Genomic DNA, 72,089 nt, shown 5'->3' on the forward strand with positions numbered 1-72,089 from the left:
CTAGATCATTTGCTACTCTGAGAAACTAAAACAGGTGGGTGCCAACCATTTAAACATTTATAGCCAGAGGAAAACCTAAAAACTGTGGAGCAACGTGCTCTTGAGAAGCCACTAAAATAGGTGGTCTGTGCCTCCTCTCCATCTCTTCATCTCCATTACTCCATTTAATTTCTCTTCTTTGCACCTATCACTACTCGCATAGTACATTTCTATGCCTTCATTTGTGCTTGTCTCTCCTGCTAGAATGTAAGGTTATGCTAGCTGCTTGGTCTCTCATTCACCACTCTGTTTCCAGTGCCTAGAAAGTACCTGGCCTGTGGTAGATGTTTATAAATGTTTGTTAGGCCGGGCTCAGTGGCTCATGCCTGTGATCCCAGCACTTTGGGAGGCCGAGGCGGGAGGATCAGGTGAGGTCAAGAGTTTGAGACCAGCCTAGCCAACATGGTGAAACCCCATCTCTACTAAATACAAAAATCAGCCGAGTATGGTGGCGGATGCCTGTAATTCCAGTTACTTGGGAGATTGAGGCAGGAGAATTGCTTGAACCCGGGAGGCAGAGGTTGCAGTGAGCCAATATCATGTCATGCACTCCAGCCTGGGTGACCAAGCAAGACTCTGTCTCAACAACAACAACAGCAACGACAATAACAACAAAAAAATATATATTTATAATTGTATACATGTATTGAGGGTAAGAATATCAACATGGATTGAATCACAGCATTAATTATTTCTCTACCTTTTTAGACTCAAGAATCCTTTTCACAACAATGTATAACATCTCTGGTTCAGTTAATTCTTTATCTCTATTATTTTAGCAACATAGTATGGCATCAAAAATAAACACATATTTCTTTACTCACTTGATGTTAGAAATTTTCGTTATGTGCGCTCAAAAAGTCAACGTTTTTAAAAATGTATTTTCTGATTTGTTTCTAATTGGTGAACTAAGTGAGAGACTTTGTAGCTCTATTTGTAAATATTTCTTGTAAAAATATCTTTTTCCCCCCACCCCCTCCAACAATAGATTGAAAGCTAAATGAGACATAACTGTCATTATACTTTTATTTTTCTAACTTTGGCTTTTGAAATATTGAAGACATTTCAATGTACTATGTAGGAATTTAAATTAAATAAACGAACCTTGTGGATCTGTTGAGGATCATCTTGAGGTGAATTTGCAGAATTATTATCATTTATTGCTTTCATCAACTATATAATTGAGAAGGTTTTCCCAATGATTTATACCACCATAAAACACTTGGTCTTATTTCTATTAATTATGATTTGGAAGATGTAGTAAGTATAATGTTAATGACTGTGTTGAATGATGTTAGATTAATTAGAATGACAAAAACGCCTTAAGCAAAGAGTGATAGTTTGACAGTATTGATCAATCCAAAGATAAACTATTATTTACTTTGTGTCCTGCTCTGTCCTTAGAAATCTGGTCCTGAGCAAGAAGTTAGAGTCAATCGCTGATCATCATTTCTTTTTTTTTTTTTTAAGAAAACTTTTTATTATGGAAATTTCAAACATACACAAAAATAACTCCAATATTATTCATCTAACTTCAACCATAATCAACTCATGATCAGTCTTGTTTTCATATATATTCCCATCCAACCCCTTTCTCTCTCCATTTGAACTCCACTGGATTATTTTAGATACAATCCAAGACATCATGTCACTTTATTCCTGGTTTTAATGAGCCTTTTGTTGGGAGAGAAAGTGGGAAGAGAACTAGTAGCATTCTATGTAGCAGTGTGATAGGAGGATCAGCACAAAGTTCGTCTGTTTCCCAAAATGCCTGATATTGGTGAACCATGGGTGTTAGAAATTACCAGGGAATTACGTATCTTTGGCTATTGCTCTAAACATAGAACTAGGTAAATGACCTTGCAAAACGCACATATTTCTGAGAGTGGAAAATACACTAATTTTCAGAAATTATAGGTATGCATTTTAAAATCAGATTCACATACAATCATCTGATCCAAGGTATAACCATAATGAAGTGGAATTTTGGACAGATACGTTCAGAGATAATTAGAAATGTTACAAAATTTCAGAAACTAGTTGCTCTTCACCAGCAATGACAACGGTACACCAGAATTTTTGTTGGGGGGCAGTAAGGGAAAGAGGAGAGAACTTTGTGCAGAAATAAGCAGGAGGAAGATTCTCTTCTCACTTTTCACAGCCTTCTTGGCAAATATTAAATAATATCTTTGTCTATGGCATCAATTATTCTCTGTGTCGGTGATTTCTAGGTCTCCGTTTCTGTAACTTTCCTTATTGCTTCAAATATATAACTCCTTTGGTCCAAATATATAAATAGCTCTTTTTACACAGTTGTGTACAAAGTTCCTCATATTCAACATGTCTGGAAGAGACCATTCTGACCCCATTGCCTATTTTCCTTCCAATTTTTTTCCCTAATGCTGTATGACCAGCAGCATCATCCAGATAGGTATCCAAGTGAGAAACAAGAATCTTAGTCTTCTCCTTCCTCTCCCTTACTCTTTAGATGAATCAGTCATTAGTTCTTGTCCTGTCTGCCTCTCAAAAAACTCGTATTGGATCTGCCTTAATTCCACTTTTTTCATTTTTTTTTTTGGTTAGAACTAATAAACTTGTCTTAGATTGAATCCATTCTTCACCCTGCTGTTACGCTTAATCCTAGCCAAAAGCCTGAGAAATGTTCAGCCTGCCATTAGAGACATGTTGAATATAAAAATCCGTTCTCTCTCCACTCTGCAATTCTTAAACTTACCCCTATATATATGTATATGTATATATTTTTTTCTTTTTTTTTTTTTGAGGCAGAGTCTCTCTCTGTCACCCAAGCTGGAGTGCAGTGGTGCGATCTCATCTCACTGCAGCCTCTGCCTCCTGGGTTCAAGAGATTCTCCTGCCTCAGCCTCCCAAGTAGCTGGGATTATAGGTGTATGCCACCACGCCTGGCTAATTTTTGTATTTTTAGTAGAGACAGGGTTTCACCACATTGGCCAGGCTGGTCTTGGTTTCAGACTCCTGACCTCAAGTGATCTGCCTGCCTAGGCCTACCAAAGTGCTGGGATTACAGATGTGAGCCACCACGCCCGGCCAAACTTACCCCTTTGTATGGCAAATATGACTCTTTACAATCTAGCCCTCCCTTACTTTTTAGGTTTATCTCTGGCTACTTTTTAATGACTTTACCATGTAATAATATGGAAAGACATGTAGTTCTCTAAACATGCCACGATATCGATTCTGATTCAGATGGGGCTGTAAATTCTATTCAGACACTCCTCAACTGACAATGGGGTTACATCCAGATAAACTCATCAATTTATAATTTTTTCAATTTACAATAGATTTCTCCAGACCTAACTTCATCATCAATAAAGGAGCGAACAGAATGCATGTTGCTTTTGTACTATCGTAAAGTTGAAAAATCCTAAGGAGAACCATCATCAATTGGGGACCATCTGTATTTCTTTTTCCTTTTTTTTTGGAGATGGACTCTCACTCTGTCACCCAGACTGGAGTGGAATGGTGTGATCTTGGCTCACTGCAACCTCCCCAGCTAAAGCAGTTCTCCTGCCTCAGCCTCCTGAGTAGCTGGGATTACAGGTGCCCGCCACCACGCCTGGCTAATTTTTGTATTTTCAATAGAGATGGGGGTTTCACCATGTTGGCCAGACTGGTCTTGAACTCCTGACCTTAGGTGATCCGCCCACCTCGGCCTTCCAAAGTGCTGGGATTACAGGCATGTGCCACCACGCCCTGGCGACCATCTGGGTGATGGTGCATGCCTGTAGTCCCAGCTACTCAGGAGGCTGAAGCAGGAGAATAGCTTGAACCCAGGAGGCAGAGGTTGCAGTGAGCCAAGATTGAGCCACTGCACTCCAGCCTGGCGATAGAGTGAGACTCTGTCTCAAGGAAAAAAAAAAAAAAAAAAAAAAAAAAAGACCATCTGTATTTCTAATAAGATCTCAGCTGATGCTGCTGGTCCACAGACCACATTTCAGTAGCAAGGGCTACAGGATCTATGTTCATCTTATCTCTTAATTACTAGAGGAGTCATGGTTGTTTCTTCTCTTTGCCATTCATTCTGTTTTAACTGCTTTATGGTTTCAGCCATTTTATTTTGCAGATCAGTCAGTTTCTCTAGATCACCAGCTTGGCCAAATCCTTCTTCCCCTTTAGGTATCAACTCAAACACAATTTAGAAAACTGCCCTGTTCTTCTGTTATTGCACTAGCGCATTGCATTATGAATTCTTGCTTGTCTATTTCCCCATTCAAAGTGTTCTCGCAATTACTCACAGTGCCAGGCACATGGGAGAAACACAGAAAATATTTGTTGAAGAATAGTTAGGCAAAAATTTCCCCTTGATGACTTTATGATTGTGCTTTGACATTCCCATGGTATTCCCAGCATTTTATGGGGTAGTAAGTAAATATTTCTAAAGAGTCCTGAGAGTGGCTAGGTGCGGTGGCTCATGCCTGTAATCCCAGCACTTTGGGAGGCCGAGGCAGGCAGATCACCTGAGGTCGGGAGTTCGAGACCAGCCTGACCAACATGATGAAACCCTGTCTCTACTAAAAATACAAAATTAGCTAGGCGTGGTTGCAGGAGCCCGTAATCCCAGCTACTGGGGAGGCTGAGACAGGAGAATCACTTGAACCTGGGAGGTGGAGGTTGCAGTGAGCCAAGATTGTACCATTGCACTCCAGCCTGGGTGACATGAGCAAAACTCTGTCTCAACAACAACAACAACAACAACAACAACAACAACCAAAAAACCACACACACAAAAAAAAACAAAACAAAACAGAGTCCTGAAAGTTTCATGAACCACAGACCTTAGAGATTTATTTGTAATCCCATTTTCATAATAGTATGGTAACCACAAACTAAGGGGCCCAGGATTATCTCTGGAGAAGCTTCACAGAGCAGCCATTTGGGCTTTGATTAACTTATCATAGTTTGTCTTTAGTCCCAAGGCTTGTAGGCCCAGAATGCTGATGTGTCAGCATTTTGAGCAAGTGTTCCTTTCTCAGTGGGGTGACTCACATTAACCCAGCTTTTAAGATTGATGTATAATTTAGAAAATCAACCCATTTATTGACTGTGAGAAGTTATGGCATTAAGAACCAGAATACTGGAGCCTCCATGATTAGCCCTTTCCTTGAGTACTCAAACTTTAAGGCAAGTCAACCCATACTTCAAATTTGTTTCAAAGGGCAGAATCTGAAAAGTAGGATTTAGATACATCAGATGTATGGTGGCATCAGGTTAAGTTGGCTTGAAACATCTAAACAGCATTTGGAATAATCTTGCCAACAGTACCAGAAATTGTTAAGGTCTAGCAGCATGTTTTGCATTCATCTCTACTAAAAGAATGAATTTTCAGTTGACCCAAAAATGCTCAATCAATCTCGAAGTCTGATAATGGAGCGGACATTCCCAGAGCGCCTGGATGGGTCCTACCATTGTTTGCCTCTGAGAGTCTTCCTTTACCATCTTTCCATGGCAATGAGCCCCCTTTAGGGTAGAGTCATTTTTTTAACAGAGCAATTCTTCCTTTTTAAAGGTGACTTCGCATAATTCTGCTCTGATCCTTCATGTCTTGTTTTCCATTATTTCTAAGACCTAGAAAGCACTTTCCAACAAACTTCCAAGTGATGCTTAAAAAATCACCGTCTGCCTCTGCAGTGAAGGCAGCGTTGGCCTTATGAACAAGGCTTGTAAGACCTGATAAAGGGAACATCCTCCAGCTCAACTTCTTGGTATAAAAAGGAAAAAATAAAATTTCTTTTCTTCTGCCAAATACTATAGATTCAGTCATTTCTTTTACTCAAATAAAAATGCCTGTGGGAGAGTAATACTATTCTCACCCTTCTCTCTCTCTGTGAGGTTTCACTGGGTGTGATGGAGGATGAAGCACTTATCACAGTATTAAATATCTGAGTGGGTAGAGAGTATTGGGGCCTTAGGTCTTTGTTCGAAATCCCACCATTTTAGACTGTAGTTATCTTTTTTTTTTTTTTTTTGAGAAAGGGTCTCACTCTGTCGCCCAGGCTGGAGTGCAGTGGAGCAATCTCGACTCACTGTGACCTCCACCTCCCTGGTTCAAGCTATTCCCCTGCCTCAGCCTCCTGAGTAAGTGGGATTACAGGTATGTGGCACGATGGCCAGCTATTTTTTCTCTTTTTTTGATTTTTTAGTAGACACTGGGTTTCACCATGTTGGCCAGATTGGTCTTGAACTCCTGACCTCAAATGATCTGCCCGCCTCAGCCTCCCAAAGTGCTGAGATTACAGGTGTGAGCCATCTCATCCAACCAGACTGTAGTTACCTTACATTGCCATGAAGTTGTTGGGAGAATAGGAATCTGCACATACAGCAAAAAAAAAAAAAAAAAAAAAAAAAAAAAAAAATCCAATAAATTATGAGAAAGCTGATGGGTGAAGGGTGAGGAGTGTAGTTGCATCTTGATTACTTAGGCTAATAGTTCTTGGAATATGTACCAAGGGAAGTTATGAGTTTTCTCCCCATTGGATATACATATTTAAATCATTGACAAGTGTCTTCAGTGGAGACTGACACAGTGAAATGTTTGTCTATCTTTAATGTGCATTCAGTAGGTCTGATGCAGAGTAGGCATTTTTCTTTTCTGGAGATGGGGGGTCTCACTATGTTGCCCAGGCTGGTGTTGAACTCCTGGGCTCAAGTGACCCTCTCACCTCAGCCTCCCGAGGAGTTGGGACTACAGGTGTGTGCCACCATGTCTGGCTAATTTTTAAATTCTTTGTAGAGATGGGGTTTCTCTATGTTGCCCAGGCAGGTCTCAAACTCCTGGGCTCAAGAGATCCTCCTGGGGTGCAGTGTACACTATTCGGGTGATGGGTGTACCAAAATCGCAAAAATCACCACCAAAGAACTTATCCATGTAACCAAACACCACCTATTTCCCCAAAACTATTGAAATAATAATAATAATAAAGAAATCCGCTGGACGCGGTGGGTCATGGCTGTAATCTTTGGGAGGCTGAGGTGGGCAGATCACCTGAGGTCAGGAGTTCGAGACCAACATGGGGAAACCCCGTCTATAATAAAAGTACAAAAATTAGCTGGGCATGGTGGCGGGCACTTGTAATCCCAGCTACTCAGGAGGCTGAGGCATGAGAATCACTTGAACCCAGGAGGTGGAAGTTGCAGGGAGCTGATATCCCGTCACCGCACCCTCTCAATTCCCACCCTCTCAATTACCAGCCAAGTCAAAGCCTCTTCCTTTTTTTTTGCCATTTGTTCTGTTTTACCTGCTCTCTGTCTACAGCTGTTTTATTTTGCAGAATCAACCATGTCATATGGTAGAAAACCTTTCTCAGGCATGTGGATTTGCATGGCCTTGGAAACATTCAGTAATGGGGAAGTGTTGAACAACAAATAAAAAATACTAGAGGGGGATGGTACTGTGTAGGTAGAGAAGGAGAGAGAGTGGTGTGTGTGTGCACACTGCAACACACAATAGTGTACACTGCACCCCAGGAGGATCTCTTGAGCCCAGGAGTTTGAGACCTGCCTGGGCAACATAGAGAAACCCCATCTCTACAAAGAATTTAAAAATTAGCCAGACATGGTGGCACACGCCTGGGCGTCAAGAGCGAGACTCCATCTCAAAAAAAAAAAAAAAAAAAAAAGAAAAGAAAAGAAATCCTCCTGCCTTAACCTTCCAAAGTGCTGAGATTATAGTTGTAGCCACTGTGCCTAGCTGAGACTCTGCATTGTTAACAAGCTCCCAGATGATGCTATGGGTCCATAGATTGCATATTGAGTAGCAAGGGCTACAAGATCCCCTGAGGTCTATTCCCACCCTCTCAATTATCAGCCAAGTCAAAGCCTCTTCCTTTTTTTTGCCATTTGTTCTGTTTTACCTGCTCTCTGTCTACAGCTGTTTTATTTTGCAGAATCAACCATGTCATATAGTAGAAAACCTTTCTCAGGCATGTGGATTTGCATGGCCTTGGAAACATTCAGTAATGGGGAAGTGTTGAACAACAAATAAAAAATACTAGAGGGGGATGGTACTGTGTGGGTGGAGAAGGAGAGAGAGCGGTGTGTGTGTGCGCACTGCAAGGGTGGGGTAGGGAGGAAAAGGATATAATAGGTCTCACTGGAATGTGGAAATGTGTGTATGTAAAGAGACCTGTTAACTCATGTCTAAAATAGCATAACACCCCAGCATGGTTGGGCAAGTACAGTAGCAAAATGGAAAAAAAAAATTCTAGGGAATGTCAAAGAATATTTTGGAGTAATATAAGCCCACTTCATGGTTTCTTTTCTCTTCTTTGCTGTTGGTGGTTGGATGTAGTTTTCTGCTGTTCAGAGTTTGCTCCGTTCCCTATCCTGTTTTGCAAGGATGAGGTGGAAGGCATTACAAAGGGAGAAATTTCTACTGTTTGTGGCCAAACAATATTCAGGATGTCATTATTCCAGTTTCACTTAAGTCATCTATCCAAAGTGTTATTATATAATTTCTCTGCACAAATCCGATGTAACACCCTGACCTTCCTGACTTTGCTCTTTCTTTTTTTTTTAACCTTGTCTTTGTGCAGATTACACATTAATGGTGAAGAAGTTTTTTTCCCGTTAAAAATAAAACTGCTTGAAATTTCACTTGTCAACTTTTCTCTTCATTTTAATCACCCTCTCCCCATTTCAATTCTTTGGAGTCAGGAATTCCATATGTATTTTACATTGTTACTGGTAGTTTTCTCTTATTTATTAAATTGTTTTCCACAATTATGCATCCTTTTACCAGGCTTTAGAGTACAAAGACATTTCAAAATAATGCAAATAACAAAATTTTAACCGATCAAATGGCAGTAAAAACACTTCAAAGAGTTTCCCTTGGAGAAGTTTTTTGAAAACATAATCTTTCACCAGAAAACTCAGCAAGTGTATGTTAGGCCTGCTTTAACATCATTTTCTGTGATATCTTTTCTTCATTATGGTAAGAAAAATAACATATAGTAACTAAAACAAGGAAGACTGGTAGATGTATTGCAATTGTGATAAAACTCCAATGTTCAAATGCAGATTTCGTTTCATTTCTCTGTTTCTCTGTAGGGTTTACATTTCCCACCTGCCTGTGCAGTTCTGTGGCTTAGACATCTCTGGAAAGTTTGTATTTGTTCAGAAGAAAGTGGCTTTTATGGAGATGTCACTGGGAAATGTTACTTTTGATTGCTTGGACTACTTAGGATTTTATGTGTGTAAAGTGCCATACAATCCCATCAGTGGTTATTCCTCATAAACAATTTCATGACTTAGTTTATTATCACTACATCCATTTTATAGATGGTAATACCGAGGAATGGGTTACCAGAGAGTTGAAATTAGCACCTACAATCACAAGAGTGTCCCAGACAGTTGTTTAGTTTAAACTATAGACTGCAAAAGTGTTTCTTTGTGCCAAATATCTGATAAAAAGTGAAATCTTTGGGGTCTCAGCATCTCTGGGGTTGTCTGGGTATGTAAAGGAAAAATGAGATCTGAGTCAGTTACATAATGTCACTGAGAGAAAAAAAATCTCTTGAAGTGGGAAAAATGTGGGTCTCATTGGTTCAATGGTCCTCCCTGGCAAACAAAATCTGCCGGATCATTGCTCAACTTGAATTTGTTTTCGTAAACATGGCTATCTATTACAGTGCCATAAACAGCTGCCTTCCACATTCTTTTAATTTTACTTTAAATCCTGAAAATGTGTCAATCAAATTTTAATGGTCACCTTAAGATTATACTGCTGTGACCTCAGAGAACCAGACAGTTCTGTAGAGACCAGTTCTGTAGAAAGAACTGGGTAGAGGTATCTTGACAGTCCTGCCCCACTTGTCTACAGCCATTAGTATTGGCTTTAGAGAGTGTATTCTAAAGTGAATGAGCTGGTAGGATCAGTGTGCATTGCTGTTCTCAGGGGAGTTTTTCATAGCCCTTCATCAAATGGTGCAGTACCAGAGGTTCTCAGTGACAGCCGGACTCTTAACTTCAATAAGGACATAAGCAGCATGGGGCAGAGGACATAGAGAGGCAAAGGAGGGTTATGTCTTACTGCAGTGCTCTCGCTGCTCCCTAACAGGATGTAGGATCCTCAGTTCTTCCTCCCTGTCGACTTCTGGATTTTGGTCGTGTAAGACCCATTTCGGACTTCTGACCGCCAGAACTGTAAGATAATGAAGTCACCAAGTGTGTAGGAACTTGTAACAGCAGTAATAGGAAACTAACCCAGCCATGTTTTGCCTTCATGGGCTCTTTCCCCCAGTGAAAAAGTAAAAAATTGTATTTTATGATCATGATGGTATAAAGATGAATATGGTATATATTAAAAAAGCTTTCTAGGCCGGGCGTGGTGGCTCACGCCCGTAATCTCAGCACTAGGAGGCTGAGACAGGTGGATCACGAGGTCAGGAGTTCAAGATCAGCCTGGCCAAGGCGGTGAAACCCCATCACTACTAAAAATACAAAAAAATTAGCCGGATGTGGTGGCTGGTGCCTGTAATCCCAGCTACTAGGGAGGCTGAGGCAGAGAACTGTTTGAACCTGGAAGGCGGAGCTTACAGCGAGCCGAGATCGCGCCACTGTACTCCAGCCTGGGTGACAGAGCAACACTCCGTCTAGAAATAAACAAATAAATAAATAAAAAAATCTTTCTTTGACCTAAAAGTTCCTTTTTTTCTTCAGATTTTAAAAGTAATTAAAACATTTTCATGGGCACCTAAAAGTATCATGACCTCTGAGCACGATGTCAGGTGAGCCTCACGGATAGGTCTGCTCTGGGTAGGAGTCGCTCTGTCCAAATCTCCCCCACCGTTCACCGCTCTGGATCTAGCATAGCTGGGTGCATGCCAGCTGAGGGATTTCAGAGATACGGGCCTCTCATTCTGTTGTGTAGTTTCCTGATTTTTGAATGGGAGGGCACTATACATGGGTGGAGATATATATTTTGAGAAGGAAGAAGTTATTCAGAGTGTGTCTTCAGTTGCATGACATCAGGATTGCCCCGTTACTACACACACAGTAAACAGATAATACATTCTAATTGAGTGAAGAATTGTTACAAGATTTTTGTCTTTTAGTTCTGTTTCTTGGAAGATTTTGCAGTCAATATACCTTTGTTTACCTATCTTCAAATAAAAGATAGAATAGATTTTTTATTTGTTTATTTGTTTGTTTGAAAAAGAGCCTCACTCTGTTACCCAGGATGGAGTGCAGTGGCCTGATCTTGGCTCACTGCAATCTCTGCCTCCCAGGTTCTGCGACCTTGGCTCACTGCATCCTCCGTCTTTCAGGTTCAAGCAATTCTCCTGCCTCAGCCTCCCAAGTAGGAGTGGCGGGCACATGCCTCCATGACTAGCTATTTAATTTTTTTTTTTCTGTAGAGATGGGATCTCCCTGTGTTGTCCAGGCTGGTCTCAAACTCCTGGGTTCAAGCAATCCTCCCATCTCAACCTCCAAAGGCAGCCCTTGGAATAGAATTTTACTGGTTGAAATTTGGAGAGAGGCCAGGCACAGTGGCTCATGCCTGTAATCTCAGCACTTTTGGGAGGCCGAGGCGGGTGAATCATGAGGTCAGGAGATCGATACCATCCTGGCTAACATGGTGAAATCTCATCTCTACTAAAAATATAAAAAATTAGCCAGGTGTGGTGGTGGGCGCCTGTAGTCCCAGCTACTTGGGAGGCTGAGGCAGGAGAATGGTGTGAACCTGGGAGGCGGAGCTTGCAGTGAGCTGAGATCTCGCCACTGCACTCCAGCCTGGGTGACACAGCAAGACTCTGCCTTAAAAAAAAAAAAAACTGGAGACAGATGTGATAACAATGTCAATAATCCTTATGTTCAAATAGCATCCATAGTTGACAAAACACTTTCATGTGCATTATCTCTTTTGATAATCTGTAAAGTCACATAAGATATTAGGAGGAAAAATGCTTCATATTTATATAAAAATATTAATAGTAATGGCGGTTTTAATTTTAGATAAATCATTTGTCATTTATAATTCTATGAAGAAAAATGCTATGAAAGACAATTATATATCTGACTTTTGTTACTCTATAATTTGGCCTGTGCTCTCATATGTAAGCAAAAATGCAAAACAACATTTGTACTCCTTAGTCATATATATGCTTTCCACACTTTCCCTCTGTGAAAAATGCTACATTTCAAGCTCATGACTACAAGCGTTAATGCTGTGAATTGGAAATTACAACATACCCCATTGCATACTCCATTAACTGTTTCCACTTCTCTGACAATTAGACGCCAGAAAGGTTTGATTTTTAGCTAAAAAGCAAAGCTAGATTGAGGGAAGTTCAGAGATGTGATGAAGGAACCGGTGACCAGAGTGCCTTGCTCCTTATGGAGCCCACAAGAATAAAAATAGCCGCTTTTCGAAATTACGATTCTAATTCAGGATTTGTGGCGTTTACTCTAATTTGGTGCTGTTCTGGAAAAGGCTATGTTGAAAAGGATTTGTTTCTAGAGATTTTCGGGAAAGTAGCCAATTCAAACTGCTCAACCCTGTGAGATCATTCCTGGCTAGTAGCAAGAACTTTCTGTCATGTGGGTCTTGCTTGAGAGTGAAGAGTACCCGCATATCCACTGCTTCTGAATTCATACCTGTTGGGGCTTATACGCACACGCACACACCAGCATCTGGGTCTTCATACCCGCTCTTCACACTGATCGTGTGAACTGATTCACAAGCCTTCAAGTGTCCTAGTTAGACTAATTTAGTCCAGCTCTGAAAGAATAGATAGGTAAGATAGGCTGTCACATTCCATCAAGTTAATTTCCAATTTCACAATTGAGGTTTTAATAGGATGTCTGGCCTATTAAGGTCTTTGACTCTGTTCAAGAGCAACCAAACACTGCTGCTAATTCTATCATTAAGAAGAGCAAGCTGCTGTTCAGCGACCCTCCCCTCCGCTGCCCTTCCCTCTTGCAGCCTTCCCAGCCTGCCTATATGGTTAGGTGCCTTTTAAAAAGTTGCACTCATTCTAGTTACACCCTGCCACACCTCCAAGCCTGAGGATGCTTTCGTCTGAGTTCCCAGCAGTCTTAAAGCTTTGCCAACAGCAGACGGAGGTATCACGCTGAGCCCCGTAGAGAGAAAGCCTTGCACTGTGCAAGTGACCCATTTGGCACCAGAGAGGGGGAGGGGAAGAGTAATCCTGATGGGCTCCAGGGACTCCTCATCCATCTACTTCCCCTGGGATCCTCTCCTGGAGGGCTCTTGCAAACACAGTTGCCCCGCCATGGTGGAGGATCATCAACAGAAACCCACGAAACAAGGCCATGCCCCGTGGCACTCTGAGTCAGTTCCGTAGCGTGATTTACCAGCTCTCTGAAAAAAGAAATCTACTAGGACCTGGGCTGGGACCATAAGATGTAAAGGTGTTAAGTTGAAAAACCTAGGGTGGGCCCAAACCTCCACCTCCCCAAACCCCCCTTCCCACTCCTGGGAAAATCATTCCCGTGTAAACATTTCTTTTTGCGTTTAGTATATCTGTGCAAGAAAAACTACTTTATTACTCAACATAAATAACATTCACTTTGAACCTTAATTCTGAAAACCACGGAATTTTTAAAATGCTGTAAATAGCTGACATGGGTGTTCTTCCCTTGCTTTCAAAGGAATTGTTTTTGTAATTACCGAGCAGGGTGAAACTGAATTTTCCCTGCAGTAAAGGAGAGTGTGTATGAGATATCTCAACTAAAAACATGAATCGTATTCAAACTAATTAATAATAGAAAACTTTCAGGACATTCTTAATACTTAAAAAAAAAAAAACTTTTATTTTTTGAAGTTGTTAGGTCTCCATTCTAGTTCTGAGTACAAATAAATGCCTGACACATGGTCTAAGCCAAATTCCAAAATGTAGCAAAAACAGTGCCTGCATATTTGGCAGGAATTTAAACCAGTTCAGGTCAGTGTCTGTTTCTGTCCAAAGAAGAGTTTCTGCATTTACACTGAGCTAGGAAAATAACACAGGAAAACATGGGGAACAACACGGAATATTGTAAGCTCCAGTGCCCGGCTGGCCAAAGAATAATGTTTGGGGCAACTCTGAAATTACCGCCCAGGCTGCAGTTTGGGTTTGCAGAGCGTTTTGGAGGACGGTGAGCAAGAGAGAAAGTACCGATTGCATTGTTGTGAGGAAACTGCCTTCCCCCTTCTAAGGCTCTCACCTTGCAAATCGCCCCCTTTTAGCAAAAGCACATCTTACTTCTTAACTCTTCCCCTGCTACTAACCTTTTCAATCATCCCCCTTCATCATTGCAGAACGGCCTTTGAACAAAGCAGCATTTTAAAGCCTTTCCCACTAAAAGTTTGCCCCTCCCCCCTTTTAAAGAGGCAGTGTGGGGGTAATTTTCTTTCTTCCTTTCTTTTTTTTTTTTGTTTTTTAAATTTGTTTTTCTGCAGTCTACTCTTGTGAGGCTGTCATTGTTTGGGGGTTGATGGATATTTCTTCAGAGATACCATCATATCGCTTGTTATTGTAACACTTATTGGTGATAAAGTTCAGACTAAAAATTAAGCAGCTGCAATGTAGCAGCACAAATTAGTTTAATGTAAGCAGTCAGGAGCAGCTGGCTGGCTCAGGACTTGAATTTAGCTGTGGGGGGAAGGGTTCTGTGACGCTGACAGTGTTTTTTTCCTCTACATAAACATTTTTGGCTGTTGCAGCTTTTGTGCTGATCATGTGACACTGTCCCTAGGCAGATAATTTATTTCTGTGGCTTTCATGAGCAATCATTAACCTTCAGACACCGAGTTTGCTTTTTGCTTTGTGGCATTTGTTATTATTATTATTTTATTATTATTATTATTTTTCGTATACTAACTAGTTTAATTCAGAATGTGTCAGGAGAAAATTACAACCAATTTACAATTGACTGCAATGTATAATACTTATGTTTCTATAAAGCAGACCTTGCTTATAAGATGATTCTCATAGCTTTGCGGGTGTTTGTGGATCAGGATAATTATTTTCAGTGTGTCTGTCGTTGGGATGCTCCTTTAGTATCCTCTTCTGATTGCCAGGCCTCTACAAGCTGGCCTTGGAGAAACTCAATTTGGAGATCAACCTTTGGCAGTCTTCATCTACTCGCTAGGAGGCTGGAACCCCAAAGGGGTTAGAAATTGGGCTTCTGGAGACAGGCACTACTTGGGTCCCTTCTTCCTTCAACAACTGACACACCAGCCTTCAGTAAACAGTGTGGCCATTTGTAATGAATACTGGAGCTGGAATATATTGGGGTTGAAAAACAAAGGAAATCAGAAACAGTGTCCTGCATAAATCAGAAGGGGGTGGGGGACAGAAAAGTATCATTTCTGATGTCTACTAATCACGCTGACCCTGTTTTCTGAATTTATCTGTTTTGTCCTTCTCAGATCTGTTTGTGTTGCTCAGCCATTTCTGGCAACCAGTAATTCAGGAGTGAAATGCACAGGGTCACTCTTTGGTGTCTATCATACATGATATCTTCAGACACTTTCAGAATGCCGATTATCTCGTGGGTATTGTGTGGGCCCTGTTAGATATTCATTTATTCATTCTCTCATGGTGCAGGGTTGGTAGGGGGAGCACTCGGGACTACTTGCACAGAGGGATTTGATAAAGTGTATTTATAAGCCCCAGTGTACTGTGTTTGGTGAAAAATAACAGAAAGACATAACTCCTTTTCTATTTTCTTCATTTAGAATATTCCAATGATGAGAGTTATTTCATAATTAATACATAGACTGCAGCATGAAAATTCCGTGTTTCCAAATGTTTGATTCAAAAGCTAAAAAAAGTAGGAGAAATTGATCATTGTCATTCTTTAAACATTTTAAAGCACCCTCAACAGACTAGGTACTACGTACGCTGAAAGGGAAGAAGAGCTTGACCACTGAACGATAGAAACAGAAACGAGGATGCCTAAGTAGCCAGGTGATCTCTGACGAGTGAATGGGTTCCCTAGATGTAATGAATGTGATAGGGCACAGAATGTTCTATGAGTTGCATTGTTGCTAGGGTGGGGGCAGGAGAATGAGTAGGAGATGGGAACTTCTTTGTCCTCACCCAAAAGAGACAGATTTCTTTTCCAAACATAGGGCGCTAGTGTTTGGGAATTTTCTGTACTTCTTCTTCCTGATGTTGTTTTCTTGCTCACTGGATTCCAGCTCACACAACTGTCAACACTGCATTATGACTTTTGTGGCTGGTGGTAAGTGGTTCACTTACTTTGCTTTTGCCTTTGTGGGCCTCTTCCTCCATAAAAATATTGATAATCATATTTTACAACTGTACTGGTATAAGATCACATAATCCAGGCTGGATTCACTTTTACATATTCATTATTATTATATGGTTCTTTTTCTTATGATTTTAAATAAAATGAAAATCTTGTAAACCCCTAAAATTATTGTGGGCCCTGGGTACTGTGCTTCCTGTGCCTAAGGGAGAATTCAGCCCTAAGGGTGGGCAAAAACACACAACTGACCTTTGCTCAAGTTGAAGATACCCTGGGGGAACAAACCAAATAGGGGAGAGAAGTCACAGTCCCTTTTCCTCAGGTTAAAGCATTCACAGTTCATTCCAGACACTCCCAGATTCGACTTTCTATGGGGGGCCCTTCTTGGGGAGCTCACCCTTATCTGGCCCTCTTCCCCCAGTGGTGGAGGCCACTCTTAAGGGGCCCAGAAAATACAGCAGTCAGAGGTTTGGGGTTAATGGGAGGGTAGCTGGGAAGGCACTTTGGAGAAAGAAAAGTTTAGACCTTAAAGGAAGGATAAATTGTAGATAATGGAAAAAAGGGGGAGGGAGTTTCCATGTCAAAGCAAAGGTTGGGCAGAAGGCCAAATATTTTTCTGGTTTCAACCATAAGCTTTAAAATAGTCAACACCTGGCAGTTATAGAATAGCCCAGAAACCACTGTCCTCTTCGCTGAGTGGATAGTTACTAAATTATAATGACTTTAAGCAGGTGGAATGCTGGGGCCAAGGATGAGGTTCACCTAAGACACAGGAGAAAAAGTCAAAGTGATGTCTGTGGCAATTAGGCCATTCATTTGTTCACACATTTGATTTTTCACCATCCCTTATTGAATACCATTTTTCAAACAGTATAGGAAACTTCTCATGAGATCGAGCTTGAAAGGCCAGCCCTTGTTCTCAAGAAGCTCAGTCTAGTAGGGCAAAGGAGTAGGAAAATGTAAATAGTTACTCTTAAATATGACCAAGGCAATTAGAAAATTATGCACTGGGGCAGAAGTAGCACTGAGCAAGGAGCTCCTGCCTCTTTCTTGGGATCAGAGAAAGTTTCACTTTGGAGGTGTGGGTTGAGTTGTGTTTAGATAGATGAATAGGTTTTCCCCAACTTAAAAAGGTAAGAAAAGACATCCTAGGTAGGGAGATAAACATATGCAAAGAAGAGGTGAGAAGGTTGACAAATGCAGAGAACTCCAACAGTTTGTTATCACTGGACTTTTAAATTTTCCCCTGGGGAATTTGGAGTCGAGGTGTGGTCGCAGGCATGGTGAGATTGCAGAGGTAAGGTTTTAAGCAGAGAAAGTCAGTCAGTTCACAGGGGCAGAGGATGAACTGCAAGGTAAAATATGGAAGTAGGAAGATGTGTTAGGAGCCTATTGTGATTAATTTCCATGCTAGATAATGAGGACCTTATTCAAGGTAGTGGGGATGAGGACAGAACGTGTTTATTTAGGCTGAGGACCGATTGGTTGTGTTTAGAAGGAGAAGGTTAAGATAACTCTCAGGTTTCTGGGACATTATGTAGCTTATGGAAACTAATAGAAAATTAAGATGGGGTAAAGAGATGGTTACAGTTTGATTCTCATTATTTACTGTAGTTACTTCTATAAAGTTGTCTAAAACACTGAATTAAGAAACATTAAACTACTGTTCCTAGGGGAAATACAGAGTTAGTTTCCTTTGAGCCTCTGGTCACAACATTTTCATCAACTGATGTTACATAACCTTATTTTATGTGTTTCTGTTTAAAGACACCTTATTTAATATGTATTGTTGATTCATTAACATCAAAGTCACAGCTAAAAACACTGTAACTCATACCTACATGAAGCTAACCCAACACATGTATTTGCTCTACAAGGCACGTCACACTCTTCATGTGCTTAGGAATACTAGAGAATATTTCAGCACTATGCTTGGTATAGTATTTACTTTACTTTAATTAATTTATTTAATTAATTAACTTTTTTTTTTTTTGAGATAGAATCTCTCTCTGTTGAACAGGCTGGAGTGCAGTGGCACAATCTCAGCTTACTGCAACCTCCGCCTCTCGGGTTCAAGTGACTCTCCTGCCTCAGCCTCCCGAATAGCTGGGATTACAGGCGTGCACCACCACACCCATTCATTTTTTGTATTTTTAGTAGAGACAGGGTTTCACTGTATTGGCCAGGCTGGTTTTGAACTCCTGACCTCAAGTGATCAACCCACCTCGGCCTCCCAAAGTGCTGGGATTATAGGCATGAACCACCGTGCCTGGCTGGGGGTAGCATTTTAAAAAGTGAAATCCCCAACAAAAAGCACAAAAATATGATGAATGTGGCACTACATAGACTGCAGAAAGGACACTTGTTAACTGTGTAAGAGCTGAAGGAAGAAAGTAGAGCATTGCCTTGTTTGACCCTGCTGGGAACATGTGTGACCAACACACAACCCAAAATTTTCACTGCTTTCTGAATGTCTGGAAGTGAGTGTGAAAACAGTGTGAGTTTTTATTTTCAGGTTTTCAAATAAATTTTAGGAAGGAGAAAAATTCACAAATGTGGGATCTGTGAATCATAAAGATTGACTGTAATCATTTGGAATTTGGAAATTTTGCTTTTGACGTGCTTTGAAGACATGCAGCTGCAATGTCTTAGAATGAAAGTTGCGAGAGATGTTGACCCAGAAAGTAGATCCTGACTTTGTGAGAGATCATGATGGAGTATAAGATTATTTACATAATGTAAACACAGAGTGTCAGGATGGAGGGGGGTGAAGGGGGGCTGCTTCAATGCTGCGGCAAGATTGGCAGGGTGCGTGAGGCCTTATAAAAGGAGCTTTTGATCCTCAAGTGGTGAGTTTCTACCTGCGCTGCTTCCCTTCACATCTTGCAGTAGAATCTAGTGTAAGCTGGGCTATGGCTGACATCCTTGTGAGAGGTCCAGGGAACTGGATTCAAAATTACTACTGCAAAAGTCACTTTTCGAGCTATGCTTCATGGAGAACAAAGTCTTCTAGAAGAGGAGCATGGGTCAGAACTCAGTGGAGAGGACAACTCTGTGAAGTGTCCACGTCTCATGCTCTGGGCTGCTGCCTTGGTAGGGAAAATGAGTGTATCAGCTGCTCTGTCCTGGATCTCTTGTACCCGCTTTACACTCACACCAACACAACTTCTTTGAGATATGTGACTTCAGAGAGCCATACTTTGGGGCCAGACGTTCTGCTGTGATGTTCTTTCTTCAGTTATAAGTTTCTGGTATTTCAAGCCAACCCCATCCTTTCTCTGCAAACCTCGTGGTCCTTTTGTCTGAGTCTATCTTTTCTCCACCATAATCTCATTCTCACAGATCCCTCTAACTAAGCGAAAACATTTAAGACAAAAAGATGAGTTAGATTTGGAACTCAACTGCTAAATACTCTTCTTTCTTTCCTTTCCTCTGTGCTATGTGTTAGACACTGCTAGAATGTGTGTATGTAGTGACAAATGAACTAGGTGCAATCCCTGCACTCTTGCACCTTATAGTGTAGGACATACGATACAGTGAGAGGCAGGCTGAAGCCTGGACACCCCAGGGGTCAAGGCCCAGGTTGTGTCAGTATTTGCTGATGTAAGATTGCACAGGTCATGTTAGCTCTTAGAATCTCTTCTCTCATTTGTAAAACATTTGGATTTGGGTTTCTAGGTTCTTTTCTGCCCCTTTATGTTCAATGATTCTATAAAGTGAAATTCTCTCACATTGTGTTTCAGGGTGGTGGCAAATGTAATCTTTGAACTTGGTTGTTGTAAGCAAGACTCAATCAAGATCGTCTAAGTTCCTGAAAGCTTTGAGCCACCAGCACTGCGTATGCGTACCCCTGCAGAAAGTACAGGGTGATTGTCAATGCTTACCATGCAACTGTTGAGCCCTGAAGTATTTGGATTCTGTAGAGAAATTAACTGAATGGAAGGGAAGATGGGAAAAAAATCCTTGGGAAAAGGATTTGATAATACCTTGCACAATTTAACACCAGCTGGAGAGTGGATCCACCATTCCCATTGTTATGCTCGGGTTTAACTGAATGACTCCATTTGAAAGCCACCGCTGTGCTGTTGTAAACAGTAGCAGGAGCTCATGTATTGTCCAGGGTCCCCAAGAACATCTTAGAGATATGAGGAGACCCTATTCGAAATACCGAAGTTGAGTTACTTTACCAGAGGCGAACACAGAGCTGAAAACCTGTCTCAGGTGCAGTAATTTTTGCATCGCACTCCCTGCTTTCTCAGATGCAGATCTAGTGAAAGCATGAAATGAAGCATGAATCCTATTAAGTTTTTTTTTTTTTTTTAGAGGGAGTTTCGCTCTTGTCGCCCAGGCTGGAGTGCAGTGGCGTGATCTCAGCTCACTGCAACCTCTGCCTCCTGGGTTCAAGTGATTCTCCTGCCTCAGCCTCCCCAAGTAGCTGGGATTACAGTTGCCTGCCAGCACACCTAGCTGATTTTTGTATTTTTGGTAGAGACAGGGTTTCACCATGTTAGCCAGGCTGGTCTTGAACACCTGACCTCATGATCCGCCCACCTTGGCCTCCCAAAGTGCTGGGATTACAGGCATGAGCCACTGTGTCTGGCTTAAAAATTGTTTTTCATATAAGTATTAGGTAACACCCCAGCAGAGGCTGGTGGTTCTTCTACTATACAATGTACACCTGTGGTTCAGATTTTCACTCTCAGCAGAAGAAAGCTTAGAGAGATGTTATACGTGAAAGAACCTCACACCTGCAATGAATGACTCAAAAACTTACAGGAAGTGTTTTACTACACTTTATTGTGTAAATATATTCCTTCTGCAAAAGGTAATTTTAAGGAAAAAAATTATACCCATCACAAAAGATCCCCATTTTGTTTGCTTTATGGCTAAAGAATGGTTCTATTTAAACTAATCATCTATTATAAGACATTGAGGTTGAACCCACAGAGTAGGGCATGGCTCTTGGGGTTGGCATTGCCCTTGACTGGCCATGTGACCTTAGGCATTAGAATAAATTTCTTTGGCACTTTCCCTGACTGCAATGTGCAGACAGCAGCAATTTCTATCCTTTTTTCTTACCCTGTATGTTGATTACTACATAGTAAAGTGGATGGAGTTCTTCAAGAGAAAGGCTTGCTTTGAGTACAGGCCCACTGGGTCATATGGATGGGATGCACCAGTATTATTTAGAACTGTGATCAGAATTGAACTGAGTTACTAAAAAATGCAAGGCATTTAGACTCTTGGGAATACTTGACCATTACAAAATGTGGCCAAAATTATAATGAAATTACTGCTTAGGCTTTTCGGACTTCAGAAACTCTGGTCACCTCCGACAAAGAAGGGGCTCGAGTTCGTGGGCACTCTCTTCTCCTGGCTGTTTTCTATAGTAAATTGTTTTACCTTCTTCCTTTCCAGACCTCTTGTTTCCTGCCTCTTGTTCTCTGCTTCCTCCATTTTTGCTTCTTGTTCTTCTTTTCTCAGTGTTCCTCTGCTACTCACACAAGTGTGGGAATCGGTATTTAAACTCAAACACTTGGGGTCTAAGGAGTCTGTGGGAGTCAAGTGACACAGTCTTTTGTTGGGACCCAGAGAAGGATTATATTACAACGTTCCAGTTCCCCAGGGAAAAGAGGAGTTTGCTATTTCAGCAGTTTAATTAAGAAAGAGCTGATACTGAGGGTCATGTCTGAAGAGACAACAAACCAAACCCCCAAATGAACGTCTTCTAGAATGCCAAGCCCTTGTAAAGAGCCTACTATCAAAGTTGCAACACTTAGGAAGTGCTGAGATAGTGTGTTTTCCATTATTAGCATTATTTTTTAAAAAGGTATGGGATATCTATCATAAGGCCCATATGTACAACTGGGCCTCTTGAGATTCAGCAGATGAGAGCTGCTAAATTTAAAAAGTTTGACTGAAATGTAAACATGGAGTTTTAAGAGAACACACATCCACTGAATTGAGAAAAACAGTGAGTTGTGAAAAATTAAATAAAATAATACTGAATCACTTGGATTTGCTTTTAAAGTGACATGAAATTTTTTTGGCATATTAATTTAATTTTAGGTATAATTCAACTTATTTCCTTTCTAAAACATGTTTTAAGGTTTATTTGGTCACATGCTGTCTGTCCCCTTCAAATGCCTCCCTCGTACTCTGTCCTCCTTCAAGGCCCTCCCAGGCTCTTTGACATTTGCAGGCAAAATAATCTCCCATCAGCCATCCTGTAGCTTTTGCTGAGGCTGCTATCGTAGCACTTACCACTGAGCACGTCTCCAATTATATGCCACTTCCGCAGGAGGCCTCCTTTGAAGTTAATGGCCCCTTCTGGGGTTGTCTTACCTCTTTGTCCTAGCCCCTTTCCCAAGACTTGCTCCTCCTTCCTGTAATGGTCTGTCAACCTCCTCTTCTGGCTGAACCACAAGCCTCCTGGGGAGGAGGGGGCTAACACTGTCTTGCTCACCTGGTATTAACACCTACCATGATGGTTGATCCATAGTGGAATGCACATTTCACTGTCAAAGCTAAAAGTGTGCTTTCTTATCATTGTTTTTGAAGTAAGCAATTTTTTTTTTTTTTTTTTTTTCAGATGGAGTCTCATTCTGTCACCCAGGCTGGAGTACAGTGGCATCATCTTGGCTCACTGCAACCTCTGCCTCCTGGGTTCAAGCAGTTCTCCTGCTTCAGCCTCCCATGAAGCTGGGATTACAGGTGCCCACCACCACAACCAGCTAATTTTTGTATTTTTAGTAGAGACAGGTTTTCACAATGTTAGCCAGGCTGTCTGAAACTCCTGACCTCAGGTGATTTGCCCACGTTGGCCTCCCAAAATGCTGGGATTACAGGCATAAGCCACTGCGCCTGGCCTGAAGTAAGCACATTTTTAAAAAACTTTTATTTTAAGTTTTCAATCAAATTTATCATAGGCCGGGCGCAGTGGCTCACGCCTGTAATCCCAGCACTTTGGGAGACCAAGGCGGGCAGATCACCTGAGGTTGGGTGTTCAAGACCAGCCTGACCAACACGGAGAAACACTGTCTCTACTAAAAACACAAAAATTAGGAGGGCGTGGTGGCACATGCTTGTAATCCCAGCTACTTGGGAGGCTGAGGCCGGAGAATCGCTTGAACCTGGGAGGTGGAGGTTGTGGTGAGTGGAGATTGCGCCATGGTGCTCCAGCTTGGGCAACAAGAGTGAAACTTTGTCTCAAAAAAAAAAAAAAAAAAAAAAAAAGAATTATCTCTGAATTATGTTGTTATGAATTGCAAATAGACCTATTCCTCCACACATGGTAACATTGAAGATTCCTCTGTTTACTTCCACATGGTATTGCTTCTGCCTAGAATTCTGCATCAATCAGTTTTGTTGATTAACTCCCACGCATCCTTTGGATCTCAGCTTTAAGGTGGCTTCCTTTCCTAGCATCTCCCTCTCCTCCTGCTCACCAATTTTGAAACAATTTCCTCTAAACTCATTGCTCATCACACCTTTTATTTTTATTTCACGACACTTATCAAAAGTATAGATTTCTTTTTCTTTTCTTTTTTTTTTTTTTTTTTGAGACAGAGTTTCACTCTTATTGCCCAGGCTGGAGTGCAATGGCACGATCTCGGCTCACCGCAACCTCCACTTCTGGGGTTCAAGCGAGTCTCCTGTCTCAGCGTCCCGAGTAGCTGGAATTACAGGCATACGCCACCACACCCGGCTAATTTTGTATTTTTAGTAGAGACGGGGTTTCTCCATGCTGATCAGGCTCTCAAACTCCCGACCTCAAGTGATGTGCCCACCTCAGCTTCCCAAAGTCCTGGGAATGCAGGCGTGAGCCACCGCGCCCAGCCAGATTTATTTTTTATGATTTGTTTTTTTCTACTAGACTGTAAGCTACCTGCAAATAGATAACTAATATATTTAGTTTAACATTGTATCGTTAGGACCTGGCACAATATCTGGCACAAACCAAGTGTGCAATAAATCTTTGTAAAATTATGATATATTTTGCTTTTTCTACTGTGTAAGAGATACTATACCTAGATAATTGTTAGCCCTTACCAGGAAGTTTGGTGTCTCTATTGCCTTCAGGATGAAATACATACATTGTATTAGTGATAAAGAGGAATACAAAAAGTGTAGCGATTGACTGTGGAAATATTTTCTTAACATAATGTGTGTGGTTTTTTTTTTCCTTTTTTCAGACAGACTCTTGCTCTTATTGAACAGTCTGGAGTGCAGTGGCGTGATCTCAGGTCACTGCAACCTCTGCCTCCCAGGTTCAAGTGATTCTCCTGCCTCAGCCTCCCGAGTAGCTGGAATTATAGGCAGCTGCCACCACACCCAGCTACTTTTTGTATTTTTAGTAGAGATGGGGTTTCACCATGTTGGCTAGGCTGGTCTCGAACTCCTGACCTCGTGATCAGCCTGCCTCAGCCTCCCAAAGTGCTGGGATTACAGGCGTGAGCCACCGAGCCCAGCCAATAATATTTGTAAATATTAAACATTAAGGAAATTCATGATGCTAGAGAACTATATATTTATTCGATAATGCCATTAAATGAGTTTATATGTTATTAATTACAGTATTATATAATTTTGAGGGATGATGTATATGGTGAGAGAAATAGACTTAATTATTTCTAAATTTATTTTTAATTGACAAAAATTGCATATATTTATCAGATACAACCTGTTTTGAAATAGGTATACATTATAGAATGGCTAAATTTAATTAACATATGTATTACCTCATATGCTTATTTTTGTTGTGATAAGAACACTTAACATCTACTGTCAGCAATTTTTGAGAATACAATACATTGTTATTAACTACAGATAACCATGTTGTTTAATAGATCTTTTGAATTTCTTCCTCCTATCTAGCTGAAATTTTGCATTCTTTGGCCAACAAATGTACAACCTTTTTGGTAGCTGGATACATATATCACACTCCTTGCAATATTAGGCCCAGAGTCCCCACGCTTTTTGGTTGCTGGGTGTCTAGAGCTCAGGTTGAGGAAATTAAGACTTCAGGAATATTTCTAAGAGGAGAGAGAAGACTCAAAGGATAATTGAGAGGATTCAAGGATTTGTTGAGTTCTAGTGCTAGTGGCATTTACATATGCCCTTCAATTTTGTATTGTTTAAAAATTTTCATCTTCCTTTTCAAGACTACATGGATTAATTTTAAATACTCTTTAAATAACCAGCAGTTGCTCTGGCATGTGTTCATTGATGACCATATTTAGTTAAGAAGACACTGTTCTTCTGTATCTGCTTTCAGCTCTGATTGATGGTATGGAAATATGCACTTATTAAAGTACAACAAACCAAAGCATTATGTAATAGGTAGAAGCAAACACATAATCAGATAAATGCATAAATATTTACAGAGTTTAGCTGCATTTGGCATTAAAACAAATAAGCAAAAAACCACATTGTCACCATTCTTTCAAAATTTTAGTCAGGCAGCCTTCAGGTAGAGCAAAGAGACCTTCTAGGCAGTGAAATTGATGTGAGAGCTAATACTTACCTTGGGCTAAAATATGCCAGCTAAGTGATTTATAGGTATTAATTCATATAGTGCTTATACTAACTGTAGTGGATGCTGTAGTGTGTCACACAGATGTTCCCCTATAGGCCCAATGCATTGCTCCCATTTCCTGAAGTGTTGTCTGCTGATAGCTCATAGCTAAATCCTTCCCTAGAAATTGCTCTTGGCAGGGAGGAGCTGCCTGTCCAAAGTGACATACTTTTCCATGCCTATATCCAATCACTGATCAATATCTCTTCAGGGCCATGCCAGCTTCGGAGCTGGAATTAGTGGGAACAGCTGAGGCCTGTGTTGCCACTGCCTCACTGTTCAACTTCTATCTCTCTTCAGTCTTGCTTCTCTCACTGCCTTACCGGTGTTTGTCCTGAGAGCATGCCCTCCATAAATTTAACATCTCTTGGAGTGCTATTATCAGAATTTATGAGAAAGTTGAGGTGCAGAGAGGTCAAGGAACTTGTTGCAGCTGGCTGAACTGGTAAGTTGCAGAGCTAGCACCTGAACCCAGAGTGCGTGACCTTAACTACCATCTTTTAGAGCACAAGGTTGTGGTGATATAGTAGATCAGCTGTGCCACGTCATAAGGCTATTCAAACTGGAGGTTGGAAGAGTTTTGACAGATCCATTGGGTAACTGGGGTCCTTCGTATTCAGGGGAAAGCATGGGTTTGGAAGTCGAACTGATGAGAATTCTAATTTGAGCTCTAGTCCTTCCTGGAAAAGTTGCTTATTTATTTTGTCTCAGTTTTCTCTATTATAAAATGACAATAACGACACCAAACTTATAGGGTGATAGTGAAGATTAAATATAACGTATGAAAAGCAATTTGTATAGCACCTAGCATGATTGCAGCAGGTAACCAGCTAATGCATGGTCATTGCTGTTGTTTTAGGGTAGGTTTTTTTTTTTCCCCGAGAGGGAGTCTTGCTCTGTCGCCCAGGCTGGAGTGCAGTGGCACGATCTCAGCTCACTGCAACCTCCGCCTCCTCTTCACTCCATTCTCCTACCTCAGCCTCCCCACTACCTGGAACTACAGGCGCCCGCCACCACGGCCGTCTACGTTTTTTGTAGTTTTGGTAGAGACGGGGTTTCACCGTGTTAGCCAAGATGGTCTCAATCTCCTGACCTAGTGATCTGTGCGCCTCGGCCTTCCAAAGTGCTGGGATTACAGGCCTGAGCCACCGTGCCCAGCCGTTTTAGGGTAGATTCTTAAGCCAGGGTGGAAATTCCTAGAGAAGATGGGAATAGAAGTCAAAATACTGAAAAGGGTATTTTAGAAAGGTAGAGATGGCTGCATGGTGTGTGATGGTGTATGATGGGATGGAAGAGCTGGATGCGGCTATGTTAAGTACCAATAATTAGAATTTTCTAGTAATATAAAGATATGTAGCAAAGAGGGTCAAATGGCTGTGGAAACACAGCGGAAAAGAGTAAACCTGGGTGATATCTTAAAGAATTGGCAAGATTCTGTGCATAGAAGGCAAGCAAAGAGGCAGTGAAAAGCAGCCAGGCAATTTGAAGAACAAAAGGCTGAGGAAAGTAATACCATTGAGGGAAAATATAGGGAAACCGAGGGAGGTGCAGTAGTTGCGGCCGTGGTGAAAAATTCCAGTGTTGAGGTGAAGGTGAGTAATAGATGTGAAAAGGATTGAGAAGAATCTGAACAATGAAAAAGGATTTTTTTCTGCAAAGCCAATGGTTTTATTAATTTTGATCTTTAAAAGGCAGGATTTCTGGTTGTAACTTTTCTGGCTGAAATTTTGAGGACAGAGAGACAACAGATGTGGCTGCTGCCTGTAACAGATGCCATCCTTGCATGAAAGGGAGACGAAGACATTGGAATGGGGAAGGGCATCAGAGATTGGGTTGGCAAAGGAAAGGGTCAAGATAGATTCATGCATGGAGATCACGTGAGGGGCAGATTCTGTCTTTTTACAAACGAAATCCCTCTCTATGTGGGTCCTGTGGCAGGTATTCTTCCGCGAAACGTTCCAATTCCAAAACCGACTCAGTGATTTTGCTATGTTTTCACTTTTGGGGGTTGTTTTAGAATGAAGTTTCAAGGCCATTGTGTCTCTTCCGTTCTTTTGCTTAAGAGCAACACGGTAGAATGCCTAGGCAGGCAACACCAAGGGGTTCAGAAGAACTATTTCTGTTTTTCCGCAGGGCTTAATAAGGAAGCAGCCTATTCTCCCTGAGGGAAATGACAGTTCATGAAGGCCAAATATATTTCTGTAAATTGTGAAGGATAATAATATTGTTCCAATTAAGCTCTTCATGCTCACAGTATAGAGGCCAACCTGACCTTATACAAATAGGACGGTAGGAAAAGAGGTGCTATTGCCAAAATGCTCTCACCTGGAAGATAAATGTTTCAAATAAGCAGTTGCCAAAAAACTCCAGAGAAGCTAGGAGCATCATTTTATTGTTTCAAACAGATGAATAGATGAATTTTTAAATTGAGAAACTATAGGGAGCTGGAATCAAGGAATTTGAAAGTATCAGCCATGCTGAGCCAAGTGGCCTCTCAGAGTCCAGGATTTCTTATGTTCCAATAACAAAGCCGAAATCCTTTAGGCAAACAGTCTTAGAAAAAAAAAATTTTATTATTGGCTCACTAGATGAATTTAACTTTGAGCTCCTAAAGTATGTTTGTTTTAGCGAGTATTGATGGTGTTTTCTAGGAGGCTTTCTTATAATTCATTTGCACTAAAAATGATCAAGGCCAAATTTTAATGAAAGTTCACCTTTTCTTTTCTTGCAGACTTTGAAGAACAAAAACCTGAGAAGTAGCCTTTCCTTAGTTCATCTGTGGGCAGTAATGTTGTCTATTATTGCACTTTTAAATATACAGTGAAAAAAATTATCTCTACAGTCAGTAAAATACACTACAGGTGGGAAGAAAGAAGAACTCACAACTGTACTTAAAATTCAGTTAGATTGGCTGCAGGCTTAGCAAAAGATTAGCTTTCATACTGATTTTTTTTTTCTCCCCTTAAATGTTTAAATTTTATTCTCAACCATTAATATAAATGTTCATACTGAAGGATCAATACATGCCCTGGAAGCCTTTTTTTTTTTTTTTTTTTTTTAAGTGAATTTTTGCCTTATTTAAGGAAACAAAATGCATTTGGGAAAGAAAGAAAGAAAGTATAATTTCATGCTCATTGAGCAGACATATACCATGCTACCTGTGGCTCTTCTGGGAAATGCCTCCCTTTTGAAGATTCCTAATTCTTATTCTGTAATATGCTATGCTTGACTCTAAAGGGCAAAATGTAGCTATATGGCTTTTTCTCATTGATGATTGAAATGTATGCCAGTCAAATCTATGGTGGTAAAAAACCATTGATGCATCATTTTATAAGGCCACTTTCTCAAGTAACACCCTCACACTACAGCAGTTTTCAATGGAGACTTACTCCTCCAACTTCTTTCTTTCCAGGGGAAAAACTTCAAGATGGCTCATTTGATTGTCTAGAATCTCTTAAACTTGGTTACTTGGGAGTCTATCATCAGTCCAAATGTTTAATCCCCTGAATTCTTTTTAAAAATGACATCTGGCCAGCCACGGTGGCTCATGCCTATAATCCCAGTACTTTGCTAAGGTGGGAGGATTGCTTGATGCCAGGAGATGAAGACCAGCCGGGCAACATCGTTAAGACTTGTCTCTACAAAAAAATTAAAAAATTAGCCAAACATGGTGGAAGGCACCTATAGTCCAGCTACTTGGGAGGCTGAGGTGAGAGGATTGCTTGAGCCCAGGAGTTTTAGGCTACCGTGTGCTATGATTGCACCACTGCACTTTAGCATACGTGCAGAGTGAGACCCTATCTCTATTTAAAAACAAAAAACAAAAACAAAAACATCTTATAGGGAGCTCCACAGAAAAAGGAGCTTATGAGGCTGGGGGTGGTGAGAGGATGAAGGGGTGAGGAGCTAGGGAGAATAGAGTTAAACTTTTGCTGATTTTAAGGCCCAATTAGTGCTATTCTATACTGCTGCTATCTGGGAAAGAGGAAAAATATCACCCAAATTCTTCTTGCCTCATGGGTTTCTGTTTGTGAAACGTGAAGAATGATTGTATCTCTGAGAATAGTCTTTACCTCTTAGGCGTTATGCTAGGAATGGGTGCTAACTCTTGTTTCTTTATCTACCTGTCCATGCCTCAAGTCTCTTTTGCCTGGAATGAATTAGCAGCAATCCCTGTATGAAAAATACCCTGTATGAAAAATACCCTCCTCTTACAGAAAGTAACTAAGCTATCATGGACATGGTGTTCTTTCTTTGGAGACAATAAAAAGAGCATTTCTTATGTTAAAAGAAAAACTTTAGACTAATTAAATTTAACAGAATTTAATTGATCAAAGAACAGTTCAAGAATCAGGCAGCCTCCGGAACCAGAATAGACTGTGGCACTGCCACGTGGTGAAGAAAAATTTATGAACAGAGAAGGAAAGTGACAGACAGAAAACGGAAGTGAGGTACAGAAACAGCTGAATTGGTTACAACTTGGCATTTGACTTATTTGAACACAGTTTGAACAGTTGGCTGCCTGTGATTGGCTGAAACTCAGTGATTGGTACAAGAGTAGGTTACAGTCTGTTTACACATCCAGTTAGATTACAGTTCACTATGTATGGAGAAACCTTTACGGCAAATTTAAAATATGTAAGGAGGCAGCTTTAGGCTGAACTTCATTTAACACTTATTCTACTTATAAATATTCTAGTTTTTTAAGTGTAGAATGCTGAAAAGAGTCCAATCTTAAAAAACTCCTTTGCCGTGAACCTATTTCTTTTCACTACATTGTGAATTGGACACTTTTGTTTCTTTTAAGCTTTAGTATTTTATTTTGCTTTTCCAACTTGGTTATTTGATGACAATAATCATGTCACACCTGAAGACTCTCTTTTTTTTCCTTCATGCTCTCTTTCATTTGCTTTCATGCTAGCTTAAAGGCAGTTTCATTCCTGCATATATTTGTTATTTATTTATATAATTATTTATTTGTCAATTTGGTTAAGAAATGTTATTTTCATATACTACTTTTCCCTTCAATCACTTATCTGGTCTATTTTTTATTTCTTTATAGGCCTGCACTTTCTTATTTATGTTTCTTTTAAAATGAAACTGTGCAACTTTTTACTAAATCTTGCTTAAGTTTATGAATATATTTCTTTATTTTTGTGGAGAGGCGGAGAGCAAGGATGTGTTTTTTTTTAAGGAAAAATTTATTGTTTCAGTTTGTTAAAAATGTTAGTGTGAAAAATTAGCAAAATAGTAATTACTTGTTGAAAAAAATTATCAAAAATATGAAAGTGTGAAAAAAGGCAGAGAATGAAACTCTTCTAATAGGTCCTTAATCCCACTCTCCAGAGGTAACTGCTATTAACAGTTTACATACGTCCAGATATTTTGCTATTTAGAAAATAGATATGTCTACACAAATCAATCTATGACTGTGGCTGTATTATATCTATTGTATATATATTTTTTTTAGCAAATGTAACATCTATGTACAATCAATTCTCATTATTTACAGTAGTTATGTTTTATCAAATTGTCATGAACACTGAATTAGTTAATGCTAAAACATTGCTCCTAGGGGAAATGCAGAGTTAGGTTCCTGTGAGCCTATGGTTACATATTTTCCAACTGTATTAGTCGTTTTCATACAGCTATAAAGAACTATCCTAGACTGGCCAGGTGCAGTGGTTCACACCTGTAATCCCAGCACTTTGGGAGGCCGAGGCAGGCGGATCTCGAGGTCAGGAGATTGAGACCATCCTGGCTAACACGGTGAAACCCTGTCTCTACTAAAAATACAAAAAATTAGCCAGGCGTCATGGCGTGTGCCTGTAGTCCCAGTTGCCGGGGAGGCTGAGGCAGGAGAATGGTGTGAACCCTGGAGGTGGAGCTTGCAGTGAACTGAGATTGAGCCACTGCATTCCAGCCTGGGCGACAGAGCAAGACTCCTTCTAAAAAAAAAAAGAAAAAAAAAAACTACCCGAGACTGGATAATTTATAAAGGAAAGAGGTTTACTTGACACACAGTTCAGCATGGCTGGGGAGGCCTCAGTAAACTTACAATCATGGTGGAAGGTGAAGGGGAAGCAAGGACCCTTCTTCATAAGGTGGCAGGAAAGAGAATTGAATGCAGGAGGAACTACCAAGCACTTATAAAACTATCAGATAGGCTGAGTGCAGTGGCTCATGCCTGTAATCCCAACACTTTGGGTGGCTGAGGCAGGTGGATCACCTGAGGTCAGAAGTTTGAGACCAACCTGGCCAACATGGTGAAACCCTGTCTCTACTAAAAATACAAAAATCAGCCGGTAGGCTGGGCACAGTGGCTCACACCTGTAATCCCAACACTTTGGGAGGCTGAGGCAGGTGGATCACCTGAGGTCGGGAGTTTGAGACCAGCCTGACCAACATGGAGAAACCCTATCTGTACTAAAAATACAAATTTAGCCAGGCATAGTGGCGCATGCCTGTAATCCCAGCTACTTGGGAGGCTGAAGCAGGAGAATTGCTTGAACCCGGGAGGTGGAGGTTGCAGCGAGCTGAGATTGTGCCATAGCACTCCAGCCTGGGCAACAAGAGCAAAACTCCATCTCAAAAAACAAAAAAGTCAGCCGGGTGTAGTGACACGTGCCTGTAATCACAGCTACTTGGGAGGCTGAGGCAGAAGAATTGCTTGAACCCAGGAGGTGAAAGTTGCAGTGAGCCAAGATCACGCCACTACACTCCAGCCTGGGCAACAGAGTGAGACTCCAACTCAAAAAAAAACAAAAAAAAAAAAACAAAAAAAACAAAACAAAAAGCAAAAAGCAAAACAAAAAACCATCAATTCTCATGAGAACTCACTCACTATCATGGGAACAGCATGGGGGATTATGGGAACTACAATTAAAGATGAGATTTTGGGTGGGGCACAGCCAAACCGTATCACCAACTTATCAATACATAATCTTGTTCTATGTGTATTTCTGTTTAAAGACACCTTATTCAGTATATATCATTAATTCATTAACACTGAACATTAATTCATTAACATTGAACTCATAGCCAACAGTACTATAACTCATGTCTGAAAAAAGCTTATCAAACACACATATTTCCTCCAGTGGCATAAGTGGTCCTTTTCCCTGTAAGGCAAATCACAGACTCTGTGCCCTTAAAAACACTAGATAGAGGCCAGGCGTGGTGACTCACGCCTGTAATCCCAGCACTTTAGGAGGCAGAGGCAGGCAGATCACAATGTCAAGAGATCAAGACCATCCTGGCTAACATGGTGAAACCCCGTCTCTACTAAAAATACAAAAGTTAGTTGGGCGCGGTGGTGCGCACTTGTAGTCCCAGTTACTTAGGAGGCTGACGCAGGAGAATCACATGAACCCGGGAGGCAGAGGTTGCAGTGAGCTGAGATTGCACCACTGCACTCCAATCTGGGTGACAGTGAGAGACTCCATCTCAAAAACAAAAACAAAAACAAAAAACACTAGATAGCACTTCAGCACTATGTTTGGGGACATTATAAACAGCAAAAGCAAATACAAAAACATGGCACTAAATAGATTGCAAAAAGGACACTTGTTTACAGTATGAGAGCTGAAACAAGAAGGCAGAGTGTCACTTTCTTCTTCAGCCTCAGCTAGAAATGCACATAGTTGTGTGTAACAGAGAAAGTGTCATGAGTGTTGCTTTTGGGATTACAAATTGGCTTAGTGAGTAGGTGAATTAACAAACATGGAATCAATGAATAATGAGGATCAACTCTTTATCTTTCTATAATGTGTTTTCTTTTCCCTCCTCAACAATAATGTAGGCACATCTTTCCATATCATTGCCTATGGTTTTTAATTTATTCATCCCATGTTTGTTGAGCACCTACCAGGCACCGTGCTTATGGCTGGGACACTGCACTGAGAAAAACAGAACAGAATCTGAGTTCATGGAGCATAAGTTCATTATGAATAGAAAATATATTGTTATAATAGAGAGTGGTAAGCACCCCGAAGAAAAATGAAACAGTATTAAGTATAGAGAATGACAAAGAGAGTGATTAGCTAGAGTGGTTATGTAAGGCTTTTCTGATGAGTTGACATTTGCACAAGATTTGAATGACCGGAAAGAATCAGCCAAGCAGACCAAGAAGCTAATGAAGATTATGTTTCAAGGCTCCCTCACTAGCAGTGGCCTTATGTCTTTTTAAGATTGCAAAGTAAGATATTTTGCAATTGGCTATGACCAATTGCAATCTGGGCTTTCCTTTTTCCTTTTCAGTTTCCCCTCTGGCATGCTCCTCCTTATATTGGGTGCTATTGGCCATGGGCATTTTCGGAATTGACAAAGGCAGTGGTATTCAGGTAAATGTTTAACGACTGGCTCTCAGGAAATAAAAACCTTAGACTACAGCATTGGTCATTTTTTGTGCTGTAGGCATTCCCACCATGGCCAGTTTCAATCTACCAGCATGAGGTTACGTAATGTGAAGGTGGGAAGACATGTGCAGTAGCACATGATGTAGCATTTCCGCCATACAGATACTTTTTTTTTTTTGAGAGCGAGTCTTGCTCTGTCCCCCAGGCCAGAGTGCAGTGGCATGATCTTGGCTCACTGCAAGCTCCACCTCCTGGGTTCACACCATTCTCCTACCTCAGCCTCCTGAGTAGCTGGGACTACACAGGCGCCCACCACCACACCCAGCTAATTTTTTGTATTTTTAGTAGAGATGGGGTTTCACCGTGTTAGCCAGGATGATCTCGATCTCCTGACCTCATGATCCGCCTGCCTCAACCTCCCAAAGTGCTGAGATTACAGGTGTAAGCCACCACGCCTGGCCTCCACCATACAAATACTTAACATGCTCCATTGATCCTTGAATTTTCTCTAAATTGGTAGCTAGATTTGGAAGCTTGATGAGACTAAGGCTTGATTTTTTTGTTTGTTTGTTTTGTTTTTAGTGTTACACACATCCATCAGGAGATCTGTAATGTAATAGTCTTATCTGAAATGATTTAATTATTTACCACCCTGGAGTCAAAGGACAGATGTAAGTGATTTATTGAAAATCCTTTTGGAAAAATGGCTATAAAAACAGGTACACCTGGTTTGCATTTGTGAGGATAACCCTGGAAAAAAGTGTTTATACCATGACCATAATCTTTTCAATAAGTAACATTACTGACCACAGTACTGAATTCTGACTCTGGAATCTTGGCAGTACATGTAAGTTAAATAATGTCATTTCTAATTGGCGAATTGGGGTCCTAGTGGAATAATTTGGAATCTTTTATGCTGATCAATGTTGAGGTTAAGGGATTGAAGGCATTTCTTAAAGTTTTTTTTTTTTTTTTTAAGGTTAAAAAAAAGCACTGCATTTCCCATTGCTATATGGTAGGAAAATCTTTTAAGGCTACAAGATTTTTGATGAGTGTTTTCACCCTTTGAGCGTCTACGGGATTGCCTCTCTGGCTTGAACTTGGTGTCTTCAAGAGTATAATTTTTGACTGTAGCCATTTTAGTTCCTGGGAGTCTCCATCTCCCCTTTATCCTGTACATGCCTGAGTTATTACCGCCCACTTCATCTGTGGCTGTGGTCTGACTGATAAATTAGACAATCCTTTTTTCTTTGCCTTCCAGGATTAGGACCACTCTCAGCCCCCACTCCTCATTCTGGACAAATACTTGCAAACCAGCACATTCTCATACTTTGGTTATCACAGATTCCTCCAATTTCCGATGTAAAAGTCCATAGGTCTAATGTGAAGGATTCTTATGTTTCATATTTATTTATTTATTTGAGATGGCTTCTTGCTTTTTTGTCCAGGCTGGAATACAGTGGCACAATCTAGGCTCACCACAACCTCCACCTCCAGGATTCAAGCGATTCTCCTGCCTCAGCCTCCCAAGTGGCTGGGATTACAGTTGTGTGCCACCACGCCTGGCTAATTTTTATATTTTTAGTAAAGATGGGTTTCACCATGTTGGCCAGGTTAGTCTTAAACTCCTGATCTCAGGTGATCCGCCCACTTTGGCCTCCCAGTGCTGGAATTATAGGTGTGAGCCACCGTGCCTTGCCAGGCCTCTTATTTAGTATGAGGCAATGAAGGTCAGTAACAGCATCTAGCTTCAATGAATGGATCTGGAAGGAGTGAGGAGAGATATGAGTGGGGAACAGATTTGGGATCTTGCTGTTTGGAAATATTGGAGAGATGCAGAGAGAGCAGTGATGCTGAGAGCCTACAGCCAGGGCTCCCAGTGGCTCTGAGGCCAACAGGCCACCCTTAATAACCAGAACTGACATCCACAGGCATCAGGCGTGGGTGGGAGCCTGTGTTCTGAACCTGTTGGCCCCGTGCTACCCAATTCTGAGTCAATAATCAAAGTCCCTGTGTTTAGCAGCGGCTTAGCTCTACCATACTTTGAAGTTGAAAGTAATTTGCAACATGTGCACTAAAGATCTGCAGCATACTCACAATGGCTAGACCCATGGGCATCTCCCAAATGGTCCTTTACTGACAAGTAAATCCAGAATTGGGAGTAGAGATGTGAGATGGACATGACTGGTACTCTGCCCAGAGCTCTTCAGAACCCATTTGATGGACTGTGTGCTCCTCAGCTGGCTTCTGGGTTACTGTGCTTTGACAAGGCTGCACCTGACACTTTTCAGAGGTCAGTCCTGGAATTATCCAAGCAATTTTGGCCAGAAAGGCAAAGACCTGGAAGTGCCTGAGAACGTAGATCTCTCACAGGAAGCCCTGAGCCAGTGACAGTAGGAGCAGAGAATCCCAGCTTTCTTGCCTCCATTTGAAACAAACGCAGGCAAAATATATACTCCAGAAGTTCTGAAGGATCCAGTTGAAGCTATCCCTTGGGACTTTGCCTGAACTTGCAATCCTTGTCTGGCTATAGTTTTCTTCTTCTCCTTCTTTCCTGTTCCCATTTCTTCCATTCTCTTCGTCACTTCTCTTGGGAGAATTTCTTCATAAGCCACCTGCACATGAACTCTTATCTTAGGGTCCCATTCTGGGAAACCAGAGTAAGATAAGGAGCCACAGTGAGTACTCAAACAGCAGTTTTGGAGCAGGATTCCCTGGCCCCACCCTTCATGGTCTAGGCGTCAGAACTTGCCTCTGACTTTGATCTCCCATAGTCTCCATTGTCTTCCTACCTCTCCTGGCTGGGACCACAGATCCCTCAGAATTAGGGCCCTGCTGGTATGGTTAAACGCAAATATCCTTTCTTATTCTTGCCAAACCTCTTTTCTTTCCTTTCTTCTTTCTTTCTCTCTCTTTTTTTTTTTTTGAGATAGGGTCTTGCTTTGTCACCCAGGCTGCAGTGTAGTGGCACAGTTTTGGCTCACTGAAATCTCCGCCCCCTGGGCTCAAGCAATTCTCCCACCTCAGCCTCCCAAGTAGCTAGGACCACAGATGTGCACCACTACGCCCGGCCAATTTTTTATTTTTATTTTTGTATTTTTAGTATAGACAGAGTCTCACCATGTTGCCCAGGCTGGTCTTGGAGCTCCTGAGCTCAAGCAATCTGCCCGCCTCAGCCTCCCAAAGTGCTGGGATTACAGTTGTGAGCCACTGCACCCAGCCTCAAACCTTGTTTCTGAAATTGAAATCTTCCCTTCCATTCCCCAGCTTCTTAAAAAAAATTCTTCTGTGGATGGACAGAGTTCAGGAAACACTTCTGCTGCTCGCTGGCTGGTTCCCACACATTTGACCATTGCCCAGAGTCACTGTGGCTGAGATCTGCCTATTGGTTTATTCCTACAACTGCTGATGATTTCCAGAATTGCGCTGGAGTTGATTAAATCCTGGACTTACTGCTTGTTGGTCATTGATGGGCCAGCCTCGGAGGATGGATCTCTCTGCCCCACTTGGCATCCTCTGTCTCCCAGCTAGCTCTGTAGTTGAAGTCCCAACATGGTTCCTGATTAGTAAACTTGTGAGAACAGTGGCTGTGTCTACTTTATTAAATTGCTCTTATCTATTGCAGAGCCAAGTTTAGTGAATATGTGTTGAATGAATCAATGAATTCATGAGTATTCACCTAAGTTATTATATACGATTCTGTTAACAGCACAATCTTCTTTCTCGGCATATCCTAAATTTTGCTGCTGATATTTAAAATTTAGGATGTGCCTAACAGGGTGGATGAAGTGGCTTTGGCAGAGGTTACTGAAAACTGATGCACACGTACATATATACCTACCATCCTCCAGGCAGCAAAGTGCAAGATGATAGTTTCTAGGCCAAACAAATCTTAGATCATATCCCAGCTCTATCAGTTATTAATAACAAGCCTAATAGTTAAATTGTGTCACTAATTCATTGTTTAATCCTCACTACAATCCTATGAAGTAGCAAATATTATTGCCACCCCATTTTAGAGATAAGGAAATTGAGACTAATTGGCCCAGTAGCCACTGGCAGAACTGAGATTTGAAACCAGGAGGCCTGACACCAGAGGATATATGCTGAATCTCTGCAACGCCTGCTGTGTGAGGATGTGACTGTGAGAATTCAATGGGAGAATGGAAGTGGTGGTAGGGGCTCAAGAAAAGTAGGAGGCACTTGCCAAAGCTGACTTTTTTCTGATTTTTTCTCCAAAGCTGACTTCATTTTATTTTTTCAACTAATCTTTGACTTCAGAAAAATTCAAACTTCTAATTATTTTCCAAAGAGATTAATATAAGGCATACCCATGTACCACTCACCAGTTACTTTACCAATTATCAGCTCATACATTCTTGCTCTATTTATACCCCATTATTTTGCAGTAAATCCACAGCATCATATTATTTCATCCATAAATATTTCAAAGGATATCTCTAAAAGATAAGAGCTCTTTTTAAGAACACATAATCAAATACCATTATCATGTCTAAAAATGACTAACAATAATTCCTTAACATCATTGAATATCCCAGCCATGTTTACATTTTCCAGTCATCTCTCTCATACTTTTTTCCTCCATAAGTTTCTTTGCATGAGTGAAGATTATAAATAAGGTCTATAAATCGCAATAGGTTGTTACATCTTCTAAGTTTCTTTTAAGATATAGTTGTCCTTCTCCACATTTTTCCTTTAGTAATTTGACTGGGAAAGAACTAGGTTGTTTGGCCTGTAGATCTCCCGGGAAGTTCTTCCCAGATGTGAATGACTGCATCCCCATGGTGATGTTTACCATGTTGCTCTGTCCCCACCCGCCACATGCCCCCACCTCCCCGTTTCCTCTATATTGATAGCTAAACATAGAAACTTGGTCAGATCAGAGTTTTGTTGTTGTCTGATTTGGCAAGACTACGTTGTGGGTGGTACTGTCTACTTCCATCAGAAGGTATGTATATTTTGGCGTTTCTCTTTAGCATGCTGGTTGGCAGTTATGTCTAGATCTATTAATCCATTAGGAGTTACAAATGGTGCTACTCAACTTCTACTGCATTTATTGCACAGAAAATATCTATATAAAGAAACTTCCTCAGTGAACTGTTTGGTTACCCTGCACTACAGTTCTTTCAGGGAAGGCAGAATAAATGCTGGATGCCTTTCCTTTCCCAGTTTTAAAATAATGTATTGGTTCCCTATCAACTTATGGATTAAATCTGATCTTTTTCCGTCACTTCCATTTTAAATGAAACACTTCAAATCTGTAGAAAAGTTGACAGAGTATGCCCCTTACTTTAATGCTCCAGTTGTTAAAAGTTTGTCACATCTGCGATATCTATCTATCTATGTGAACCACCTGAAAGTAAGTATATTCCTAAATACTTTGACATACATTTCCTAAGGAAAAGCACACGTCTACCTGAACACAATTCTATTAGCATCAGAATGAAATTTAACATAAATAAACTAATAGTATTTAATAATTAATCCGTATTCAAATTGCATCTTGTTCCAGTATAATGTCTTTTTAAATTAATATTTTTTTAACTCACTGAAAGCTTATGCATACTATTTAATCATGTCTCTTTTTAAAATTCTTGTGGTTATCTCATCTTGCTGGGATAGCAACTGAAATTTGCCTGACCCAGAGCGCCTTACCCTGCTGCCTGGGGGATGGTGCATGTATATTACAGAAGTGATGCAGTTTACTTCCTATTATGGCATATCTTGTCACTTATTCCAACATTGGTGATGCAAAGCTTGACTTTTTTGTTAAGTTGAAGTCTGCCAGATGTTACAATAGTAAGGGGAACTCTTTCCTTTTATAATTAATAAGCAGTATATGGGGTAGTATTTTGAGATTGTTTGGGCCTATGACCTCCCAAAAGGTTTTAGCATCCACTTCTGATCTTGCCTGCATTGATTATTACAATGGTGGTTGCAAAATGCGATTTTCTAATATTAACATATTGTCTATAGTTGATATTCTTCTGTGAATAAGAACTTTGTCTAATCCCCCATTTTTTGAATAACAATATGAACTCATGTATTCTTTTGGATTTAATGTATTATACTTTATTATCATTGTTATTCTTTTTCATATTATTCTAATTTGGCCAATAGAGCTCCTTCAAGATGGTTCCTATAGTTCTTTTAGTATACTGTCATTGGTCTTTGAGCACTTTCTTGCTTTCTGGCACAGCTAGATATTCTGACTCACCTTGTCCCTTAGCCCTTGAGTCAGCAGCTTCCCAAGGACACCTGGCTACTTTTTGCAAACAATGGTATTTAGAAACCATGATTTGAATACTAAGTGTGCTATGGCTACTGAGGTGTCATTACTTTAGGCCTTTTCAGTGAGAAAAGCTAGGAGATCTCTTTTTTCCTTTTTGTTAAAATCAGGAGTTTATATTCAACAATCACAGGTTTTCTGGTCTTCCCCTATTCCCTAGTTATAGCTTCCTTCTCTTACAGTGAGAACCTTGGTTCTCAACAATGTGAATACATTTGCTTATTTGCTCTATTCTGTAATCTACACAAAATTGTTTTAGAGTGATTACATCAGTACTTCTCCCAACAACAAAACTATATTAAAGTTAAAAAACAGTGGCCAGGCACAGTGGCTCACGCCTGTAATCCCAGCACTTTGGGAGTCTGAGGTGGGTGGATCACAAGGTCAGGAGATCCTGACCATCCTGGCTAACATGGTGAAACCCTGTCTCTACTGAAAATACAAAAAATTAGTTTGGCGTGGTGGCACGCGCCTATAATCCCAGCTACTTGGGAGGTTGAAGCAGGAGAATCGCTTGAACCCGGGAAGCGGAGGTTGTAGTGAGCCGAGATCATGCCACTGCACTCTAGCCTGGGCTACAGAGTGAGGCTCCATCTCAAAAATAAATAAAGAAATAATAAATAAATAAATAAATAATAAAAATAAATACAACTAAAAATAATAATATACCCTGGAAATCATTCCAAAATAATTCATACAGATTTTCCTCGCTTTTTAAAAACAATTGCTTAGTATTCCATTGTGTGACTCTTCCATAGTTGATTCCACTATCTCTTAGGAATGGGCAGTTAAGTTATTTCTAGTACTTTGTCAATACAAATAATTCCACAATGAATACCTTTGTGCATATGTTGTTTTGGATTTCTGGAGGTGCATCTTTGAGGTAAATTCATAGAAATGGAATTGTTAGATTGAAGGGTAAATGCATATGTACTTTTATTAAATACTGCTAAATTCTCATCCATAGGGTATACCATTTTGCACTCCCGACTGCAAGATGTAAGAAAATGTGTTATTAAACTTTGAATTTGTGCCAATTTGATAAGTAAGAAAGTATCTTGGTATAGATTTAGTATAGTTTTGACTTGCATTTCTTTAATTATGAATAAAGTTGAACATCTTTACACATGTTTGTATCCTTTTATATCTTTTTTTTTTTTTTTTTTTTTTTGGTGAACTCTTTGTACATGTCTTCTGCTCATTTTCCCATTAGGTTTTTGGTTATTTCCTTCCTGACATTTTTTAGAGATATTAATATATTGGGCAGATTAGGTCTTTATCTGTGATATATGTTTCAAATCTTTTCTCTCAAAATGTCACTTTTAATCTTGCTCATGACTTTTTTGTCATGCCAAGCTATTTTTAAAACTTTATTTAGATCCACTTAGTGTATTTTTACATATCTGGATTTGAATCGTAGTTAGATTTTCTCTACAACATGTTTTAAAGATATTTACTCCTCTGTTTTCTTCTACTACTTAAGTGATTTCGTCTTTTACAATCGAATCTGTAATTGTTGAAATTTATTTTGTTGTATGGATCTAGCCTTATCTTTTTCCAAATAGGGTTACATTTTTCTTTTTTTTTCTTTTTTTCTGTTTTTCTGAGACAGAGTCTCGCTCTGTCACCCAGGCTGTGGTGCAGTGGCGCGATGTTGGCTCACTGCAAGCTCCACTTCCCAGGTTCACGCCATTCTCCTGCCTCAGCCTCCTGAGTAGCTGGGACTACAGGCGCCCGCCACCTCGCCCGGCTAATTTTTTGTATTTTTAGTAGAGATGGGTTTCACCGTGTTACCCAGGATGGTCTCGATCTCCTGACCTTGAGATCCGGGCGCCTGGGCCTCCCAAAGTGCTGGGATTACAGGCGTGAACCACTGCGCAGAGAGGGGACTTCCAGGTCACAAATAGGTGAGAGACAAATGGTTGCATTCTTTTGAGTTTCTGATTAGCCTTTCCAAAGGAGGCAATCAGATATGCATCTATATCAGCCAGCAGAGGGGTGACTTTGAATAGAATGGGAGGCAGGTTTGCCCTAAGCAGTTCCCAGCTTGACTTTTCCTTTTAGCTTAGTGATTTGGGGGCCCCAAGATTTATTTTCCTTTCACACAAGCATGATGTATTACAGGCTTACACCCTTCTAGGTATGATCCTAGTGAGAGCATTACCTAAAACAAGGAATGTATCAATGTGTCCCAAGTGACACTGTCAACTTTACCTCCAAACCAGGTCTTCCACCTCATTCCTAGTTATTTCCTGGGTGTTCCTAAACTTTGGCTTTTGCTCTCCTTTCTCCTTCCACCTTTAATCATACCAGCTGGTATTTCATGCAGATTTTAATTCAGCAAACTTTTCCCCTTTTCCCCAATATTCAGTGGCTGGTCTACTTGTGGGTGCAAAGGCCCAGACCCATTGTTTCCATTGGAGACCTGCGAAGGGCGATCCCAGCCTCAGAACCTCGCATGGGATTGACTCAGTACTCTGCTGCAACTGCATTTCAGTTTAACTTCTCCCTCTACCCAGTCCTAACTTCCTTATTCCCTAAAAAATGTTTCTGGGAGTGCCCCTCAGTAAACTTCAAGCATAAACACTTCAGAGGCTGAGAGTATGTTTCCTGGAGAATTCCATCTATGGCGTTTCCTTTTCATGCCTACTGTCACTATCCAGGTTTAGGACCCCATTACCGCTTACCTGGAATATTACAAAAGCTTTATCACTATTCTCTTTGCTCACTGGCTCTCCTGTAATCAGTTTACACAATAGCAGACTAATTTTTTTTTAATCCCAGATCATAGCTCTTATGCTGCTTCCCTGCTCAAAAACTTTGGTGGCTCCCCAGTCTATTTGATTAGGTTCTTACTCCTTATTGTGATTCTCAAGACCCTTCCCAATTTAGCCCCCACTATTTTCAGCTCTCATCTTTTACTCCAGTGTAAGTAAGCTCTGCTCCATTTAAACTGGAACATTTGCAATCCTCCAAATCTACTGTAAAAATTTATTCTTCCTACATTTTTTTCAATTTTTCTCTTCTATTTTCTTCTTTATAAAATTTGAACCATATTTCAAGGTCCATTTTCTTTTTTCTTTCTCTTTTTTTTTTTTTTTTTGAGATGGAGTCTGGCTCTGTCACCCAGGCTAGAGTGCAGTGACACGATCCGGCTCACTGCAACCTCTGCCTCCCGGGTTCAAGTGATTCTCCTGCCTCAGCCTCCTGAGTAGCTGGGATTACAGGTGCCTACCACCACACCCAGCTAAATTTTGTATTTTTAGTAGAGACGGGGTCTTGAACTCCTAACCTCATGATCTACCCACCTTGGTCTCCCAAAGTGCTGGGATTACAGGCGTGTAAGCCAGGCTTAAGGTCCATCGTGAGAGCAATATTCATTCTTGGCGTACCTGTGTCAATGTATCTTATGTACCCCATAAATATATATACCTACTATGTGACCAAAAAAATAAAATAAAATAAAATTTTAAAACCAATACATTCTCCATGCAGATTTTCCTCATACCACAACCCAATGCCATCTCTTCTTCCTTAGTCATCCCCGTGCAGTTTGTACATCTCCTTGGTGTCTATTGATTATATTTACTGTGTGTCAGTTTCACCGTTTTACCTCTCTTCCCTATCCTTTCACCTGCACTGATAGAATATAATCGTGAGAGCAAGATTTTACCTCAATCATCTTTGTATCACTTGAAAGAAGAAGCATCATCCTTGATCCTGGAGTTCAATAAATCGTTAATAAATGCAATTGAATGCAAACTGGCAATTTGTTTGACATTTTCGTGAGTGCTTTCTGTCTTTCTAGCTTCTCAAGTTTGGTATAGGAGGGTTTCGTATGTAAATAAATATTTAACTGTGGTTTTTTTTTTTTATGAAATCATTTATGTTCTTTCTCAGCACAATTTTTATTGGAAGATCTTTGAGGATTCCTTAAATAAGGTTCTAAAACTAAAGACGGAATGTGCCCCCATAAGGGAATGGCCATATCCTGTGAGACATAGGCAGGAATAGTCAGGAATTCCTGAGGGTGGAGAGGAGAACCCTGGCACGTGTAATCAGATGATGTGACATCAAATCCATGGTGTAATTCAAAACACAGCTGTGGAGCAAGAATCTGGAACAAACCATAGGTCCTTTTTTCCATCCTACAATGGAGGCGACATGGGTTTTAGCTTCCTTATTCTAAACAGGCAGCTTCACTCTTATCAAGATGTAGCTTCTCTTTTTCCATGTCTCAGTTCAGTAACTAATATCTTCTTTTCAGTCAAGTCAAATGAGAACAGCGGTGCTTTCCAAAGCACTTTTGATTGATGTTTGATATTGCCCATAATACTTCAATTAGAAACATGAAAATGGGTCACTAATTAAAAATAAGCTTTTGGTGTTAAAAATAATATTTACGTAGGCAATCTTTGGAGAAAGAAAGAAATTGAATGATATATCATATACCTCAAGATATAGTTTCAATTTTATCCATCTATTTATATGATCCTATTTCTCAGAGCAAGCTAACTACAAATAGTTTAGTACTAGAAATGTGACTTTTTGGGGTCTAAAGGTGGAGTTTCAACAAGCAGAGTGTGGTTGTGGTTGGATAGAATAGTACAAGGTTGTGTTTACACAGAATCTTTCATTGAAAGAACTTCGAGTGCTTCATAAACATTGCCTCACGAATGCTTCCAACATCCTTAGGAGGTGAATGGAGTTATTGTCCCCATTTAACTAATGGAAAAATTGGAAAAGAGAGGGCTTGAACTTCATATTCAGCAGTCAATGGTCTATGTGACCATAAAAATACGTTCTGCTTAGCCTTGAATTAATGATATATCTCTGTTCTGATTTTATGCTATTGACATTTTTTCTGTGCATTACACCATTAAAAAGTTATCATATAGAAACTTTCATAAATATTCTGTATTATGAGATATAATATTCTGCATCATTCTTTAAACTTCCACCAAACTTCTACTATCACATACATTTTTTTGGAACAGGGCTTTATTTTATATATATACATAAAATATGTATATATTTATTTATTTATTTATATTTTTAGAGACAGGGTCTCACTCTGTTGCCCAACCTGGAGTGCAGTGGTGCAACCCTAGCTCACTGTACCTGCAACCTCCTAAGTAGCTGGGACTACAGGTACATGCCATCACCCCTGGCTAATTTTAATTTTTTTCGTAGAGATGGGGTCTTGCTATGTTGCCCAGGCTGGTTTTGAATTCCTGGGCTCAAGTAATCCTCCTGCCTCTGCCTCCTAAAGTGTTGGGATCATGGGCATGGGCCTACCCCATTTATTTAGAGGTTACATTTCTCTAAGTAGATCATAGTTTCCATTGCTCCATACCCTTTCCAGTCTTTGGGATAGTCATCTTAACTACCAGAAATATAGCCACAATCTCAGATTTGAACTAACACTAGCCCTAGGTCAGTAACAGCTGTCACAAAATCCTTAATTTTGCTTTGCAGAAGATAGCATCAGTTCAATCACCCAAGGAAAATGTGTAGAGTAGAGCAAGTGGTAACAGGACATAGATCCACTGACATCAGTAAGAAATGACAATTGACAACGGAGGGAGAATTTTAAAAAGCAGTTTGCTATGAGTGGTAAGATTATATGAGAGCTTTTGAATATTCTCAGAAAAAAGGCCATTTAAATGAGAACAAACTAGTTATTAAATCTTGTTTCTAGTTATTTGTCACAGTAGTTCAGAGTATGTTCTCTCTCTTACACAGCTCTGAGATGAAAAATAAAATGGCAGTGATAAATAAGCAAGGTTAGTCTGATGTGCTGATCATTCTTCGATTCAATTAGGGTTAAGTTATACTCTGTGTATAAGATATCTGTAACTGTATTTTAAAGACAAATATCACAAATGGTTAAAAAAAGAAGTCCTTGAAGCAATATATATCAGAAAATGAAGAGCTCATCATCTCCTCTAAAAGGGAATTAATTATCTTTTATCGAGTATACGTATGGAGCCAATCAGTGAGTGAGATATCTACAGGCCCTCTGACAATTGTCAGAAGGTCTTGACATAGCTGCTAATGATCTGTTGACAGGAACAGCTGGTGATAGGAAGAGAGGTGAGTGTTACTAGAGAAGAAGGCATGAAGATCTCACTGCAATGGTGCAGTGAGAGAACAGTAGACACAGTGCCAGCCAGAGCCCCATTAACTGGCCCTTAGTAAACTCCAGGATCTAAATTTTATGGTCTCTACTTGGCATGGAATAAAGATAAAAAAGGATTCTGTTTGACCATCTCCTTAATATCCATATACGAACACATTCCAAGGAGAAAACTATGCCCTTTCTGCAGTCCTGCACCTGAGTCTTTAAAAAAAAAAGCGCAGAATATTTTGGACCTGATGTTCATTGGATCATTTGTCAATGTGCCAAATAAACTTTAGCTCTCAGAGCACTTGGAAAACATGTTTTGGAGAGTCTGTGAAACATTCTGGGTGGGGCAGTTTCTAAAAGGCTCAATCTTAAACACAAAACAGAGCAGTAAGACCAGTGATTAGTATCGATGCAACAATTTTACAACTATGCTGAATGTGCACTGTGTCAGGAATGCTCTAAACCCATGCTGGGTCAACACGTCTTTCACCATATATTGACAGAAGAGGGCTAAACAGTGTGTGTTACACATTTTTAATCTTTATCCAAATAAACTCAGTTTCTGCTAAAGTTATTTGATAATGAGAACTTATATATATTTATCTTTTGGCTTTTAAAAATTATGAAATATTTCATACATATAAAACAAAAAATATAAAGTAAGTATAAGTGACAACAGTAAACTTATATCGCTGTTTTTATCACCTAGTGTAAGAAAGACAACTTTCCTAATGCCTTTGGCACTCATGTGAGTTATTTCTTACACTCCCTCACTTCAGAGATAACAACTGTCTTGACTTTTTGTGTTTATCATTCTCATCCTTTTCCTTAAGTTTTACTACATATAGATATAGGTAGACAGAGATACACACGCACACGTTCATACTCCTTATATATATGAATCCCTAACAAAATAGTATTAGTTTTACAAGTATTTGAACTTTTTACGAAAGGTATACTATTTCATGCCTTCTGTGATTTGCTTGTTTGTTCAGAATTTTATTTGTGAGATTCATTCATATGCATGTAGTTGATTCTCTCATGCAGAGTATTCAATTGTATAAATAGACCATAAGTTATCTATTTACTCCCCTTACCACTGACTGCCAGATTGTTTCCAAGCTATCAGGAACATTCTTGTGGATGTCTCCTGCTGTTCATGAGCAAGGCTTTCTAGAGAATTTAGAAAGTGGAATTGCTGGATAGTGCGATATACGCATCTGTAACTTTACTACATAATGCCAAATTGTTTTCCAAAATCAGTGAGCCAATTCACACTCTTACCAACAGTGGAAAATAGTTTTCATTGCTCCACATTCTTTCCAACATCTGGATAGTCAGACTTTTAAATTCTTGCTAATTCAGTGGACATGAAATGGTAATTTGTTTATTTAGTATTATTTTCCCTGGTTACTAAAAAGGTCTAGCTGCCAGACGTGGTGGCTCATGCCTGTAATCCCAGCACTTTGGGGGGCCAAGGTGGGCTGATCATGAGGTCAGGAGATTGAGACCATCCTGGATAACACGGTGAAACCCCGTCTCTACTAAAAAATACAGAAAATTATCTGGGCGTGGTGGTGGGCACCTGTAGTCCCAGCTACTCGGGAGGCTGAGGCAGGAGAATGGCATGAACCCAGGAGGCGGAGCTTGCAGTGAGCCGAGATCACACCACTGCACTCCAGCCTGGGTGACAGAGCAAGACTCTGTCTCAAAAAAACAAAAGGTCTAGCTTCAGAATATACGTTTTTCAGTCATTCATGTTTCTGCTTTGGTTAAATGTCTGTTTGCTTTGTATGGCCATTTTGTTACTGAGTTTTTGATGTTTTCTTATCTGTTTTTAGGAGTTCTTTGTATATATTATCAGGATGCAAATGCTTTTTTGGTTGTATATATTCCAAACATCTGCTCCCAAATTATCTTTTCAATTTTTTTTAACATAGTCTGTTATTTCTTTAAAAATTTTAACCAAGGTAAACAAATATTCTCTGCTCACTGTTTAAAGAGAGGTAAAACTAGATTAATTAAACGACTCAGAATTTTAATTCAAACATAAGAATCAGAAATGGTACAATACATTTGTGTTGATTATTTTAAAAGGCAAAATGGCAAAGATATGTTTCCTGACAGACTCTCCTGGGAAATCTATTGAGATGATTATGTCTAGTCTTAACCAAATGGATTCCTTTATTTATTTAAATGAATCCTGCCATTATTACAGGCATATCCAAAAAGTCTGTAAAAAATCAAATAGCAACACATTTCTCTGTTTCCTTCCAGCATCCTATTTCTGGAAAAATAGTCTACACTTGTCTCCACTTCCTTGGAATCACTTAGTTCTTATCCTCGGGTGATCTGGCTTTCCCCAGCACTCACTTGAAAACTGATCTTTCAAAGGTTGCAATGACCTTGTAATTTCCAAATTGAATGGCTTCTTAATTAGAGTTGCCAGATTTAGTATTAAAAAATACAGAATTTGCAGTTACATTAGAATTTTAGATAAGCAAAGAACAACATTTGAATATAAGTATGTCCCAAATATCCCAATATGTGTTCCAAATATTTGCCCTACATCCCCTGTCCAAATACAATCAAGCACAAAGTGCCATCAATGCCTCAAGTATTTATATTTATAATTCCTTCATAATGATTGTGATGTTGGAATGAAATAAAGATAGGGAAAGTTTGCTATTTAGTTTGCGTGATACGTTTATGCAACAGTGGTCTGTGATTATATTTCCTTCTAACCAAATGTTTTTCCGCCAGTCTCCAGGCCTGAGACTTCACCCGCTTCTGCCAGATTCTCCCTAGGCAGTATGACTAAGACAGAAGATGCTCACCGACATAAATGAACCTAGTGGGGAGAGTCTCAAAGAATGGCTCTGCCAAAGAGAATCTAACTCAGAGAAAAGAGAAGGTCAGGCTTGGCAAAGCAACGGGTGGGGGTGAGCTGGGAATTGGGATTTAGGGTTCTTCTTCTTATTTTATAACCTCACTTTTCCCCCTCTCCTCACCTAATCTTCTATCATATACACCTACCTTTCCCAAACTTCTGTCTTCTGGAAGGAAACGCAAGACACTAATAAACACAAATCCCAACAATGGAAATTAAAGCAATAATAAAATGTCTTGGAAGAATTCAAACAGGTGAGGGATGTGATCAAAGATCTTTCTAATTAAATGTACTTTTGTTTGCTTTGAATTTTTAGTTGCAGCAATAATTTTAAGATGCAAATGATTTGAATTTAGAGACTTTCAATAACTTTGGAATAAGAGTAGTATACCACAAATAATGGCAATATTTAGCACTTAAAAATAGCATAGCACAACAAAAAGCAGAATTCCTAAAACTAGAAATTACTACTTCCTTCAAGAGTCTAAGCCTTGGCCAGGTGTGGTGGCTCACGCCTGTAATCCTAGCACTTTGGAAGGCCGAGGCGGGTGGATTGTCTGAGGTCAGGAGTTTGAGACCAGCCTGGCTAACACGGCGAAACCCAGTCTCTACTAAAAATACAAAAATTAGCTGGGTGTGGTGGTGGGTACCTGTAATCCCAGCTACTCGGGAGGCTGAGGCAGGAGAATCACTTGAACCCGGGAGGTGGAGGTTGCAGTGAGCTGAGATTGTGCCACTGCACTTCAGACTGGGCAACAAGGGCAAAACTCCGTCTCAAAAAAAAAAAAAAAAAAAAAAAAAAAAAGAGTCTGGCTGGGTGCGGTGGCTCACGCCTGTAATCCCAGCACTTTGGGAGGCCGAGGCGGGTGGATCATGAGGTCAGGAGATTGAGACCATCCTGGCTAAAACGGTGAAACCCCGTCTCTACTAAAAATACAAAAAAATTAGCCGGCCATGGTGGCGGGCGCCTGTAGTCCCAGCTACTTGGGAGGCTAAGGCAGGAGAATGGCCTGAACCTGGGAGGTGGAGCTTGCAGTGAGGGGAGATCGCGCCACTGCAATGCAGACTGGGCTACAAGAGCGAAACTCTGTCTCCAAAAAAAAAAAAAAAAAAAAAAAAAAAAGAGTCTAAGCCTTTGGTCATTGCTTTTGGTGTTAAAATGCAGTTCTTCACCCAAGATCCACCTTAAAAGTCATTGTCTTCTTGAAGCCTTCCCAGTCTCAATAATCTCAATACTTGGCTCAGAGTCAGTTTGTATTTCAATTTAGTTTTCACTTATGGGACTGTAGTCTTTTAGAAGTCCTTGTCTCTCCTGGATCATCACCTCCTTAAGGGAAGAGACAAGGCCTTGTTCGTATTTATAGTTCCACTGTCATTCACACTGGGTTGTGCTTTTAAGCACACTGCTGACTTGAACCTCAGCCTTAAAGCAATGAATAAACATTCATTTTGCTTGTGTGAACAATAAATTATACAGCATTAGTAAAATAAATTTGTAATATATTCTATCTCCAAAATTACGCTTTGATAGGATGTTTTTGAATACACATACATTGAAGTTTTGGAAAATATTTACAAGTTTCAGGAGACAGTGGTGTATTTGAGAGATAAAGAAGTATTTGAAAAGTAAGGATCTGATAATGCTTGGCCCACCAGGCAAAAGAAGGCCATTTAAAAATGATGGGTCTTTCTCTTGTCTGCAGTCAGAAGACTGGTCCCCTGCAAGGAGAGAGTTTGAGAAACAAGGAATGTGGCCTTTCCTCCAAAGACCTCAGATAGATCATAGCATGGATCCCAGTTGATACATGTGGAAACTGAGGTTAAGCAATTTGCCTAAAGGGAGTTATTGACTAGAGCTGGGAACAATCTCCAGCTTGTGCTGTAACACAGACTGTGTGGACAGAAGTCAGGTTCCACAGACTGTTTTGTGAGTGTAATGTTAGCATGATGTTAGCAAACAATAAAGCAACATCTGCTACAGACGTGGCCAGAGAAATCAGTTTTGATAAAATCACAAATGACCTGGGAGAGAAGAGGTAAAGCTCAGAAAGACGAGCCCTGTGGTTGCTAACATTTTTATTAGAGACTTTACAGAAATGAATGTTCAAACCTCTAAGTGTTACTCAGGGAACATCCGAGCTACCACAATTATTCCTGCACAAACCTGCTGTATTCCTTGACTCTCAATACCTTTTTTCTTGTATCTGACATGAACACAGCTCTATGGAAATGATGGGGGGAAAGTGAAGGAGCTGAGCTTCATATGTGGGAAAAATGTGTTGAAATAGACTGTGAAATTAAAAAATAAGCATGGTACCAAGAGAGTGGTTTAAAGAGTGTTCCCCATAATGTTTCTATGAAAACGTAAGCATGCCGTTTAGATCATTGCTAGAATATTGAATTGCTACCATCAGCTTTTCACAGTTTGGATAAAACATGTAACCAAATCCTAACACTCATTATGAAAACACATATGGAAAATCCCTTTTCATTCAGAGCAGACGACCTAGAAGCACTGTTTTAGCCACAAGAATGTGTCCCTGTGAACATGACACCAGAGTCCCAGAATGTAGGGCTGTTTAATGTGCCACACAAGAGCTGGGATTTTTATTTTGCTTCACATTCCTCACAAGGCTCTATTTTGAAGCTCTTAGGCAAGAGGTAATGTGGGAACAGCATTGTATTCATAAAGATTTCAAAGATGTGGAGGTTCCCACCATTTGACCTATTTTGCCACTGATGCATTATTTTGCTGCGGAAAGTCTCATGTGTATAGCAAACTCTTTAAGGCTTAATATGTTCTTACCTATGTGCATTTCTGTGATGTGTCTGTATAAATACATATGTTTTTGGTGCAAAGGCAAACTTTTTCTAGACAACAAGATGAATGAATACTTTGAAATATCCAATTTTTTTTTTTTTTTTTGTGAGATGGAGTCTTGCTCTGTCGCCCAGGCTGGAGTGCAGTGGCTTGATTTCAGCTCACTGCAAGCTCTGCCTCCCGGGTTTACGCCATTCTCCTGCCTCAGCCTCCCGAGTAGCTGGGACTACAGGCGCCCGCCACCTCGCCCGGCTAGTTTTTGTTTTTGTATTTTTTAATAGAGACGGGGTTTCACCGTGTTAGCCAGGATGGTCTCAATCTCCTGACCTCATGATCCGCCTGTCTCGGCCTCCCAAAGTGCTGGGATTACAGGCTTGAGCCATCGTGCCCGGCCTGAATATCAAATTTTTTGTGCCTTTTTTTGAGATGGGGTCTCACTCTGTCACCCAGGCTGGAGTGCAGTGGTGCGATCGTGGCTTACTGCAGCCTCAGCCTCCTGGGCTCAAGTGATCCTCCCACCTCAGCCTCCTGAGTAGCTGGGACTACAAGTGTGCACTACCATGCCTGGCTAATATTTGTATTTTTTGTAGAGAGAGGATTTTGCCATGTTGCCCAGGCTAATCTCGAACTCCCGAGCTCAAGCGATCCACCTGCCTCGGTCTATTTATGCATTTTGATATAAGATTATGGCCAGATAACTTTAAGAAACTACTTTTCGGCCGGGTGCGGTGGCTCATGCCTGTAATCCCAGTACTTTGGGAGGCCGAGGCAGGTAGATCATGAGGTCAAGAGATGAAGACCATCCTGGCCAACATGATGAAACCCTGTCTCTGCTAAAAATACAAAAATTAGCCGGCATGGTGGCATACACCTGTAGTCCCGGCTTCTCGGGTGGTTGAGGCAGGAGAATAACTTGAACCCAGGAGGCAGAGATTGCAGTGAGCTGAGATCGTGTCACTGCACTCCAGCCTGGGCGACAGAGCGAGACTCCGTCTCAAAAAAAAAAAAAAAAAAAAGACAAAAAAACTACTTTTCAAATCCAGATTTTTTTTTTTTGAGAGGCAGTCTCGCTCTGTCACAGCTTACTGTAAGCTCAGCCTCCCGGGTTCACACCATTCTCCTGCCTCAGCCTCCCGAGTAGCTGGGACCACAGGCGCCCACCACAACGCCTGGCTAATTGTTTTTGTATTTTTAGTAGAGACGGAGTTTCACCATGTTAGCTAGGATGGTCTTGATCTCCTGACCTTGTGGTCCGCCTGCCTCAGCCTCCCAAAGTGCTGGGGTTACAGGCGTGAACCACCATGCCCGGCCTCAAATCCAGAATTTTTAGGGAAAGAGAATTAGGTTTAAAATCCAGGAAGAAAACAACATTTAATTGTATAAAATGCAATGTGCCAATTCTATCATTAGCAACTTGCTAGCCATAAAAAGGATACTTTGGAAGCTTTGTCAGTTCTTTTGGGCCACTGATACCTTAGTGTACTAACAGCCTAAGAATTGATGTGACTAATAAAAGTGCCTGATTTACAACTTGGAGTAGTTACACAGCGGCCGAGCGTAACTCAATATAGTGTCATCGACTGAATTTCAGAGTTGGACAATTGTTTTCTTGAAGAATTAAGGCAGTGATAGGGGAATGAGCTCCACTCTCTTATCTCTCCATCATTTGTTGATTCCTTTGTGAGACACATTTTTATTGAAGGCCTGCCCTGCGCTGGACACTATTTTATGTGCTGGTATGGAGTCTTGTGTAAGTTAGACGTGTCCTTTGGGGAGCCTATATTTTAGTGAGGGAGACAGAACAATAAACAATTCCAGAGACAAATGGAAGATGATTCCCACTAGCGATGAGTGACATAACAATAAGACAGGGTGACTTGTGGCAGGAGTGTCAAGGAAGGCTTCTGAGGATATCATATTTGAGCTGAGCTCTGAATGGTAAACATAATCAGCTTTGTGAAGGACTGAGGGGTGAGAATTCCAGATGGTGGGATGGGAAGTTTAAGTCCTGAGGAGAAGGATAGTCCTGAAAAGACAGCCAGGCCTGAGGAGTGGGCAGCTGGCAGGGGACCCTCGGTAGGGGCCGAGGACAGAGAGAAGGGCGAGGACTTAGCTTTGTGAACCGTGGTCAGGATTCTGAACTTCTGTGACCAAAAGCCATTGGAGGGGCTGGGCGCGGTGGCTCAGGCCTGTAATCCCAGCACTTTGGGAGGCTGAGGCGGGTGGATTGCTTGAGGTCAGGAGTTCAAGACCAGCCTGGCCAACATGGTGAAACCTCATCTCTTCTAAAAATACAAAAAATTAGCCAAGCATGGAGGTGCATGCCTATAGTCCTAGCTACTCAGGAGGCTGAGGCAGGAGAATCGCTTGGACGCAGGAGGCAGAGGTTGCAGTGGGCCAAGATCATGCCACTGCACTGCAGCCTGGGCGACAGAGCGAGACTCTGTCTCAAAAAAAAAAAAAAAAAAAAAAAAAAAAAAAAATGCCATTGGAGGATATGAAGTAGGCCACTGCCAGTGGACGGATTTATGTTTTGAAAGATCACTCTGATTATCATGTGGAGAAAGCATTGTTAAGGGATGGAACTGGAAACAAGCATTCTAGATGAGTCTATTAAGGCTTACATGAGGGTGATGGCAGGGGAGATGGAGAAGGATCAATGAACGCAATGGGGATGTGTTTTGGAGGGAAAGCCTACAGGATGTTGGGAGAAGGGAAAAAACAGAATCTTGGATGGTTTGTTCATCCAGGTGCCATTTACTAACATGGTCAGTTGCACAGTGGGATGACTATGAGCTGGGCGAGAGCCCAAGATTCCGTTGGTTTAGTTACATTGGAGATGTTGGTGAGACACTCAGGTCGAGGTTAGTGATGGGGGAGAAAGCAGGTCTGTTTGTTGATCAGCTGATCAATAAACAGCTCTGGAGAAAGCTGAGGAAGCTCCCAGAGAGGTTAAAAATGTTCTTACCAAAGCTTCCAAAGTCTGGAGTCAGGATTCCTAAGTCAGCTTCTTCCTCTGGCCTTATTTAAAATCCTCTTGACTTCTCCCCCAACTTCCCTAGGGACAAGTGCCTGGGGTGAAAGAATTAAGGACAATTTAGAAGTGTTTGTAGCACAATAAAATTTCAGCAACAATCCCACCCCCATCTTCCAAGGCACCTCTCCACCAGGCTGGTTTTCTCTAATCCATTTTGAACTGCATTCCAGTGAGGACTGTGCAAGGGAAGAAGTGGGTTGTTCTTTTTTTTTTTTTTTTTTTTTTTTTTTTTTTTTTTTTTTTGAGACAGAGTCTTGCTCTGTTGCCAGGCTAGGGTGCAGTGGTGCAATCTAGGCTCACCGCAACCTCTGCCTCCCAGGTTCAAGCAATTTTCCTACCTAGGCCTTCTGAGTAGCCGGGACTTCATGTGTGTGCCACCACGCCTGGTTAATTTTTTTGTATTTTAAGTAGAGATTGGGTTTCACCATGTTAGCCAGGATGGTCTTGATCTCCTGACCTCGTGATCTGCCCACCTCAGCCTCCCAAAGTGCTGGGATTACAGGCATGAGGCACCGCACCCAGCGAGGAGTAGGTTGTTCTCGTATTGCTCATTCCACTCATCCTTCCAGGAGAACAGGCTACATGTTTATAACAAACCAGAGAACTTTGAGTGGAAGATTTTTTTGTTTGTTTGTTTGTTTGTTTGTTTTTCCCTGTTATCAGAATGTAGCCAGGCTTAAAGAAGACTGGTTATCTATTAGTCATTTGGTATTCTAAACACGTGGGTGTGGACTCCCAGCCTGCCTGCAGCTTGCCTGAATTGTAACCAAGTTCGTCCCAAACAGGTTACCTAAATGCCAGAGAGACTGTGCTTTTTTGGCACTTCAACCAAAATCCCAGTGCGTGGGCTAGAATATTCATAATTTTGTAGATTCATAAAGGACAGAACTGACATCTTCAAAGAATGTAACAATGAAGTAAAATGAGTGCTTTAGGAAGAAATATAACAAAACATAAACTCAGAAATGAGCTTGATCCTTGGAAGAGTCACCTAGGGAAACAATGCAAATCCAAAGCAGTTTTTAAGTCCTTTAAAAAGAGTCTTTCATGAATAGTTTTGGCTGCATGTGTGAAAATTCTTTACTGATATTTCTCATTTTCCATCAAAATCGATTTATCATATTGGGGAAAAAAACCCCCACGGCTTTAGAGAGTCAAAGACCTGCGTCAATCTAACTTCTGCTACATTATACTTTTATGATCCTGGAAAGTGCTTAATGAGTTTTCGTTTACTCATCCAAGAAATGGGAAACTTTTAACAAAAAGATTCATGTCCTGGATCTAGTGGTTCTACTTCCAGGAAATTATCCTACAAGAATGATCATAAAAATCCACAAAGATTTATCTATGAAGAATGTTCCTTTGCAGCATTGAAATATTGGAATTGTGTGGGTAGACTGTGATATATCCACAAACAGGAATACCAAATAGGGAGTAAAGGTTTTTGTGGAAGAAATTTAGTGACATGAAAAATTGTTCACAATATAATAGTAAGTGAAAAATTATAAAGTTATACACATTGTTTGTTATTAATTTGGGGGGAAATGTATTCTTATGCTTACCCATAGAAGAAGCACTGGGTAGATAAGCCCAGTAATATCAACAGTGATTCGGTCTGGGTAAGTGGGACACTGAAGCAGCTGTGGTCTCTACTCTTCAAGATTTTCCAACCTTCCTTCAATGACGAGCTAATTTTATAATTATTAAATATATATTAAATAGGGACATTAATATTCACCTTATAGATTTGTATTAAGAATTAAATTAGGTAAGATGATTTATGAAAAACAGTTTAGTGCTTGGCATTTAATTGGTGTTTTCGATTATTTTTATCCAATTTAATCAGTCATCATGGACTTAACTGAAAATGATTTTTTTGACTTGAAACAAAACCAAAAATATTACCCTTTAACTGGTGAAAATTTATCACCGTTCAGGATATTCAAAAAAATGCACTGTAAGCGATGAAGGCAATTTCAAAAGAGATGTTTCTGAAATGCCTTGAGCAATGACAGAGACAATGAAATAAGCAATTAAACTTAAGGTGACTACTTTGCCTCATCTATTTGGACCTAGAAGCTTTGGTTTGTTTGTTTAAAAAACCTGTCATTACTATAGCCACATTGGGTGCACGGATAGATGGAACAATATCTAACTCAAAGCGGGCAATTAGTCTGTCACGATAAATGCCCCCTCTTCAAGCTGATAAAAAGTATCTTGTCAGGGCCTCTTGTGTCATCCCCCAAACACTGTGAATAAGCTGTGCTGTTTTCTCTTGCAACATGCTTCATCCCTCAGAAATGCAGAGGGAAGCTTTTTGTGGGTATGGTTGAAAGACAGTTCATATTACCCTTATCTCCCTTCCTGGACTATATATCTTTGGGGTGCTATGACCTTCTCCCCACACCCAGGGCACATGTGCATGCGCGCGCGCGCGCACACACACACACACACACATACACACACAGAGAAACATGCATATCCAGGGCCAGGCGCAGTGGCTCATGCCTGTAATGCCAGCCCTTTGGGAGGTTGAGGTGGGCAGATCACCTGAGGTCAGGAGTTCAAGACCAGCTTGGTCAACATGGTGAAACCCTGTCTCTACAAAAATACAAAAATTAGCCAGGCATGGTGGTGGGTGCCTGTAATCCCAGCTACTTGGGAGGCTGAGGTGAAGAATCGGTTGAACCTGGGAGGCAGAGGTTGCAGTGAGCCGAGATCGTGCCATTGCACTCCGGCCTGGGCCACAGAGCGAGATTCTGTCTCAAAAAGAAAGAAAGAAAGAAAGAAAGAAACAGAAAGAAACATGTATACCCATGCACACACAGACATACACACAGGGACACACATTCTCTCCTGCCTCCCCACACACCCCCCCCAGAGAGATACCTTATCTCTCTCTCTCTCACACACACTCCTACTTTCCCCTCTCCTCGCCTATCCATCTCCCGTCCCCTGTGCTGAGTTAGAAGCTCCTCCTATTATTTTTGTAATCTCTGTTTTAGCATTTCCCACAGAATATTGCAAACACGGAGTGCTTATCTCGCTCTCACACTGGAGTTACTTGAGCCATCTGCCACTTTTCTTAGCCTCTCAGAACCCTTGTTTCTTCATCTTAGTGTTCCATTGACAAATGGGAACATAATGCCTCATTTAGAAGTTAGTTGTGGGCATTCCATTGCGTAACGGAGGTAGAATTCCTGGCACATACTAGCCATCCAATAATGGAAGCTATTATTATGATTAATTGCATTATTTATTCACTTTTATATCCTGAGGGCCTGGCATCGTGTCTGATGTGTGATGAGTGTAAAATAAATTTCTGGTGAATTAATGAATTAACTTACAAGCTTACAGAATGTGGCTTCAAAATAAAAGAAGAATGTTGTTTTGTAGTGTTTATAGTAGATTTGAGCGGCAAATCCACATACTTCCCCTTCTTACCCCTTTCCTCAAACAACCTATCTGGTGCCAATCCTTGGGAAAAGAAACTGTTACCATCTAGATATAGAAAGCCTATTGACTATTATTTCCATGTAGATATGGCTTAGCAAGGATAAGAGGAATTTTCTCCCTTGATTATCATCTCCTTAAGCTATGTAGTTTATTTCCCAGAGACCAGCCTTCCTTAGCCTTGTTAACCTTTATACGCTCTCTAAATCCAACAAACAATTATTGGCTGCAATAACCTGATCAAGACACAATCAGCTTCACAGCTGACTCCAGACTCTACCCGATCTGTTAGCTCTAATCTATTCACCTCTCAGTGTTCACAAAACCTGTTAGCTGATTTGCATTCCACCTCCTATCTTTCCCCTACTTCCTTTGAGGAAGATGTTTGTGAATTATTTTAAGCCAGTTGAATCACTCTGGGAGTTAAGTGCTATTTTAAGCTTTTGAGGAACAGTTGAGAAGGAATGACTTAGGGATGTGAAGCATTTCCCAATAATATCCCACAGAAACTTCAACTTACCAAGTTTGTGGTAAATTTCAGGGTATTAAGACACTAGAGGTAAATGGGTCACTGTTCTTGGATATCAGATTCTAAGCTACCCATTGCAAAATGTCTTATTAAAGCCGTGGTGTACGGTGCGAGTGAAATCCACGAGAGGCCATCTGCTGCTTGAGAGAATGTCTTCCTTTCCAGCATCTGAATGCACTGCTTTCCTTGCTGTCTGCCTAGTTGCAGAACTTTGTCTTCTTTTATCAGGACCACTGTCTCTGTGTCCTTGTCAAAATTTTGCCCCCTACTGGCATCCTCTCCTTCAAATATTGTATAGCAGATCTAGGGTCCCAGGTGAATAGACCTCCGTAAGCAGATCACAAGGTGAGCACCCTCTTGAATAATTATTCCACTTGCTTTTATGAATCTTTCCTGAGCCCCCAGCCCACCAACCAATGTACATTTCCCTACCAAAAAACCCTACCAGTTCCTGGAATTCTTCCCAGACTGATAAGAACACACGCTTTATCTTATCTCAACTTTTCTAGACCTCTATGTTGATTGCCGTCATCGCATGTTGCCCCTGCTGGCTCCTTATTGGTCACCCTTATATGGAAATCTACACCTTTGTCATCAACCGTGATGTTGCATTTTGCCATCTGTATGTCATTATGCTGGTTCAAAACATTCTTTTTAGTCATAGAATGTACCCAGTTAGAACGGAAGGACCATATTTCTTTCCTTTATTTTTCTTTTTTTTTAAGGTGACTAATGAAACACCAAGTCATATAATTATGACTTAATGAATACTTTCTGTTGTTGCTGACGATGAAATGTCCTTTCATATTCAGACTGTATCTTCCTGTAAACCAGGTACAGTGGGTCTTGGGGGAACAATGGTGGGATGTCACAGTGATGAAATCTGAGGTCAAATCTTTGTCATTAACAAACTGAAACCTTGGATAGAGTTTTAAACAATTTCTTTATATACATGGAACCAGCTATCTTTCGTTGGTTAGGGGTGAAAATAAGTCCACAGTTTATGGATTATGGAGTCTGGATAAAGATAAGTGATGTTCTAAATTGCCAAGTCTACTCCAAACATCAGGGAAATCCCCACTCCACACATGAGGAGTGATTTTTTTTGCACTCATTTTTGCACACTGATTTTTTTTTGCAGTGATGGTACCAAATCTATATATTTGTATGTATATATATTTAAACTCTTTTTCCTTTGATGTGGAATGCTGAGAAAATCTAACCCTAAATTTTGGAGATGTTGCCGTAATCTAGTTTTTTTGGGGAAGGAAGATGATTGCAGTAATATTTTTGTCACTTTATTGCTGTCATTCCTGCAATAATTGTCAATGTAGGGTTTATATTTTATTCAGATTTATGAGTAGGAATATGGGAATAGAGATTTTAAAATTAAGAGTAAAGAGAAATCCAAGAATGCCTTCATATTTTAAGTAAGGAAACAGACCCTTTGAAAGGTGGCATATTTAAGATTAGATGGCTAACATTGGGCCAACCCAGGCCACCTGCTTCCAGGCCCTGCTGCCCCTATGAGCTCTTGGCACTGAAAACAACGCAGGGTAGGGAAATGTTGAGAAATTGCTCTTGAGTTTTGCCTATTTATGTAGAAGTCTTCATGGTGCTTCCTTGATGCTTTCACATTTACGGAGTGTTCTTGTGGGCATAATCAACACGTGCTTGTATATATGGCACATACGTACTGGCGTGTAAAGTAGTAAGACACTGTATTAAAAGCTCTTCTTCCAAATAGTGCCAAACCACCACTAACCTGGCCAAACCATCACTAACCTTTACTCATCAGTGAGTAAAGAAAATTAAATGTTGTATCAGCAAATATTTAATGTAGGAAGAAGGCCCTGAGATTGGAGAAGGCGAGGGAAGGACAGATCTTCAGCTTTGTGCCTTCCTTTGGCCATGGGATTCCAGCAGCTGTGCTCCTGGCTTATTTTCAGTGAGAGGTTGTCTTGCTCTTCCTTTCATCCTCTTATTCCCATCCCCAATCCCCCAAGAGAGTTCCAGAAGTTCCTGTCTCTAGTCTCAAATTTAAAGGAAAAAAAAAAACTTGGAAATAATGTTTTGTTGATCATATACCTTATTTCCTATTTTTTTGGTAGGGATTAGGCTATGGAGATGGTTAAACTGGTCTACAAATGGAAAACAACAAGAACAACAACTGAAACAAAAATAAAACCCCTAAATCTTTTTTTTTTTTTTTTTTTTCCTGAGACGGAGTTTTTCTCCATCGCCCAGGCTGGAGTGCAGTGGTGCGATCTCGGCTCATTGCAAGCTCCGCCTCTCAGAGCTTCACGCCATTCTCCTGCCTCAGCCTCCCTAGTAGCTGGCACTACAGGTGCCCGCCACCACGCCTGGCTAATTCTTTTGTATTTTTGGTAGAGTCAGGGTTTCACCGTGTTAGCCAGGATGGTCTCGATCTCCTGACCTCATGATCCACCTGCCTCAGCCTCCCAAAGCGCTGGGATTACAGGCATGACCACCACGCCTGGCCTAAAACCCCTGAATCTTTTGTAACTCCTCTCTCTTTCTTTGTACCTTCCTTGGAATAAATCCCACTCGGTCTTGGCTGTGTTCCTCAGGCACATTGTAGTGTGTGACATTCCTCTTTTAAACCATCACAGAACTACTGAAGTGAGGGTGACCCCTGGTCCCCTGCATTATGGCGGCTCCTGTTCTTTTGTTCCACTTTTCAGGAAAATTCGTTGCCTTCAGGCACAGGTCTTCCTTCCCAACATACATCAAAGTGTACATCTCTTTTCCAAAATTATGTAAATCTTAATTTGTAATAAAATCACATGAATGAGTTGTGGTAAGTTTTTGGCAGGATTTAGAAAATAATGCTTTCATTTAAACATGAATCACTAAAACACTACTTCCTTAACACAATTAACTCAAAGCAGCCCTTATTGCTAGAATTAAGAGATTTCCTTCACAAAGCTGCCTGCCTTATACTGACTTCCAGTATAGAGACCTAGGCACCATAAGTACAGAAATTTGCCTTAACAAATAATCTTCATTTCTCTAAAACATAGGAATGTTTTTGTAAAAATCTGTTACTTCTCATTATCTTCCTGAAGAGGCCTTCTCAAGTTTCCAGAGTATTCGTAGACTGACTAAGACATGAGTAAGTAAATATACCAAAGGTGAAAAAAAGGAAAAGTTGAGGAACGTCACTTCTCCTGAAGGAGATTTTTCAACAAGCAGGTGAGAGGTGTGGGAATGTGTTTAGAATGTGTACGAAGATCCTTTTGCTCTAAACAGGACTGGAGTAGGGTATATGTAGTGATGGTGAGACCAGTGACCCCTTGGCAGTGTGAAAGTTTAATGAAATATTGGTGAGGGTTTTGCTTGGCCGTGGAATCACTGTTACACAATGTTGCTCCTGAGTGACAGAAGGGAAAAATGACATTATTGTCAAACAATGTTTTTGTTTTTAAACATAGGTGGACTTGACAATGTTTAAGATGCTAAAGAAAATTAAAACCCTTTCCCTTTAGGGATATTAAAGTTTGAAAGACAACATGATTGGCAATCTGTATAGCAATTTTTATTTCTGCTTTCCAAATTAAAGAAATTAGAAGACTTTACGTTCTTATTCTCTGCCCTGTGACACTGATCTTTTCTTTCTTTCTGTTGCAAGTCAGTGTTTGGTGGTGAGGAAAGGTAAGGCGGTATATGAGTGTGCTTTCATTGTAGAGGAGACAAGGCAGCTGATTAGAGAAAACAAAGCTGGCTGGAGAAGAGGGGTGGGAAAGTTCATGCATTACATTTTTAAAAATTAGGATATAATGGGCTAATTATAAAATGTCAAGATTTCACTAACACATTCCATGTTTCTTTTCTATTAAGAGAAATTGTAATAATTGTTGAGATTGCTTCCTTCTTTTAAGTAGGAACTTATGATCTTCTAATCTTCATATGGGATGCCTTTTATGTTGAATGATGTCTAAGGAGCAGAGTAAAGCTCTAAGTCAGTATCAACCCTATAATAAAGATGAACACACCAAATGATGGATTTTGAAGGCTACTATAGAAAATTACATTTTATTTATTTATTGTTTGACTAGGTTGAAAGACACACGATATTAAAACATACACAGCGAGTCCATTTCCCTTCAGTCTGCTGCCCACAACCACCCAGCTTTTCTCCCTAAAGACAATCATCCTTATCATTTTATTTTGTTTTTGTCCAGGGAAGTTTATTAGAGGCTTCTTTTAAAAATATTCTTTGAATGCTTCTGATGACATCAGGTTATGAGGCTTAACCTTCCTCCAACAGGGAAAATTGTTTGGCTCTGTTTCAGCAAGGGGGAAGAAGATAAGCTCAGATTTTCTTTTCCTTCCTTCCTTCCTCCCTCTCTCCCTCCCTCCCTTCCTTCCTTCCCTCCTTCCTTCCTTCCTTTCCTCTTTCCTTCCCTCCTTCCTTCCTTCCTCCCTCTCTTTCTCTCTCTCTTTCTTTCTTTCTTCTGGGTCTTACTTACTATCACCCAGGTTTGAGTGGTGCTATCTTGGCTCACTGCAACTTCTACCTCTCAGGCTCAAGTGATTCTCCTGCTGCAGCCTCCAAAGCAGCTGGTACCACAGGTGTGCACCACCACACCTGTCTAATTTTTTGTATTTTTGGTAGAGACGGGTTTTCACCATGTTGCCCAGGCTAGTCTTAAACTCTGAGCTCAGGCCATCTACTTGCCTCGGCCTCCCAAAGTGCTGGCATTACAGGTGTGAGCCACCGCGCCTGGCCTCAGATTTTCTTCAGAGAGTGACTGCCTCACGACAGCTCTAAAAGGTAGCTAGAGCCAACTCTACTTTCCATATAAGGAAAATGATGACTCCTGGGTTTAGAGTCCCTTCCTCATTTTCTTTGTGTTGCAGTGGTGCTTGGCCAACCCACAGGGCTTCTCTGGCACCAGCTCGATGGCTCCAGTGTAGGTGCAAATTGGTTTTCCTGTTTTGAAACCATGTTCCAAAATAGCTTGTAAGGGGCCAGAAAACTTCAAATTTATACCAGCAATACCCAGAGTTCCAACAGAATACTTAGTGCATGAATACAAATAAGCACACAACCTCCTCATGTCTCCCTGCCCAACTCTGATGGCAGCTTGAATGGGCTTCACAATTCGTAAAAACTCTCAGGAGGAGAGGTTGGGCTCATTTCTTCTATTTAGCCACAGTAAAACATATTAAGAATGGTGGTGATTCAAGGCAGATTCGCAGGGAGTGTCTGGCAATTGTTCATCATCATTGATGCTTTTTATCTGCAAAGTTTTTGCCATCCTTGCCCCCATCCCTCAATGCACCCCATTTCATTCTTGAGGGGGCACTTCTGGCAGCAGCAACCATGAGGCATCTGAGATCATCAGCTGCTCTCTCAGTTATCGGTGGAATTTCACTTGTTTGAGTTTTCTTATTTGTGCACATCTTGATTTGGTTATACATGCCCCAATTTCTTTCAGGCCTTTGCAGATTTGGCCATGATGGACTTATAGCATTTATTTTAGAATTGCTTTTAAAATAAGGATCATAAATAGTTTCTGAAGCATTCAACAGAAGGACATGTTGTTCCCTGTTTGTATCACGATGTCATGTTGGATTGTCATTAATAATTGGTTTGCATCATCCATGTGCTACTACCCCCACTTTCCAAGGGTAATAATTTTGACATTATTTTTAGTCCATGTACATAGTTCTGAAAACAACCAAGAAGAGGAGGAGTGTTCTTTTAAATGACATTCTTTCTGAGCAGGGGCTTATCATCCATCTGTGTTCACAAAGAATGAAGTGTTCTGTTGTTTATCCCTGATCCTGCAACACTGAAACATTCTTCATAGCTCTGTAAGCACCTAAGAATCAAAGCCCATAAATATCAATGTATGTAGGATGTACTTTTTTTTCCCTTGTTATATTAAAAGCACAGCAACATGTCTGACCCAGATTAGTATTTCTTTCTTTTCTTTTCTTTTCTTTTCTTTTTTTTTTTTTTTGAGACGGAATTTTGCTCTTGTTACCCAGGCTGGAGTGCAATGGCGCCATCTCAGCTCACTGCAACCTCCACCTCCCGAGTTCAAGCAATTCTCCTGCCTCAACCTCCCAAGTAGCTGGGATTACAGGCATGCGCCACCATGCCTGGCTACTTTTTTGTATTTTTAGTAGAGACGGGGTTTCTCCATGTTGGTCAGGCTGGTCTCAAACTCCCAACCTCAAGTGATCCACCCACCTCGGCCTTCCAAAGTGCTGTGACTACAGGCATGAGCCACAGATTAGTATTTCTCAGGATTAGAATAAATTGGCTTTTAGATTGCTTTGTAACTATATCAAGGTTAATTGCAATACCCTCTTAAATATTTTCTTCTCTTGGTCATGTAATAAATAATGTTCTTAAGAGTAATATTCCTTATTTGCAATATTAAAAGAAAAATTATGTGTAGCACTTCACCCACCTCTCATCCCCAGGAATCATGCCAGGTGGTGACAAGGAAATTGTCACAGAAACTTGGGACCACAAATGTATTGGTAGTTGAGGCTGGGTGACACTGGAGACCCATTTGGATGCTTCCAGGGCAGTGGAGTCCTGGAGGAGAGGCAAAGACCACCTTCACCACTGCAGCAAACCATTGATAGCACCATGGAAGCTCTGGTCTCTGAACAAAGGACAAGGCATTTCCAAGCATATTCTGGTAGGATGTTCACATCTGCTGGTATGGACTGAATGTTTGCGTCTTCCCTCCAAATTCATATGTTGAAGTTCCAATTTGTTATGTGATGGTATTTGGAAGTGGGGCCTTTGGGAGATCATTAAACTTAGATGAAATCATGAGGGTGGGGCTCCCATGATGGGATTAGTGTCCTTATAAGAGTAGGAAGAGAGAACAGAGTTCACACTCTCTCTGCCATGTAACGACACAGTGAGAAGGTGGCCATCTACAAGCCAGTGAGAAGTTCCTCAGTGGGGGAACTGAATTGGCAGTCACCTTGATCCCGGATTTCCTGGCCTCCAGAACTGTAAGAAATGCATTACTGTTATTTAAGCCACCTGGCCTGTGGTATTTTGTTATGGCAGCCCAAGCTGACTAAGACACCTGTATATGCAAATGCTGCTCAGTCGCTAAAATTTTATCAGCCACTAAAATTTTAACTTATCATTTTAGACTTAGTGTTGCTGTTTGCTTTGATCTGGTCCGATTTCTTGCCGGTGACCTAGAAAGCCTATCAGGTCAAAAGTTATTTTATTGCTCAACATTTCCAAGCTCAAAGGCTTGTGGTAGATTTTCCTATCCAAGAGTATTTAGTTTTCCTTATTACATTTCCCTGATAATTATTCATAGCACTTAATCACCAATACGGTCTTAAAATTATTTCATTTCTTTTCCCATGTCTGTATTTCTCCACTGGAATCTTAGCTCTGTGAAGGTCAGGACTCGTTCTCTTTTCTCTCTGCATCTTCAGCACCTAGCACAGTACCCAGCCCCAAGGGGTGCTGAATGGATGATGGAGTAAGGAACATTCTGGAGTGTGATGAGGGCCACTAGGTAACAGCACCTTTAATTCATTGCTAGCTTGGTCGCTGAAAATAACTAAGGAATGCCCGCATAAAAATCTGTGCATGGATGCTTATAGTAGCTTTATTCATAATTTCCAAAACTCGGAGACCACCAAGATGTTCTTCAGTAGATGAATAAACGAACTGTGGTACATCTAGGCAATGGAATATTATTCAGCACTAAAGAGAAACAAGCTGTTAAGCAATGAAAAGACATGGAGGATATTTAAATGCACATTACCAGGTGGAAGAAGCCAATCTGTATGTGCAATTCTGACTATATGCCATCTTGGAAAAGGCAAAACTATTGGGATAGTAAAACAATCATTGTTTGCCAGGGGTTACAGGGGGCAGGTGGGCATGGAGGGATGAATACATGGACCATAGAGGATTCTTAGGGCAGTGAAACTACTCTGTATGATGTAATAATGGTAAATATAAATCATTATATACTTGTCCAAACCCGTTGAGGGTATAACACCAAAATTGAACATTAGTGTATACTATGGATACTGATAATAATGGTATGTCAATGTAGGTTTATCAGTTGGAGCCAATGTACCACTCTGGTGGGGAATGTTGATAATGGATGAGGATGGGAGGCTATGTATGTGTGTGGGAAGGACGGAGGTAGATGGGAAATCTCTGTATTTTTTTTTTTCCCTCAATTTTGCTACGAACCTAAAAATGCTCCTAAAATATAGTCTTAAAAAAAGAGCTAAGGAATTCTTTGGATAATGTTTTTCCCAGGGTATCTGTTTCCTCCCTCTCTCTGTTTCTTGTCTAGATGGTATCAAATTCATTTCCTTGCTCTGCCTAAAAGTCACCATTCTAACCTGACCAGTAACAAGAAGATTGAGCTGCCAAAAGGGACTCCTCAGAGCTTTGAAGGAGGAATTGGGGAACTGCTTGGCCAGATCTGTAATCTTGAACAAATTATGATTTATACACAGAACTAAGAAGAGCTATAGAATAGCACCTAGGAAATTATAATCTTCAACTATCCCCTGTTTAGACAGACTATAAAGCTAGGATTACTGAACGCTTATATATAGAAAAAAGGAAGAAAAGATTTTTCCAGTAGGCAACCAGAAGCCCTAAATACTTGCTTTCATTATGATGTAAATTTTCATGCAAATACAGAGAAAACCGTGGGTTGCGTATATATAGATTTTCACAATGTATTTGATAATTCAGTTTTTAGTGGAATATCCCAGTAATTCTTATTTGGGGGAGAGAATGATTAGTCAGAGTTGGGGAACCAACTTAAAAATAGGAAATGAAGGGTATGGTAAATAGGTAATCTCACTATGGGGAAATATAAAGAGAACAATGTTCAAGCCTTTGTTTTAACCAAATTCCTTATAAATGATTTTTGGTCTAGGATACAATGTACAGCAAACTTCTCAAATGTGTGATTGACACAAAACTTTTTTGACTTGAGAGACAAGCCAAAAAAAGAGATAAATGCAGGAAGTTAATGAATCTGTATAAGTAGGTTTAAAAATGGCAACTAGCACATTTGAGAGGTTTTAGGTAAGAGCAAAAACTAATATTTATCAAGAGTTTATCATGTGCAGGCTGCTGTTCAAAGCACTTGGCATCTGTTATTTTACTTAGCCTCATAACGACCTTATGAAGTCAGTATTATTATTCTTAATTTTTTTTTTTCAGGCAGGATCTCCCTCTGTCGCCCATGCTGGAGTGCAGTGGCATGATCTTGGCTCCCTGCAGCCTCTACTTCCCAGGTTCAAGTGATCTTCCCAGCTCATGCTCCCTCTTAGCTTCCCGGGACCACAAGGGTGTGCTACTATGCTCAGGCCTGGCTAATATTTTGTATTTTTTTAAATAGAGATGGGGTTTCACCATGTTGCCCAGTCTTGTCTCAAACTCCTGGGGTCAAGCGATCCTCCTGCCTCAGCCTCCCAAAGTGCTGGGATTACAGGCATGAACCCAATTGGTGGGTTCTGCCCAATTGGTGCTATTATTATCCTGGTTTCATGAATGCTGAAGCTGAGATAGTGAGAGGTTAACTTGCCCAAGATCACACACAAATAGTACATGGTGAAGCTGGATTTACACTTAGGGAGCCTGACTGACAGCTTGTGTGCCTTATCACTTCCCTATGGAGCCTCATCAAATACACAGAAGATGAAGGGAATAGAAACCGAGAAAAGAAACTAAAGATCTGGAGCATTGTTCAAAGAGGAAACTCTTCCAGGAAGAACAAAAAGAAAAAAGTTGAGCACCAGATAAGGTGTTGAAAAACCAAACCAAATGTTGTCTTATTAGTTTATAATTTGGATGTATTTACATCTGCATTGTTGTGGGCAGTTCTGGTCAAAGTAAATTTAGAAAGAACTAATAGAAGGAGATTGGCAATGAAAATGGCAGAACATGCAGTCAGTTGCTGTCCACAGGGGAGCAAAATGAGAGAACAGATGAAAATGGAAGTCTGGGGCCAGGCGCTGTGGCTCATGCCTGTAATCCCAGCACTTTGGGAGGCTGAGGTGGGCGGATCACGAGGTCAGACCATCCTGGCTAACACGGTGAAACCCCGTCTCTACTGAAAATACAAAAAAACCAGCCGGGCGTGGTGACTGGCGCCTGTAGTCCCAGGTACTCGGGAGGCTGAGGCAGGAGAACGGTGTGAACGGGAGGCGGAGCTTGCAGTGAGCCAAGATCTCACCACTGCACTCCAGCTTGGGCGAGAAAACGAGACTCTGTCCAAAAAAAAAAAAAAAAAAAAAAAAGGAGTTTGGGAGAAAGACTTACTTTAAGAATAAAGGTTGAAAACAGGCCGAGATGAATATCTATGAAATCATAACTGGCATGGTTAAAACGGATAGAAAAGTTATTCTTCAAATATCTGGCAAAGTAAATTCAGGATATAAAAGGGAAATAGTGGTGAACTCATTTAGTAATAAACCCATGCCATTACTACCCCAAAAGTTACTATGGGCACAACATATTATACATTTTACTGTGTTTAACAAATTATTAGAAATAATTATAAAGAATTCTTGAAGATAGAAATGGATCCACCATTCAAGAGTGATGCCAAGGAGGGTAGTTATGCACTTTACCCAGCCAAGTGTTTCTTTTTTTTTTTTTTTTTGAGACGGAGTCTCGCTCTGTCACCCAGGCTGGAGTGCAGTGGCCCGCTCTCTGCTCACTGCAGGCTCCGCCTCCCGGGTTCCCGCAATTCTCCTGCCTCAGCCTCCCGAGCAGCTGGGACTACAGGCGCCCGCCACCTCGCCCGGCTTATTTTTTTGTATTTTTAGTAGAGACGGGGTTTCACCATGTTAGCCAGGATGGTCTCGATCTCCTGACCTCGTGATCCGCCCGTCTCGGCCTCCCAAAGTGCTGGGATTACAGGCTTGAGCCACCGCGCCCGGCCCCAAAGTGTTTCTAAAAAACAAAGAGAAAACATACTGAAGTTGTCCAACATTGCTTTGAAGTCAGACAGACCCAGGTTCAAATTCCAGCGCTACAGTTCACTGAGTAGTTACTTAATCCCTCTGGGCTGCAGTTTTATTACCTGCCAACTCCAGATAATCATCCTTCCCTGGGCAATTGGGCCTAGCATATAACTGGCAGTCAAAAAATGTTGGCTGTTATTATGATTAAGATGACCCCACGTGCCTTCTGATATGCTCAAAAAAGTGTTTCTCTTCTGTTAGACTGAAGGATGTTGAGAGTTTCAATTTTATTTTACTCTGAGCTGCAATTCTCAGGCTCAGCTCTAAGTTTATGTTCGTATCTTTATATGCACGGTGGGAAATTGCTGTGACTTCACTGGATCTTCACAAACTGCATAGTTTTGTGGCAGCTTATGTATTATTTCTTGATTACCTTTTCTCAATAGCTTACAATGATAGTTATCTCCTGTATTTCTCTTTTGAATTTTGTTTGTGGTTACTTGATCTGTTTTTGATGATCCTTTGACTCCCATAATGTGAGGAGAGAAGGGGTTTCTTTGCCATTTCTGATCTCTTAGATTGAGAACCCTTGAGTCCAGGGATCAAGATATACTGTAAGTAACAACTGCACAACAATTCTCAACTAAATCTTCTGCAATAGAAATGACGAGCTGAATAAAACACAAAGTAGAATGTGTTTGTTATGACTCACATATTGCCTAGAACTTCAGAGTCCCTGCCCATTTTGTTTAAATCAGACATGTCAGGTGACCTGGCCACAAAGACTCAGTGTGACACTGATGGGCATTTTGCTAAAACAAGGTCAGCAGTCAGAGCTGGAGAGCTACACCCTGGTGAATTCAGCTACGACAGTTGCCCAGAAAATTATAATTTAGGAAATTATTTTCTAAATTTCATCAACATTTCTCATTTCTGAGCACTGGCATTTTAAAAAGTCTTATTTTTTTGGCCATTTACCTTATAAGTAAGTGACTCTTTTTCAGCAACAACAGTGACAGAAAGTGGAAGACTGACCTAAGAGAGAAACAGGAAGAAAGAAATTGTCCAGAATTTTGAAATTATGTATTTCCACTTCCATTATATTTATAGTTTCAAAGAAATAAACAGAGAAATAATTTTAAAAAGCGGGCACCAGCCGAAAAGAATTTATAATGGAAGGCAAATATTTGATTAGAATCTGAGATTGTGACTATTTCTTTGTTATTTCTGTAAACTGACATCCACCTTAAAGACATAGCTTTGGAAAAATGTATAAAATTGGAAACACATTTACCATAAAACATAGTCAACCCATCCTCCTCTTATTTTCACCTCAGCCTCAGATTTTCTGGGTACAGTCACAAAAAGGAATGAAAGGTCAATGAAGAACAACATAGTCCTGTTTAATCTTTAAAACTTAGTTAATACTTTAAATGGCACCTAACTGGAACCTCAGCCTCCTGGACATGGACCCCTTTGAATTGTTGCCTCTGCGTGTCTCTCAGTGATGGTTTTTGAGATGGAATCTACTCAGAAATGCAGTCAACACCATGTCTGCCTTAGATTAAAAAAAGAGACAGAGATTTTTAATCAACCAGGTAAATAAATTACAGAGAATTTCAACTACAAATTAAAATGTACTTTCAGAGAGAGACATGGTTGGAACCGAAATGTCTACATTAAAGTTATGAACCTTCAGACAGCTACCTTTCCATGAC

At 40.6% G+C, this 72,089-nt stretch overlaps 1 long non-coding RNA gene across 1 annotated transcript; it reads right to left on the bottom strand.

Moving 5' to 3' along the window:
- Positions 1–8,370: 8,370 nt before the first annotated feature.
- LOC140713250 (uncharacterized) lies at positions 8,371–14,460 on the bottom strand. Its single transcript, XR_012095142.1, has 4 exons — positions 14,309–14,460; positions 12,673–12,796; positions 12,268–12,336; positions 8,371–10,216 (listed from the first exon to the last, which is right to left on the bottom strand). It is a non-coding gene; the product is annotated as an uncharacterized lncRNA (long non-coding RNA).
- Between the last annotated feature and the right edge of the window lie 57,629 nt (positions 14,461–72,089).

Source organism: Chlorocebus sabaeus, chromosome 13 (genome assembly GCF_047675955.1).
Source record: "Chlorocebus sabaeus isolate Y175 chromosome 13, mChlSab1.0.hap1, whole genome shotgun sequence".
In the NCBI taxonomy this organism is placed as follows: Eukaryota; Metazoa; Chordata; class Mammalia; order Primates; family Cercopithecidae; genus Chlorocebus; species Chlorocebus sabaeus.